The 72,089-nt window shown below is 36.0% G+C and overlaps 1 protein-coding gene across 1 annotated transcript; it reads left to right on the forward strand.

The window, feature by feature from the left end:
* Positions 1 to 14,615: 14,615 nt before the first annotated feature.
* Positions 14,616 to 58,076, forward strand: LOC138329472 (uncharacterized). Its single transcript, XM_069276497.1, has 4 exons — positions 14,616 to 15,350; positions 46,153 to 46,276; positions 49,315 to 49,604; positions 53,369 to 58,076. Exons 1-4 carry the CDS (start codon positions 15,236 to 15,238, stop codon positions 53,434 to 53,436), a joined length of 597 nt encoding a protein of 198 aa, XP_069132598.1. The 5' UTR covers positions 14,616 to 15,235; the 3' UTR covers positions 53,437 to 58,076.
* The last annotated feature ends 14,013 nt before the right edge of the window (positions 58,077 to 72,089 follow it).

Raw genomic sequence — 72,089 nt, forward strand, 5'->3', positions numbered from 1 at the left:
CAAGGATCATAGCAGTTTGATCTCCTTTAGGATCCCTATGACGTTAATCTAGACAAGGATCATAGCAGTTTGATCTCCTTTAGGATCCCTATGACGTTAATCTAGACAAGGATCATAGCAGTTTGATCTCCTTTAGGATCCCTATGACGTTAATCTAGACAAGGATCATAGAAGTTTGATCTAGGATCATAGCAGTTTGATCTCCTTTAGGATCCCTATGACGTTAATCTAGACAAGGATCATAGCAGTTTGATCTCCTTTAGGATCCCTATGACGTTAATCTAGACAAGGATCATAGCAGTTTGATCTCCTTTAGGATCCCTATGACGTTAATCTAGACAAGGATCATAGCAGTTTGATCTCCTTTAGGATCTCTATGACGTTAATCTAGACAAGGATCATAGCAGTTTGATCTCCTTTAGGATCCCTATGACGTTAATCTAGACAAGGATCATAGCAGTTTGATCTCCTTTAGGATCCCTATGACGTTATTCTAGACAAGGATCATAGCAGTTTGATCTCCTTTAGGATCTCTATGACGTTAATCTAGACAAGGATCATAGCAGTTTGATCTCCTTTAGGATCCCTATGACGTTAATCTAGACAAGGATCATAGCAGTTTGATCTCCTTTAGGATCCCTATGACGTTAATCTAGACAAGGATCATAGCAGTTTGATCTCCTTTAGGATCCCTATGACGTTAATCTAGACAAGGATCATAGCAGTTTGTCTCCTTTAGCACGTTTTAGACAAGGATCATCAGTTTCCTTTAGGATCCCTATGACGTTAATCTAGACAAGGATCATAGCAGTTTGATCTCCTTTAGGATCCCTATGACGTTAATCTAGACAAGGATCATAGCAGTTTGATCTCCTTTAGGATCCCTATGACGTTAATCTAGACAAGGATCATAGCAGTTTGATCTCCTTTAGGATCCCTATGACGTTAATCTAGACAAGGATCATAGCAGTTTGATCTCCTTTAGGATCCCTATGACGTTAATCTAGACAAGGATCATAGCAGTTTGATCTCCTTTAGGATCCCTATGACGTTAATCTAGACAAGGATCATAGCAGTTTGATCTCCTTTAGGCTTTGATCTCCTTTAGGATCCCTATGACGTTAATCTAGACAAGGATCATAGCAGTTTGATCTCCTTTAGGATCCCTATGACGTTAATCTAGACAAGGATCATAGCAGTTTGATCTCCTTTAGGATCCCTATGACGTTAATCTAGACAAGGATCATAGCAGTTTGATCTCCTTTAGGATCCCTATGACGTTAATCTAGACAAGGATCATAGCAGTTTGATCTCCTTTAGGATCCCTATGACGTTAATCTAGACAAGGATCATAGCAGTTTGATCTCCTTTAGGATCCCTATGACGTTAATCTAGACAAGGATCATAGAAGTTTGATCTCCTTTAGGATCCCTATGACGTTAATCTAGACAAGGATCATAGCAGTTTGATCTCCTTTAGGATCCCTATGACGTTAATCTAGACAAGGATCATAGCAGTTTGATCTCCTTTAGGATCCCTATGACGTTAATCTAGACAAGGATCATAGCAGTTTGATCTCCTTTAGGATCCCTATGACGTTAATCTAGACAAGGATCATAGCAGTTTGATCTCCTTTAGGATCCCTATGACGTTAATCTAGACAAGGATCATAGCAGTTTGATCTCCTTTAGGATCCCTATGACGTTAATCTAGACAAGGATCATAGCAGTTTGATCTCCTTTAGGATCCCTATGACGTTAATCTAGACAAGGATCATAGCAGTTTGATCTTCTTTCTGTTCTGTATAGTTGATAAATTTCGCGAGGGTAAACTTCGGGATTGACCTATTTTTGAAATTATGCGTTCGTTCTTTTCTTAGTAGCATTTTAAACCATCATCTAGACGACAAGCTATAATATGGGGAAGTTTCTAATATAGAGAACCCCTGAAGTTTAGAAACATAATAGTTAGTGCGCATGTCATAAATATAGGTCGCTACGGGCCATATTAACACGCCGCCATTTTGAATCGCCGCATTTTTTTCAAAAATATTATTTTAGTCAGTTATACATGTAAATAACAATACATTTCCCATTCGCATATCTAGGGCTCTCATTCAATTTCCATATTTGTTATATTTTAGATTAAATTTACCTCACTCTTCTCTCTTACCTAATAACAGATGTATTAAGAATTTGCGCTTGCATACATTTCAATCATTCGTCGCATCCACTCAAAAAATTATATACGATGAAGTTTATAAATATATCAAGGGAGACAACTCTTACATAAAATAGTCAGAAGGGAGACTTTCATTCCGTTTCATTCTAATATTCCGGGGAAAAACCCAACACATTTACTCATAAGGAACACCATATTCACCTAAATTGCACAACACTCTGCATCTTTTATACAGACATATTCAACATTCACACATACTAACAATACTTATTGTTACAATAATACTGCATAGTAATTTGGATTGTTTGTGTAATTAAATAATAATAATGATGATAAATATAGAATGACACATGAAATTATTATTTGAAGGATATTTTATAATAATAATGATAATAAATACAGGAGGACACATAAAACCATTAATCGCCGCTTTTAAGTACCAACGGAGGATCGGGGGTGAAAACCCCGAGAAAAGAAAAGAAAAACAAACTTATTTTACATTTGGAACTCATCTAAACTGTTTGTCACAGTGTGGCTTTTTAAATATCTATAAGCAATACTAGGGTGTTTTAAAGGAATTTGGGCCTCAGTGTCATCTTCGAAAATGATTGCATGGACCATGGGCAGCACATGTGAACACTGAGTCGCTGTCTTTTCCACGTCAAATTTTCACATTTTGAGCAATATTTACCTGCTGAACTGCACGATGATCCTATTTCAATCAACTAGTGATGGATGTTTCCACGTTTTCACTATTCTTGTGTTTACAAATAAAATCAAAGTCTCTGAAATCACTCATTGTGAATGTTCAACGAGTGCTCAGCTAACAACTAAAACGATATCTCGATTTTTTTTCTCGTTCAGTCTACAATGTTTTCCCTATGATTCATAGTTAAAAACCTTGATTAAAACTTCAGTTAACCAAAAAGGGACACGGTAAGCTCAAATTATAACATTTTATTGCATAAAAATTTATCCTATTTTGATCGCTCACGCGGTCTCTATATATACAGGTCGCCGTCAATAAACTCGTGGTATATCGCGGATAAAATGGGGTCCGCTATACTAGATGTGTTCTATATTATGTTAAACCATGATTTTGATAAATTTCGCGAGGCATTAAACTTCGCGAATTTAGATGGACCCACGAATTTAGCGAAAGTAAAGCCCGATGAATGTTCGCAATTATACATTGGACCGATAATTACATGTTTCTTTTAACCACATCACTTTTGAGTAGCTGGTTAATTCACTCTAAGTTGTCTACCTCCTCGAGAAAGTGTCATGCAAAGTACAAAGGTACTGTACTTATGGTCCCGTAAGGATAATGTTTCTTTGATACAAAAAGGACAAAGACACAAATTTTATATTGATAATTACTATGTACTAACCTACATATATATCGAATACAAGCGCGCGTTCGACTGATTTACTGTTCGCTTAGTTACGTTTTTCCAGTTCGCTGTAATTCCGAAATTGTATCATTGGCTCTAGACATTTCATTCACGGCTCTTTCTAATTGCACTTGCTGTCCCTTTTGCATGATCATGAAAGACAACTAAATGTATGATATTTCCTTTTCTATGCTTTCTAACTTACTTTCCTACTCCTAACGTCTCCGTAGATACGGCTTCACATTTTGGCCTTCGGTTGAGCGATCGTCCCTGTGAGGAACGCTCTGGTATCTGTCCCCCTGGCCGAGAAACACCAAAGTCTAGTAGTTTCCGTGATTGGGGCGACTGGTTGTCAGTATACTACGTAGGTGTGCGTGTTTGGTGTCTTTGACAACACCATATGAGAAAATGTTTCCACTATTGCAAAGACGCAAGATGTACATACCACAGCCTTCTAATACATACAGTCATACAGACACATAGCATACACGACTGGCCGTCCTTTACATCATCTGGGCTATGGATATGACGTTAAACCAATGAATTTAATTTTCGAGTGGGTTACCGTTTAGTGAACAACAGTATTGATCTATTGTGCTAGCCGAATGTTCGAACACTAGTGATTAGCGATGAAACATAGATGTAGATCCATATACTAGTATACGATATATCCATATTGTACGAGGCTTTAGATGATGTGCGTGATTATTCTTCCCGTTGGATTAACTATAAATACGGACTAATTCCATGAGCTCAGCAGTTCAGTGGAAAGTATAGTGTGGGCTTAATAGTAAATCTTCTTTAACAACTGACAACCTGGTTGTGTGCATTAATAGTTAATTATATTGCATGTTGAGATTGTAATCTTTCTGAGTTTGGATCATATAGAAAGTATCAGCAAACTCTGCTACGTAAAATGGAGCTAAGGGATGTTGACAGCCTAAACTAAGTCTTTTAGAATTATTACCACTCCCTGACACAAATGAATATTTCTGTGTATATTGCTTTACATTAAACATGTGATTATGATATTATTAATCGTCGGAGAATACAGGAAAAAAAATCATTGCAAAAATATACCACGTGCACATCGATGCATCATTCAATTATAATAAACTCCCGAAAAGAAAGCTGCCATCTCTGTATATAAGGGTAATGTTCATACCGACTTAGTTGTACAGAGCAGGCAATGGCACATGTATATACAATGCATTGGTAACCCATGCATATATTCAACAATCGCATCCTGTTATTGCGTTAGTATAGGACGCACGTGCTATTGGGAGCTTATGTAATAGAGGAAACGTCCAAACTGTGATAGGATATATAACGCTGCTGTGTGACTCTGAAGGAACAGAAACTGTTCACATCACAAATACTTTTTACACTGGCTTGGAATATACAATGGTAGAAATATATGAAGAATACCTTGGGAATTCGTATGTAGGTTTTGAAGCATTGTGGCACCTTTAGCGTACAATTAACCTTTATATGTGTTTTCTTGGTTTTTCTCAAGATATTCGTCGGTTCACATGATAGATTATTGTATATTTTTTTCTAATATTATTAAAAGCTTTTTGGGTGATTTTTAGCACGTAAATCAGTGACGAGGTGCATATCTGTGTTAATCAAATTGTGATAATGATGAGAATTGCTTTAATTACTTGGCACGCGAGGACAGACAGGTGCTTGGGGCAGGGTCCTCATTCACTCCTGTAGATGAAATGAAAAGATGAAATGGACTGCAAACCGCCAACAAAGGTTTAGTGTTTTGAAATAAAAATTAAAAGAGGATGAAGAGGGAAGCTTCCTGAGGCACACATGTTCAGTAAATTGTTTCCTACTTGGAACACGTATGAACCAGTGTTAGCGGAAAATAGCTTGTGATATGGGGAAGGTGCTCGTCCTCGTGGAAGTAATAACAGTTGTCATGGCAATAACTGTGACACCTGGGGCTACAAACCTCCGTCATGCACCTGTGGGCAATAGACTTAACTGGAAGAAATATATCAAGTGTATCAATGCCAGCAGATTGAAAACGCAAAATTTTATCGCCCAAATGGCAGGTAAGCAGTACTGATTCAGTCTTGTCGTTGATTATAAAATCGATGTATTTTAAAACAAAATGTTGAATGTTAAGCACAATTTTCTGTTATTTCTTGGGTATCTTATCTTATCGTTCAAAATGTGGTAATTGTTGCTTTAGAAAACAAGTTTTCAATTGTAATTCATAAATACTTATTACTTTCCTTCCAGAAATGTGTCGATCGATATGATACACAGTTCATGGCTTATCAAATATGTAATAATTCGGTATATGTATACCAAATGAGCGAGTTAAATCTGGGTCGGTTTTGAATCTCCATGGAAAAGTATTGGTGGTTTGTATTATCGCTATTATCGTTTTGCATAATAATGTATTAATGCCAAGTCATACATATATTTCATTGATTTGCAAATAGAACAGACAGCAAGGACGTAACGACAAAGACCAACAGACAATTGATATCCTCATGGGAGGAAACTGTCTGCTGACCGACTCGGTTTAGCTTCCTTACAATATATTAAATTATAGCTAAGGGCCTCTAAAATCAGGCAATGGAGTCCTTACGAATCTAATCTGATGTATATGATTAATGACGTATTTAGCTTTAAATTCATATTTCCATTGTTCGTGATGATCGAATACCGTAAATTTTCTAATTTTGGCAAAACAAGAAGTTTTTTTAACGTAAGATTAATTATAAACATATGAAAAATTGTGAATGTACGAATTAAAACACATACTTGTTAAAGCAATAAACAATTAAGCCAAGCTCATGCCAAAAACTGATTAAATATGATTACAGCTAATTAATGTATATTATAAATATTCCCGATATAGGTTTACGCGACAACACTTAAGACTTTGTGTTCTAAAACCACATTTTCATTACGAAGGACGCACATCCCGCTTAAAAATGTCCAAATGTTCAAATAACAAAATGTTTAAAATGAAAGCTCAAGTATATCAAAATATTTGCAAACAAAGTTTAAATTTGTATAACATATTATACTTGTGTTAAATCATTGGAGTTTTACAGATTTGCAATGACAAAAAAATGTATTTCAGTTTTTATTGTTTTTTTTTTTATTTCGCATTTTATTTTTCATTTCAGCAATAACTGATCAAATGATTAATTTAATATGATGTTCAGGAAAAATATACATCCTATCGTCATAAAAACGTTTGCCATGACATACGATCACAGAAACGCTTAACAGCACAACATGCTGCACCGATAACACATTTGGTACCATATTACGACAGAGTGCAACTTATCAGAACATTAGATCATGCTGGCAGTGACTTTCGTTTTAAATTCTGCAGGTCGCTGATAAATCTGTATCAGTTTGAAAATTTGTTTTAAAACACTTTTCTATAATAACTGCCATGTACTTATAAAAGTTTATGGTTAACGGACCAATTAATGTGATCCCGGGAATATCACAAACATTTATACCACGGTAAGCGGGAATGATAGCAGGTTTGCTCATCTGCCGCATGAATACAGAAACAGCTAAACGGTTATACTATTACAACTCAATTTAGCCTTTAAAAGAAATTAAATATTCTCAGAGTGGGAAATTATCTCTATATCGGTGTATTTTGAGTACTGAGACTCGAACAGGAAATCAACTGCTTGTACATGTCTGATAATTTAGAGCCCCATAAAAATGATTTTAAAAAGTAATATAAAAAAATTACCTGTCACATAGCATCTTATATTTTGGACAGCTTCCCTATATTTGTTACCCATTGCCTCCAACATGCGTTGATATAAAATGGATATAAGACTAAACAGGTATTAGGTTAAAAAACAATATTGTAATAATTACATTATAGTCGAAATTTATCTAAATGAACTATTTGATAAGGAACAAGGTGTTAAGCCCACTTTGGAGGCTTGTTAGATATTTGCGTTTTTTGTAAGGAATAAACAGGATGATATTGATGTATTGACAAAATACGTAACCTCACAACGGTGTATGATAAAGAGGGCACTTCGCAGAAATCTCGCATGTCCGTAATATATATATATATGTCCTGACAATAAGATGATTTGGACCTGAGGAAAAAAAACCCAGCTATATCTTTGTTACATATATATCAGACTAGAGACGTGTGCCAGAATATCCATCGAGAAATTGTGCCAACATCTTGATTTGTATATGAAGTGTACGCGCATTCTGTTGTCCTTAGGTCAGCTCAGAAATCTCTTCGTAGACATGGTGGTGTCATAGTCGACGATTTGTCAAATCCTACCATCACTACTTGTACTTTCAGGCAGGTTTTCTTTATACTATAATCATACACCAGTGCCAAGTGGTCCTGGAAAGTCTGCAAACAGCAATAACAGGTTCAAAGGATCAAAAACGTCAGATAGCCTTCATATGGTGAGATAAAGCAGTCTGGTCATTTATGTAAGACCAAATATATATTACTTCTCGTCAGCACCGGCAATATATTGCCTTTAAGGTTAAAATGGAACTATTGGTGGGTCGTTAAAGATTAAATCGGGTGTTTTCTAGTCCTTTAATGTTAAAATGATACCACCTGGTCATAAATACAAGATACGCGCAGTAATGTCTGGTCCAAGGGGCTGAAAATGGCACTTATGGTTATGGAAAGTCAAAACCAAAAACAAATAATCATAATAAACAAGGAGCCTGATAGTTTCCTATTTGTGCTTGTGAAGTCGCAAATATATAAAGCATAAGAAATATCTTAAATAACAGAAGGTAGTGAAATTCTAGCCCAAAACTAGCTCCGTTAAAATCATGTCAATGAAATATAGTCTACGTTATTCTTTTTATTTTTAGTAATGGGTTATGTGGTGCGGAAATGATTGTAAAGTCCAATGTTAAGTGTGTATAACATGTTACCTAGGAAGTGGCGATATAGCCACCTTCTGGTACAGACAAAAGATGTATAGCATTCTTACCGACCCAGACTTAACCGCATTGTTTACGATGACAGTTCATTGTCTTGTTTTATGTAGAAATTCACGTTTTACAACAATACCTGTCAACTGGGAAAAGCAAGTGGATTTAAAGCGAATAACTCAAACCAGTGTACAAGTTTTGTAGACATTTGTGTTTCTGTACGGTTTGACGTTTTACTCCGTGTAGTCACTTTCGCTTTTAACACGCGGGCGCTGCCTGTCTTAACGATTTGTCCCAATCATTTAATAACTGTGAGGTCAGAAATTTATACTCCATCTTTATCAAGTCAAGTGTAGTATATCATCATTCCGAGCGTTACATTCTTGGTCCCGAAACACCCCGACGTGAGTTGATTACTTCAACAGCATGTTGTGTTACCCCTTAGACAAAAAAAAATTCTCAATGATATTCTGCTTTTCAGCGATTTGTCTCAAACTAATTAGTTATAAACGTGCCAAAATGTCCTCATTACGATAACTATCAACAAAGTGAACCGTATCGGAACGATACAGCAATATCATTAGAGGTAAGTGTATAATGTTGTTTCCTTTATTACATAAGTGTTTCAGAAGTGAAATATGCTTCACAGTGTTATATTTACATTTTCATGCAGCCCCACTATTCTGTATTTGCATAGTACGCGATTATGCCCCACTAAAACTATATATAGAACCATATATGATATCTAGAAGCATTTGGCTTAAAAAGCTGCGTTCTCAACTCATCAACAATTCGCAGTACATCTTCACCATGCTGCCGTACAATCACATCCAAGCCCCGTCACGATTTTTAAAACAAGAAGCCCCGTACACAACGTGATTTTCACTGATTATTCGCAATCTTCATGACTCAAATTTGTCATCGGGGCGTGAGGCTTTCCTATGTTTGATTAGCCATAGAAATGAATCCTTTCAGAAAAAAATAAGGACGTTACATTGACAGTCATTCCCAATAACTATTGACGTGGGTTGACAGATCGCATACGACGCGATAATCTAGTTGAACTGCCATAGTTACGAACTTATTACATTAAAACTGTGAAATATGCAAATCTGTGACAGTCACGCCCGTCGATACACATCCGGTACGGGTACCCAGTGTGAATTGCGCTCACAAAATAAGGACGTTACAACAGATACCTACCCGCAAGGGAGCTAACTTTGTAATATGCAAAGACTGAATGTAACCTTAACAAGCGCAGTTGGCAGTCATATAAACAATGAGCAATGAAGGGCCTCTTATGACGTCATTATCATTATGACGTCACAATTGTCGTGCCAGCGATCACGGAAAACGGCTGGTCGTTCCATCCAAGACGATAACGAATGATTAATTAATTATATATGAATTCCTTTGGGATTTTATCATGAAATTGTAACCAAAGGGAATCCGTTTAAGTTTTATTTTATCAATAAAGAAGTTAGTGGACACCATAACAACTTATGATAAGATTATTCAGATTATTCTGAGTTACTTATTTTTTCAGAAGACATAGTTATGTACTTCGTTTTACTTCAGGTGTTTCGAATAACATGCATCACAAATAGAATTTTATAAACACAGTAAATGATAGACATTTCTGAAATACTTTGAGACAGTCCGTGCCTGGTACAGAGCCGTCAGCTAGTGATCGTAAGATCAAATCTACAACTCATTAGGTATAATTTTGATATGCTGAGAATCTATGTGGTGTGACTTTGCACCCTAATTTACGGAATCTTTGTCAGTGGAGGGTGTATTGCTCGGCGCTGATGACAGCATGCTTCAGTGACATAGCACTATAAAAAGGCAAGGTTCCACTATACACAGACATTCACACACACACACACACACACATACACTCACACACACACACACACACACACACACACACTCACACACACACTCACACACACACACACACACACTCACACACACACACACACACACACACACACACTCACACACACACTCACACACACACACACACACATAGTCCGCTAAACCTGCCTTTATTATTAGGCTTTCTTTTTTGCCTAATATATAAGTCTAATATGAAAAAAAAATCAAAAAATAAAAAGCCTAATAATATAGGCAGGTTTAGCGGACTAACACACACACGCCGCTTTACATAGATGGGGAGGCCGTCCTAAAGTGACTATAGCTGTTATTAGGGCGTTAAGATCATCCAACTAACGGTGATCACTTTAACAAGTTATGTTTGATTCAATGAGAGATCTACAGAGAATCAGTCCAGGAACAATAGAAATAATTGTATGTATGTTAATCAATGAAACGAGTTCAAGACTATGGCAGCACTCACTTAAGATATATTTGTATCACAACATGATCTAATAAATTCATGAAGGAATTTATGGTAATTCATATCTATTTTTTTATTTAAGTTATAATTTCTGGAACATTTCATTTCATTCTCCCCTCCTGTCACATTTGTATTTATTGACCCATTGGCTTTTAGTATTAGTTCAAAGAATCATTGAATAAGTAACGCGGAATTAAGTAGTACCGTACTTGTGTCACTTAACTTTAATAGTTCCTTATGTAAGTGATGATTTAGTTTTATATGGAAATAAAGTGTGTTCATATAACATTAACCTTGTTTAATTATGCAAATATATTCAATTGTGGAATGGTACTATATTGTGTATTTGCCGATATAAATACATTAAATGTCATTAAATCCCTATTTTTTTACCAGTTTTTTTTTACCTTGATAACTTCCCAATACAATATATCCGAAAATATACGTTTCCACGTGTGAAATGATTACTTAATGAAATAATGTTAAGTACCATGTTGTGCCGATTTCTAGAACTCATTTAACATGTGTTAATAAGTAGAGAGAGAGAGAAACCAGAGAAACATTTCTAGTACAATGATCTAATTACATACACCACCAGAGTTATTATTGAGCTTCAATAATTGCGTTCTTCATGTATTTTTTTTATATTAGTTACATCCAATGTAAAGTGGAAGCGTATGGGGAGTAAGCATTAAACCTACCTACATTCTGTGTAGCTGCTGACATGAATCTCAAACTAAAAATAACACAGAGGGTATAGAATTTCGATTTACGTTAAAGTTATTGATGAATGAGATCGTGAGGTTAAAGATGACTCCGTGTGATCCCCTATACATGTTACACATGTAGTATGTGAAACATTTCACTGTATTCTCTCAAGGACTGTCGGACGCACTGATGAACGTGCTTGAGATCTAGTACGTTAAAATTTTATGCACAATCCCCCGACATCGTAGACTAGATACTAAAGTATAGACGTCTGATTTGTAAATACACTGGTCATGCCAAATGATAAAACATGACGCGATTCAATTTACACGTCGTTATAAGTATAGAAATGACGGTCAAGATAGTACGAAGATGTACCCCGCCGAATAGTTAGACGAGGAAGAACAATGCTGAGGATGCACAGCTATGATCTTGTCACCACAACCTCGTGTAGGAGTGTGCCCAGTACTTATCGAGAGGTTTGTGGTTAGCCGAAGGAACGAGCAGTATACATCGTGACACAGGCGAACTGATGACACGCTTTATTTAGATAGGGGGTAATGATTTAATAAAGTGTTTCATATCCGCAGCATCGTGTCATTGTGTTTAATACGGAACGTTTGTTATATCTATTAGAGTGGAGTTTTTATTCCCTGTTGTAACAGACCATAATACCCCAGAGAAATCAATATAAAATGTTTCTCAATAACTACGATGTTATATAACGATCATGTGATGTAATCAATTTTGTCTCAGATCATGTGAGCCAAACATAATTAATTCATCTTTCGAGTAGACACAACTTTCGAATTTTTACCGAGTGTAATGCAATTTCACGCATTGATCAATATAAAATGTGAACTTGTATCCAAACTCAATATGAAGGTGTAGCATTTGTTGGTTCTAATGGGTTTATATGGTACGTATTTCTAAGTGATGTCGCTAGTACGTTGTTAAAAATAAAATATGATTGTGAGAATTATTCGCAGAAAAACTAAAAAAACAAACAACAAGCAAACATATAACGTTCGGTATATGATATAGTAATAATAAAATACGTATTGGGTTTCCAAAAAGTAAGCATGTTTTATCAACGACTCGAGGAGAAGACAAAAAGAATCCAGACTAAACAGCAATCTGAACTGAATAATTTTCATTAACAATAGAAAATATAGGTGTGTTTAAAAATGAAATCCTATCATGTTTGTCATCTATGCTATTATGCTTTTTAATGGAATCAAGTTTCAGTTTTTGATAGGCTGAGATAGGTTTCTGTCTTAAATGATCAGCAAAATCTTTGGTCGCTCAACTTTACCTCATTACAAGTGAAATGGAGGACGAGAAAACGTTAAACAAAACTATGGTGGCATATTCCTGCCACCACTTAACATTTAGCGAGATTATTATCTCGCCAAAAATATCACGATAAGTCGAAATATCATGATAATTAAGTCGGATTATCGTGATAATTATGTCAACTTAGTCATCATATAATATGTATATATCAAGACAAGTCGTCTTGATTATCATGAAAAGTCGACATAATTTTCATAATTAGTCAACTTACTTATCATGATAATTCGACTTATCCTGATAATTTTTGCGAGATAATTATCTCGCTAAATACTAAGTGGCGACAGGAATATGCCACCTTACAAAACACTATACATGTAAATTATAATGAGTTATGTATGATGTGCTAAAAGAGCTAATCGTGCCGTTGAATAATACGAAAAAATGGTGATTGCATTCTGCGGAAATTGACGAAATTTAATAAGAACCAAGATCTCCGAAAGAAGAAGCGTTCTCTACATCTCAACGAATGGCGTTCCCTACTCTATATTTCCAACTATAATGGAACATTTAAGTGAAAATGTTACATTTTTGAAGATTAGCATGATGAGAATTAATTTCATGTCAGTAAGCACCGCTTCTCGGAATTATGTCAAACGTAGACGTAAAAGAAAATCGTGAACAATGAAACAGTCTTCATCCCTTAATTGGAGGAATGTAAAGATCATCAAAGTGCAAATATATTTGTACACTTGATATGGTTTTAACCTATCTATAGCGAATGTACTATCATGTTCTTAACAATTAATTAAGTCCGTTTTCAGTACAAGTCTTTGTATGGAACGCATGTCCACCATAAATAAATTCATTTAAGCAGGCACGATATCGTGTTGGATACGTTTCCCGGATGCAATGTTTACAATTGAAGCTATGAGACGTAAACTCAGTTTTATTGTCAATTAGCTCGCGTAAGACTTGTGTTTAAAGACATTGTGTATCGATTTTATCGTTATTTCGTTGTTTGTTTATATCAGTCTGTTTCTAAACTTACATTTCCACTGGTCAAAATTCTCGGTTCGCCACTTTGTGGCCCAGTAGGGGGTCGATGTTTATCAAACCGCCTTTGGAGCGGTTTTGAATGTACTTCTTTCATTTACTTGGCGACTGATGTGTGCCACATGTTACTGTGGAGATCTGCGAAAAAGAAATTTAAACAGTCTGTGTAAACGCTGAAAGCTAATTTCTGTGAAAAACGGTCAATTTAATTGCTGTGAATAAGATTTTCGTACGAAGAAATCTTCCTTGGTTTTGCATCAGAGTATGTATATATATTGGAGGTTACTTCAGTGACAAGTTGATTTACAGATAATGTCATATCATCAAGTCCGCCAATCAACATCGTCGGTGCATTGTGCACGGTTTTTATTTATTTTCGTTCCTGCCACATTGTCATCTATCTGACGAATATAAGACAGACAGACAGACAGACAGAGAGGCATTCTTCTATTTTAAAACCCACATCATCACGGAAATCAGTCTAGTGTTGTATAGAGGAAATATACGGCTGCATTCCAGTGGGCTTTGTTTGCGTGTGCATTTCGTATCCTTACAAATGATCATGCAAGATACTATTAAAAACCCTGCACCTACATTTTGCGGTCGATCGTGAATGTTTGAAGCGCTATTCAATGTTTTCTCGGTGACAGATATCCGGCTGTCAGCAGAGAGCATGTGTATGGGTAGTCAGGGGAGAGAAATCCAGAGTGTTCCGACGGACGTCCCTGGGAAATATCGGAGTAGTCAGACTTCTATATGTGATAGACACCGATACACATCTGACGTAATTCCCGATAGTGAATATTTTTAATATTCTGTGTCTGACTAGGATTTAAAGAAGTGCTGATGATGCAGAAATTCCCCTGATTTCCAATGACGCTCCAGTGAGCCTATAGTGGCCGTACCACAGACTGTGTTGTATGCTGCCGGAGAAAGCTCTAGACACCGGTTTACTCTCCCTGGCTGAACACGTGGGGAGTCCCGTCACACAGCCACACTGCGGTATCTCTGTAGCATTGCGTCTTAATGTGACTCCGGAGTGTTACTAAATTATATACCTGTGTATGGAAACATGGAACCATAATGTGAAAGTATTATCCACCTGTGTTTCAATGTACTAGTGGGATTGTGTATTTCGAGGCGGCGGGGCTTTTTCCGCGTGAGTCACCTTGTTTGTTTAATTTGTGATAACATTTTAAAAATAGTCGCACACTGTATATGACGTGTTGTGGGACTACCTGGCCGTGGGTTTAGTTATTCCGTATGTCAGAGCTGGGGGACACCCATTTCTGGCTCTGTGTGGATCAGCGGCGATATGAGAGGAGCTAAGGACACTGTGAGACAGCGGTCAGCATCTAGTGTCATCAAGTGGTCAACTGTGGACGTAACATGTACAATTTTCCTGCTAATGATTTCTTTTACCTGTACAGGTAAGTTCTCCGCCCTTCTGATCTGGGTCAGATAGCGACGGCCCACATGCCTTGTATATATATACTATATCTGGCGAGACTAACTTTCACTATGTACTGCCACCCATTGATAACATAGTTCCACAGTACGAAAATGACCTAACCCCAGCAATAGTGTGCTATCGATTTTTGTGTTATTTTATCCCCGGAGACATTGCGCCAGTTTATGTGTATTGTCTCCCTCAGACGGATGATATTGCCACCATGGGGACACATGTCAGTGTATCTGATATATCTACACAGATTATATAGATTTAGATAGTATCATACAGGTTTACTGTCATTATCATATCTAATATGACTTAGCTGGAATGAAGGCTGGAGACGCCGGCATCATTCCCCATCCCAATGCCTTACAAGTATTCAAATGACACTGCACTTTGCTGTTTTATGTTAGTAAGATACGGAGACGTCCGTCATTATCAAAACAGTAGGAGTGTCGATACACCTGTCTTTTGTAGGGTAATTTGTGTGTTTATACACAATGTGTGTATGAATAAACAAAATGACTGATTACTATGACGTAATTTGAAAATGGGACTACTGTGTGTTTTCATAACAGGCTAAGATACATGCATGTTATGCATTTTTAAATAACTGCTGTATTTTGGACTTTTTGATCTTTAAGTTATTCTTTAATTGTTTGGATTCTGTGTTCTAGTTTGGACGGCATTCGTGTTTGGAATATATCTGGAAAACTTAGCCTCCGGGTTCCCATGTGAAAATGTGTATTAAAATGAGTGAAATGAGTGTGTATTGAAAGTGTAATCGATGTGTAGTGATGGATGACAGTGTCGATAGTGGCTGGGAGTTTTATAATTGTTAACATTCTTATCGGCCCAACATTTATGATTCCATTACGTTAGTCATATTAACAAATTAAATATATCAAATCATGTATTAGTCAAATAAAGCGTATGATAGTATCTAGTGAAGGGTTCTCCTAAAATGTGGTTTAGTCATGATCAGTTAAGGACAATGCTGATAGCCAGCTTTCTTTAGCTGTTGGAAACATTTCAGAGCAACCCTTAGTCAACTCTGCAACTGTTTGTGCAAGCCACTCTGTCAAACCTCAGATTATGTTGTGAATTGTTCGTTCCATTTGTCACGACATCAGCTAATGACAAGGGTGACACTCGGTCTATTGAGGCAAGTAGTGTAATAGTTTTGTATTCGATGCATCCAGTTATGTAGCCCTGGTAACGTTTTGCTGCAGTCACTTAGTGATTTATTTTATAGTCAAATGTCGGTTTATTTCATGAAAAATTTATTTTCATATTTAGCACAAAATCAGATTAATATAGGAGTGGACACTTGGCTTGCATTCCTGACTGGAAAATGTCTGAGGCAGTCACGTAACCTTTTGTGGTAGTTGGCCCAAAATTATTGATCGAACATTAGTTCGGCGGCAAAGGGTATTAAGTGAAAATTTCCGTGTTATTTTTAGCAGTCTGTAATCATACGATAAGAAATTCCAATGGTAGTGGTTAAGGGTATTGCTATGGTATTATGCAATAATTGTTAGATATCATATTAATACACATTCATCTATTTCTTCTTCGATAAACTACTGTTTCCTCGCCCGTTATAAACATAACAATACAGGAACCTACAATACACTTGACACGTCTATCATGTTTACTCATCAAGTCTTGGTCAAACCTATTGATTAAGTATTGGCATTGCATCATGGTAGAAAGTGGAACTTTTTGTGATATTTTTAGCACCCAGTCAACCTAGGATAGGGAAGTCCATTGGTCAAGGATATTTAAAGACTCATACAACAATTGTTTATTGATCTAATTAGAAATTCGATTTTCATTGGTGATACGGGTGACAAATTCCTTAACCCTTTTACACACGAATGCAATCACCAATCTACATTTCATATAGCATAAACATGAAAGACATGTCAACCATATTTTACTGAACGTAATTATCGCATATTGTATTAAATGGTAAATCGATTTGATTTCATATATGCATTTTGTTAGTAATTAGAGAGTGCGAGATATATAAGTAATGAACGTGTGAAATACATATTAATATTAAGTATTTTGATAAAAATTTGAGTTTTATTTGGTGAAATTTATATATAAAAAATATTGTGGTGAAAAATCAAACTATGCTTTAGTTTGCCCGTTGATGTATGTTCAAGAACACAATTCATGAAAGTGTATCTGTAACTTTGTAATTTTCTCACGCTGGTTAGTCGCTACCAAGGGTATGGTCGAGAGTAATGCAAAGTGTTTAACATGACAAAAATCTGAACCATTAAAACTTACTCTTTATACTGTCGTCAAACCCATTTTACATAAAAATGATCAACACCAATAAAGCACAACATTAATTGTCGTGCACAATCACGAATTTAACCATGAAAGATAAACATATGATTAAAAAACTGCCTCGTCATAACTTAGTGAAGAACGAGATCTAAACATTCGGTATGACCCCCGACACATGCTTTGTTGACTCCTATAATTATACCTTGCCTATTTCCGAGTCGTATAGCTATATTAAGAAAGCGTCCCAAAGTAATACAATACATTTCGTGCAACGTAGTATAACATATCTCTGAATTAAATCGGTAATAAAGCCAAGTATATACCATACTACACCTGTATATAACGGAAATACACACCTGTATTAAAGGTAATACACACTTGTATTAACGGTAGTACAAACCTGTATATAATGGTGGTACACCCCATTAAATAACGGTGGTACACACCAGTAAATAACGGTGATACATACCTGTATATAACGGTAATACACACCTGTATTAACGGTAGTACACGCCTGTAGATAGCGGTGGTACATACCTGTATATAATGGTGGTACACACCTGTATATAATGGTGGTACACACCTGTATATAACGGTGGTACATACCTGTATATAACGGTGGTACATACCTGTATATAACGGTAATTCACACGTGTATATAACGGTGGTACACACACACCTGTATATAACGGTAATACACACCTGTATTAACGGTAGTACACGCCTGTAGATAGCGGTGGTACATACCTGTATATAATGATGGCACACACCTGTATATAATGGTGGTACACACCTGTATATAACGGTGGTACATACCTGTATATAACGGCGGAACATACCTGTATATAACGGTGGTAAACACCTGTATATAACGGTAATACACACCTGTATTAACGGTAGTACACGCCTGTAGATAGCGGTGGTACATACCTGTATATAATGATGGCACACACCTGTATATAATGATGGCACACACCTGTATATAATGATGGCACACACCTGTATATAACGGCGGAACATACCTGTATATAACGGTAATTCACACGTGTACATAACGGTAGTACACACCTGAATATAATGGTGGTACACACTTGTATTAACGGTACTACATACCTGTATATAATGGTTGTACATACCTATATATAACGGTGGTACACACCAGTTTTAACGGTGGTACACACTTGTATATTACGGTGGTACACACTTGTATTAACGGTAGTCCACATCTGTATATAACGGTGGTACACACCAGTTTTAACGGTGGTACACACTTGTATATAACGGTGGTACACACTTGTATTAACGGTAGTACACACATGTATATAATGGTGGTACACACCTGTATGTAACGGTGGTAAATACCTGTGTATAACGATGGTACACACCAGTATTAATGGTGGTACACACCTGTATATAACGGCGGTACATACCTGTATATAACGGTGGTACACACCTGTATATAACGGTAGTACATACCTGTATATAACGGTGGTACACACCTGTATATTACGGTGGTACACACCTGTTTATAACGGTGGTGCACACCTGTATATAACGGTAGAACATAGTTTTATATAATGGTGATACACACCTGTATACAACGGTGGTTCACACCTGCATATAACGGTGGTACACTCCTGTACATAACGGTAGTACACACCTGTATATAATGGTGTACACACGTGTATATAACGGTGGTACACACCTGTATATAACGGTGGTACACACCTGTATATAACGGTGGTACACACCTGTACATAACGGTAGTACAAACCTGTAAATAATGGTGTATATAACGGTGGTACACACGTGTATATAACGGTGGTACACACGTGTATATAACGGTGGTACACACCTGTCTACAACGGTGGTACACACCTGTTTATAACGGTGGTGCACACCTGTATATAACGGTAGAACATAGTTGTATATAATGGTGATACACACCTGTATACAACGGTGGTACACACCTGTACATAACGGTAGTACACACGTGTATATAACGGTGGTACACACGTGTATATAACGGTGGTACACACCTGTACATAACGGCAGTACACTCCTGTATATAACGGTGGTACACACCAGTATATAATGGTGGTACATACCTGTATATAACGGTGGTACACACCTATATTTAACGGTGGTACACACGTGTATATAACGGTGGTACACACCTGTATATAACGGTGGTACACACCTGTATATGACGGTGGTACACACCTGTATATAACGGTGGTACACACGTGTATATAACGGTGGTACACACCTGTATACAACGGTGGTACACACCTGTATATAACGGTGGTACATACCTGTATATAACGGTGGTACACACGTGTATATAACGGTGGTACACACCTGTATATAACGGTGGTACACACCTGTATATAACGGTGGTACATACCTATATATAACGGTGGTACACACGTGTATATAACGGTGGTACACACGTGTATATAACGGTGGTACACACCTGTATATAACGGTGGTACACACCTGTATATAACGGTGGTACACACCTGTATATAACGGTGGTACAACCTATATATAACGGTGGTACACACACCTGTATATAACGGTGGTACACACCTGTATATAACGGTAGTACATACCTGTATATAACGGTGGTACACACCTGTATATTACGGTGGTACACACCTGTTTATAACGGTGGTCACACCTGTATATAACGGTAGAACATAGTTTTATATAATGGTGATACACACCTGTATAAACGGTGGTACACCTGATATAACGGTGGTACACCCTGTATATTAACGGTAGTACACACCTGTATATAACGGTGGTACACACCTGTATATAACGGTGGTACACACCTGTATATAACGGTGGTACACACCTGTATATAACGGTGGTACACACCTGTATATAACGGTAGTACACACCTGTATATAACGGTGGTACACACCTGTATATAACGGTGTACACACCTGTATATAACGGTGGTACACACCTGTATATAACGGTGGTACACACCTGTATATAACGGTGGTACACACCTGTATATAACGGTGGTACACACCTGTATATAACGGTGGTACACACCTGTATATAACGGTGGTACACACCTGTATATAACGGTGGTACACACCTGTATATAACGGTGGTACACACCTGTATATAACGGTGGTACACACCTGTATATAACGGTGGTACACACCTGTATATAACGGTGGTACACACCTGTATATAACGGTGGTACACACCTGTATATAACGGTGGTACACACCTGTATATAACGGTGGTACACACCTGTATATAACGGTGGTACACACGTGTATATAACGGTGGTACACACGTGTATATAACGGTGGTACACACCTGTATATAACGGTGGTACACACCTGTATATAACGGTGGTACACACCTGTATATAACGGTGGTACACACCTGTATATAACGGTGGTACACACCTGTATATAACGGTGGTACACACCTGTATATAACGGTGGTACACACCTGTATATAACGGTGGTACACACCTGTATATAACGGTGGTACACACCTGTATATAACGGTGGTACACACCTGTATATAACGGTGGTACACACCTGTATATAACGGTGGTACACACCTGTATATAACGGTGGTACACACCTGTATATAACGGTGGTACACACCTGTATATAACGGTGGTACACACCTGTATATAACGGTGGTACACACCTGTATATAACGGTGGTACACACCTGTATATAACGGTGGTACACACCTGTATATAACGGTGGTACATACCTGTATATAACGGTGGTACACACCTGTATATAACGGTGGTACACACCTGTATATAACGGTGGTACACACCTGTATATAACGGTGGTACACACCTGTATATAACGGTGGTACACACCTGTATATAACGGTGGTACACACCTGTATATAACGGTGGTACACACCTGTATATAACGGTGGTACACACCTGTATATAACGGTGGTACACACCTGTATATAACGGTGGTACATACCTGTATATAACGGTGGTACACACCTGTATATAACGGTGGTACACACCTGTATATAACGGTGGTACACACCTGTATATAACGGTGGTACACACCTGTATATAACGGTGGTACACACCTGTATATAACGGTGGTACACACCTGTATATAACGGTGGTACACACCTGTATATAACGGTGGTACACACCTGTATATAACGGTGGTACACACCTGTATATAACGGTGGTACACACCTGTATATAACGGTGGTACACACCTGTATATAACGGTGGTACACACCTGTATATAACGGTGGTACACACCTGTATATAACGGTGGTACACACCTGTATATAACGGTGGTACACACCTGTATATAACGGTGGTACACACCTGTATATAACGGTGGTACACACCTGTATATAACGGTGGTACACACCTGTATATAACGGTGGTACACACCTGTATACGGTGTATATAACGGTGGTACACACCTGTATATAACGGTGGTACACACCTGTATATAACGGTGGTACACACCTGTATATAACGGTGGTACACACCTGTATATATAACGGTGGTACACACCTGTATATAACGGTGGTACACACCTGTATATAACGGTGGTACACACGTGTATATAACGGTGGTACACACCTGTATATAACGGTGGTACACACCTGTATATAACGGTGGTACACACCTGTATATAACGGTGGTACACACCTGTATATAACGGTGGTAAATGTACAACTTATAACGGTGTACACACGTTATATAACGGTGGTACACACCTGTATATAACGGTGGTACACACCTGTATATAACGGTGGTACACACCTGTATATAACGGTGGTACACACTGTATATAACGGTGGTACACACCTGTATATAACGGTGGTACACACCTGTATATAACGGTGGTACACACCTGTAATAACGGTGTACACACTGTATATAACGGTGGTACACACCTGTATATAAGGTGGTACAACTGTATATAACGGTGGTACACACCTGTACATAACGGTGGTACACACTGTATATAACGGTGGTACACACCTGTATATAACGGTGGTACACACCTGTATATAACGGTGGTACACACCTGTATATAACGGTGGTACACACCTGTATATAACGGTGGTACACACCTGTATATAACGGTGGTACACACCTGTATATAACGGTGGTACACACCTGTATATAACGGTGGTACACACCTGTATATAACGGTGGTACACACCTGTATATAACGGTGGTACACACCTGTATATAACGGTGGTACTGTATACGGTGGTACAACCTGTATATAACGGTGGTACACACCTGTATATAACGGTGGTACACACCTGTATATAACGGTGGTACACACGTGTATATAACGGTGGTACACACCTGTATATAACGGTGGTACACACCTGTATATAACGGTGGTACACACCTGTATATATAACGGTGGTACATACCTATATATAACGGTGGTACACACTGTATATAACGGTGGTACACACTATATATAACGGTGGTACACACCTGTATATAACGGTGGTACACACCTGTATATAACGGTGGTACACACCTGTATATAACGGTGGTACACACCTGTATATAACGGTGGTACACACCTGTATATAACGGTGGTACACACCTGTATATAACGGTGGTACACACCTGTATATAACGGTGGTACACACCTGTATATAACGGTGGTACACACCTGTATATATAACGGTGGTACACACCTGTATATAACGGTGGTACACACCTGTATATAACGGTGGTACACACCTGTATATAACGGTGGTACACACCTGTATATAACGGTGGTACACACCTGTATATAACGGTGGTACACACCTGTATATAACGGTGGTACACACCTGTATATAACGGTGGTACACACCTGTATATAACGGTGGTACACACCTGTATATAACGGTGGTACATACCTGTATATAACGGTGGTACACACCTGTATATAACGGTGGTACACACCTGTATATAACGGTGGTACACACCTGTATATAACGGTGGTACACACTGTATATAACGGTGGTACACACCTGTATATAACGGTGGTACAACCTGTATATAACGGTGGTACATAGTTTTATATAACGGTGGTACACACCTGTATACACACCTGTATATAACGGTTCACACCTGTATATAACGGTGGTACACACCTGTACATAACGGTAGTACACACCTGTATATAATGGTGGTACACACCTGTATATAACGGTGGTACACACCTGTATATAACGGTGGTACACACCTGTATATAACGGTGGTACACACCTGTATATAACGGTAGTACAACCTGTAATAATGTGTATATAACGGTGGTACACACGTGTATATAACGGTGGTACACACTGTATATAACGGTGGTACACACCTGTTAAACGGTGGTACACACTGTATATAACGGTGACACCTGTATATAACGGTGGTAACACACCTGTTAACGGTGGTACACACCTGTATATAACGGTGGTACACACCTGTATATAACGGTGAACATGTATATAATGGTGATACACACCTGTATACAACGGTGGTACACACCTGTAATAACGGTGTACACACTGTATAATAACGGTGGTACACACGTGTATATAACGGTGGTACACACCTGTATATAACGGTGGTACACACCTGTATATAACGGTGGTACACACCTGTATATAACGGTGGTACACACCTGTATATAATGGTGGTACACACCTGTATTAACGGTGGTACACACCTGTATATAACGGTGGTACACACCTGTATATAACGGTGGTACACACCTGTATATAACGGTGGTACACACCTGTATATAACGGTGGTACACACCTGTATATAACGGTGGTACACACCTGTATATATAACGGTGGTACACACACCTGTATATAACGGTGGTACACACCTGTATATAACGGTGGTACACACCTGTATATAACGGTGGTACATACCTGTATATAACGGTGGTACACACCTGTATATAACGGTGGTACACACCTGTATATAACGGTGGTACACACCTGTATATAACGGTGGTACACACCTGTATATAACGGTGGTACACACCTGTATATAACGGTGGTACACACCTGTATATAACGGTGGTACAACCTTATATAACGGTGTACACATGTATATAAGGTGGTACACACGTGTATATAATGGTGGTAACGGTAACGGTGGTACATACCTATATATAACGGTGGTACACACCTGTATATAACGGTGGTACACACCTGTATATAACGGTGGTACATACCTATATATAACGGTGGTACACACGTGTATATAACGGTGGCACACACGTGTATATAACGGTGGTACATACCTATATATAACGGTGGTACACACCTGTATATAACGGTGGTACACACCTGTATATAACGGTGGTACACACCTGTATATAACGGTGGTACACACCTGTATATAACCGTGGTACATACCTATATATAACGCTGGTACACACGTGTATATAACGGTGGTACACACGTGTATATAACGGTGGTACACACCAGTATATAATGGTGTACACACCTGTACATAACGGCAGTACACTCCTGTATATAACGGTGGTACACACCAGTATATAATGGTGGTACATACCTGTATATAACGGTGGTACACACCTATATTTAACGGTGGTACACACGTGTATATAACGGTGGTACACACCTGTATATAACGGTGGTACACATCTGTATATAACGGTGGTACACACCTGTATATAACGGTGGTACACACTTGTATTAACGGTGGTACACACCTGTATATAACGGTGGTACACACCTGCATATAACGGTGGTACACTCCTGTACATAACGGTAGTACACACCTGTATATAATGGTGTACACACGTGTATATAACGGTGGTACACACCTGTATATAACGGTGGTACACACCTGTACATAACGGTAGTACACACCTGTAAATAATGGTGTACACACGTGTATATAACGGTGGTACACACCTGTATATAACGGTGGTACACACCTGTATATAACGGTGGTACACACCTGTATATAACGGTAGTACACACCTGTATATAACGGTGGTACACACCTGTATATAACGGTGGTACACACCTGTATATAACGGTAGCACACATATAAATGTACAATGATAAACCATTAAAGCTTTTGTTATACAATGGTATCCGAGTTAACAGTTTGCCCCAGGTGAACCCTATACCGGTTTACAGGTGGTGGTTGTCTTACATCTATCTACCCTTTCAGGTGATGGTATGCTTTAGAAATTAACAAGTTATAGAGTGTTTGAAATTTCGGGTACACAGTTCCGAGTTTCCCGTCAGGTGTTCTGTTTGATGTTCCTAATTCCCTTCTTGGTATCTACTGTTCAAGTGCCCTTTGATATAAGTGTACTGTAAACGAACGTCTATTTTAGCTCTAGAAATAAGGTTAATAAAAACGAAAGCTAAGATCATTCTCTAAAATTGTATTCAATCCTCAGTCTCTTCCCGTCATTGTATGATGGCAACTGATCTTGTATAAATGTGAACCTTAAGGAAAAAACATGTTAAGAAATATGCCCTATTTATTGATAAGTGATTTTCTTTATTTTCTGTTAATGTCTCCCCTTTGCGTACTACATTTGATATAAAGCCGGGAATGTTTTGTTTTGCATGGCATTATTACGGTTTATGTATATTTCATATAACATCGCTGAAGTTATTGTGTTAAAAATAGAATAGTATATGTAACATGCCCTTTCAGCTGAAAGCTGACATTGCAATATTACGAACCAACGGTGTTTTTCAATGCACTGGTAATAAGAATTGATTTTTATCTGACATGAGCTTGTTAACGTACGTATCGTTAACGTAATACGGATATGTCTTTCCATGATGCGGTCTATAGTATGACCTTAACACACTGGAACATTGCCCGCGACGATGCCACATAAACATAAAATGTAATGATTTGCTGATATGTTTCAGAGACACTGAAAACATACTTCCATCTGTTGGTGTGATAATAAATTACAAAACTTATATGTCTGCAGATAGGTAGAAACATGCCAGCTGTCTATACCATGTCCTTTCTGCAAAGGAAAAATGTCTCATTTCCTAATACCACAATGGTTGGTTGGTTGGTTAAGTTTAGTTACGTCCTATTAACAGTCATTTAACGACGGCCTCCTCTGTATGTGATGTGTTTGTATGAGGATATTTCGGGAGACTGCGGTATGTTTGTCTTTGCAATCAGACAATGAGGCAGCAGGTTGTTGTTTGGTTTGGTTTATAACATTAACAACAGCCAGGGTCATTTCTAACGCGAGTGGCTTTGTATTGTAGTTTACTGTATTGGTAGTTGAACGATTGGTTCGGCGATAAAATCTGGCGGAATATTGTCCATTTTATTTCTCCAATATAAGTGTCAGTGTTGTACCCAGGAGACCTGAGTTCGCACTAACAGAAGACAAACCACAAACACTTAAAATGACATATGCACTTATCGCATGTGAACCTGTTCCAAACATTAAAGCATTAAAACTCGAGTAAGTGGGTAAATACTAGATCGGAACACACAACAGGATATCTCTCCCACCCCCTAATGCAAATCAAGGCAGTAAAATGGAATTTAAATGCACCGCTGTGATCATGCTAAAAACCTTGGATCTATCTGCAGTGTAATAAACTTTAAAATAACTAAAGGTTGATCGTATCAAGTACTTAACGTGTAAATGTACTCTTCCCTCGGGAAAATGTGGTGCGAATTACTATACCTGTAGTCGTGTTACATCATTTTAGACGTATTTTAAAAGACCGTCTCGTAAAAGATCTTCATACCTGCTTTTGTGTTTAATGTTATCGTGATTAACAACACAGGGTATGAGGCCTAGAAGGACAAATCTGTCCGTATTAAAACTATATGTCAAAGCAATATATAAATCATCAAACCAGGACTTTGAAGGTTCTAGCCAAACAGGGTATACCATAATGTCTATTGGTTAAAACGAACAAATGTCATGTACATCTTAAATTATGAAATATTAAATGAACACAAACATCGTGGCTTTATTTTAGATCGAAATATGACCGTACCTGCATTATACACATTATTAGTTAGATATCGGAATATTATATTATAAAACCATGCCTATGACACCATGTATTGATACAACTGTTACAACTTAAAGACAGGCTTCTCCTATGGGGAAGTAAGCGTCCAATAACAATACAAATGGCCAACTATTTTGCGATCTGTAGGGATGTGGCTTGGTTCGTATTACTTCACTTCTCTGTTTATAACAAAGTTGCTTTAAGGTTCGTCCATGTATTCGTTGTGTTGTGTATTTTGACTGTGTATTGTTTTGGGAGCCAGCAGTATATTTTTATCTCCTTATATTAGTGTAGGTTTTATCTTTTATAGCATTGTCACTGAACCAGAATGCAAAAGACACAAAGGACACTGAAGCAGCATATCTCACCATTTACATTAAATACAACCAGTCGTCTAACAGGCACGGCACTAGCATTGTATCTGCTGCCCCTTCGCACGCATAAAAGGCGACTAAATTTAGACTCGTACATTTTCCTTTCTTTCTAAATGACGATTTTTGTTAATAAAGACTCCTTTGAGCTCGCTCCTGCGATAAATATTTTGGGTTTTGTCCCATGACTGAGACATATGATACTCTTTATATAAGTGTGGTAGGTTCTGCTCATGTTTGATTTAGGACCTTATGTTTTCTTTCTTTCTAACTTACTTTCTTCCTAACGTCTCCCTTGACACCACTTCACATTTGGCCTTCGGTTGAGAGCTCGCCCATGTAAGGTAGGCTCTGGGTTCTGTCCCCTGGTAGAGTCACACTTAAGTCTTTAGTTTCTGCTCATATTTAGCGCTCAGCATAACGGGAGTGGGACGACAGATTCGCCCGTTGCCAGTTGCCAGTAAAATTTGACCAGGTGGGGTGTGTTCAAACAAACCTGCTCATACTGAGCTCTTAGCATCAGGCCAGTTAGGAAGAACCGAAAATATAAGGTCCCAAATTTAGTCGCCTTTTACGATTATGCAATTCGGCAGCAAGTAAAGTTATAACAGGCAGATGTCTGGTACATAGACCATTAGACACCAAAATATGTTGACATTTATTTATAGTGCGTTGTTCGGTTTTTCCATATCATACAGCATGCTGTATCATTGTTAGACAGCGGAGTTATACATACGTCTAAATATCGTGATGTTTATAATCCTAGATAATAGTATTGACAACATGATCACTTACTATAAACTAAAGTATTTACTTTCATTTTGATACTTTTTCCACAACAAACATTCCACTTGTTTATCCTTAGGTGTCTCCCATCTTGGCAAACCCCGCCTGGCCAACAGTTCTGTTTATCGGTAACCTCTCGTTTATACAACTGGTATATCGTAAATTCCGAATGATATATCCAATTAGACCAAGAGTGGAATATTCTGTACGTGCTTTTGTCTGCATTGCAGTAATTACATTATACCACGTGTAGTAGTAGATTCACTCTCTATTAAAACATATTTATATTTATAAACACACGAATCCTTAAGTTCTTCTTAATGAAAGACATTTTAAAACTATGAGACAGAGTATGGGGTCACTAGATGAAATTTGTGAATGAATTATTTGACCTATTGACCACAACGTCGCAGTTTTTCTTCAGACGCTTTTACGTTGAACAGGAGAATTGGTAAAGCAAACAAAAACAAAGTTTAGCAATCGCAAACAAAATTCGTTGCATGGTCTTATTCGATCATCATAGCAAGAACAGGAAATTATTTCAAATTAACTAGTTACGATCTAGGGTCTTTGCGTGGTCACAACGAGAGTTATATCTTCTGTAGAATAATCAAGGTCTTGCTGAGCGGAAATAATGATGTTTTTGTTGAGTGAATCAGGGTAGGTTTTAAGATTACTTTGTCCTAAGATGACCTGCAATAATCTCTTTATATTCCTGTCTAGGGGATAATATAATCCTATCTTTTCATAGTCGGAGGGAAATTCATTTCTTCATGGGCATCACCCCGAACACGTTGAATTCTACACTATAATTATATGATATAAAGCTTACACCCGAAAGGCCAACATTCATCAATGTAAACGCTATAGGTAATTCATAATTTGTGAATTTGTAGTAAACCCGAGTCTTTTCTACCAGCTTAAATAGCAAACATATATTTGCTGACTGGATTTGCTTGACTGCACAGGAAAGTTTGATAAATATAGTCCCATATCGTGATTTTGCTAAAAGTATCGTGAAAGTTCTCCATCCCCGTATCATAGCTCCATAATGGGTAAATACAGGGTGACTAAGAGTTAAGTACCCGTCTTTGTGTCGAATTAGTGCTTTCTGAGGTGAGACTACGTCATGCCTCATTGGCCACTGAACGTTGATCAGTTTGTTTCATATTTGACTGTTATCCTTTGACCTCGTGTGAAAACTCTACCCAGTAATAAATAGTTACTTCTGCATTTCTCTATCATACTACAGCAGTGACGTCCACATAACATGCCATCGACATGGTCGACTAAACCATCTAAAATTATGTCTCGAATCAGTAATTATTGTAACAACCGTGAACATTGATACACCATTAGTCGGCGAGAGTGTAGCGTTGTACCATCAGATTCATCAGCACGCATTCGTGAACAGACAAATTGTTTAGGCTAGGCTTCTAAATTGGATATGACAGATAATTTACCTTGTTTAACGTCAATGTTAGGTTGGGGATAAAGGTGTGTCAATGCTGACATTTCAATCAGTTTTTACCAGATCCTCATTTACAATTTCGTCATCCTTCATGTTTAACATACAATTGCGTAGCAATCGGTTATCGATGAAGCCAAAAACACTAGGTACCTCTTCACTTCCGAATGATTCTATTTTTGTCTACCTATTATAACGTCCCCTGCAGCTTTTGATATGAACATCTAAATCATGCACCATCAGTAGCAGCTGTCCCTCGTGGATCTAGCATTCGTGAGTGGGAGTATTTGGTATTGGTTTATGCTGCTTGACCGTATGAGATATGTGACGTAAAACACTACATCTATTTAACCATATAATGCTATCTTACTGCCACCGACGCCGAGCATCACCACCATTAGTACTGGTAACAGGGACACTCTACTTAAGTAATAAATGATTACAAAAGTAAAGATACATTCCCGATTTAGGTCGCCGTTGGCAATAATAGAACGGGTCAATTACCACGTCCTTCCTGCAGGGTTGTGGAACACTAGGATCAAAATTTTCATTTATTCTAAACAATTCATTTGGTTTGGTTTTAACTCTGAACAAGTCGTCAACGCAGCGTTATTGAGATATTTCTACAAGTTTCGCCAACACGATTGAACATATAACGGTCTATTGAACAGGTTGTGTTCGAACATTACTAAATACAACATCCTAATATTTAATGTTGTCAGTGAATTACGTGTTCAGGGAAAGCTATATAAGATCAACAGCTGTTAGACATTGACTTCAGCTAAATACTCCCATCGATCTGTGTATTCTGCTATCAAATCGCTGGGATGTCTAACCTTCCGCTCCAGATGTTGCGCTAATACGGTGGTCAGTCGGATTGGCTTCAAGGCCAATGTTTGTATATACAATCGAGTCCACTAATTAATGATGTATTCAATGCCCCGTTAAATAGTTCTAATCAGATGAATAAGATTATGTCAAATCATTGTTAGTGATGTGGTCGCTTTATATATTTGAATATGGACAGGGAATACTACGGTACATGGCATTCCACCATCATCAATATCTAATATTGGAGTTACATGTATTGCATGGTTTTAATAACGCTTACGTTTACTTTGAACTCGTTTGCCCCATTTTGTTAAGCTTGTGCTTTTGTGACATACCTAAGATGGTAACAAATAATAGGAACTCGTTTCGACATTTTATTTAAATTAGTTTACCATTGAATACAGGAAGTATTTCCCACGTATTTTCGTAACAAAAGAACGGGATACTTTAAAACAAAACTATATATATGTATATGAATTATATGTTTTATTCTATATTGTTTTATTTTATTAGATTAAGGTTTGGGTCAAAATAATAAAATTTGAAATTCGTCCCTGAGATTCTGCTTTAATTTTTCCTTCTCCCAAAATCTGTCATACGTAGATGAGCAGTAATTGGCATGATTTTGTCTTTAGACAATCCACCTGTTTACAGCTCTGAGTGAGGTATTTACTCTCCCTATTTTGAAAGATAAACATAAACGCCGAGCCCCAGATTATCATTTTCACTTTCTTTATTTACGCTTCCTTGTCCAGTACCAAATTTGCAACACCAGAAGTACTGTACAGAGGAACGTCAAATTCTATAAACATTTGTCGTGATCCCCTTGTACCGAAATAGTGTTTTATTACTCCGAGGAAACATATTGTGGTCACAGTGTTATAAATTAACGCTTGTCTATCACAACAGCGTCAAGTCAAGATTTATATTTGCTTTCCCCGCTGATTTATTGTTGAGAAGAATTGGAAATGTACACAGAATATTTACAGTGTAAATACTGCGACAGCCTCATGTTTAAATAACGGTCAAATCAGGCATCGACAGGAAACTCGGATGTTTGCTCCAATTGTATATTGTTTTAAGGTCGTGAAATAGTAATGGACATCAATATTGTGAGCTGCTCTGCCATTTAGTATTCTGTAGTTTGGAAATAACAATTCTTGTCTTAACACATTATAAAAGACACAACATGCATTTGATATACAAACGATACTTATTAATGTAAACCATTGAGCTCAAACGTGAATTCAAATTTACACGTAAAAGCGTATTTAAAATCAAATAATGTAAATAATTGTAGTCGCGAATATGTATGAATTGAGGAAGACGTGAAATATAGAGAAAACGTGGTCAGTGTTTTAAAACATAACCTGTATTGTGATGAGGGTTAATAAAGACAAAAGTGACAAGCCTCCGACGATCCGCTTTTTATTTCTGACCCGAGCCAAACATACAGCTTATATTTAGGATACTGGCCATGTTGTTCTGCAACATATATTCAAAACATATACACTTAAGCTAAAAGAAATTGTTACAAATATATCCATCTTTCTATCAATGTTTCAACAATGAAGTAGGTCGTCGAATAGGCACACGTGCTGAAATTCTAAAATAAGGCTGTTTTCCGTCAGTACACCGAATAAAACAAAAATATATGTGGTAGGTGTATTCCGACAACACCAATGCTGGTTAAAGGATAAATAATGTATAACCGAAGATAAGTTAGTTTCAAGTAACAAAACCTCTCATGTACGATGTCTCTGGACTTTAAATCGAATCTGAGCATAGTGGTGTAGATAGTCGGCATTATGTAAAATTCAGCAATACGATGTTTTTCCCTTTACGAAAGCAATATTATTGATAATAATCTTAATCTTCCACATTTTTAGTTCCTGAATGAATCCCTTGTTGATATTAGGCACCACCAATGGCGTAATGTTTGAAAGTATCAAAGAGTGTAATGATACGCAATTACAAACTCGAAGAAATCTAATCGCTACATTTAAACATTGACTAGACGAATTAATCTCTATAGCCGGTACAAATTGCGGACTCTGCGGAATGCTTAAGAGAAATGCTCCAGTTCAAGGAAGACCTGCGAGGTCGACTTCCAGATGTTTATCTTAGGAATCATTGAGCTCTTGAATGTCTCAAGTGCTAAACATAATACTATTTTAAAGTGCTTAAAGTCGAATGCAATAGCTATCTGTAATCTCTCTTGGTCAGAACATTTGTAACGTAAATATTTCAACGAGATCACCCTTGGTGTTAATTTGTCGGCACCGATATTATTATTTGCTCCTGTTTTAGTCTCTGTTTTCGAAATTACACACATCCAAGTTTCGTCTTTATTCGACGAATCTTGTTATTACTTGGCATTGATTTATTGATAGATACCAATCTTCACTGCAAAAAGACAGAAAGCTTGATTTGTAAGCAAATTGTGCATCCACCGCTCGTTGATTGATCTCGTCTCAATTGTAATGCATGTACGGCTTATTTCCAGCATAAACTATAATCGAGATTTGGACAGATAAACATATACAACGAAACCAATTATTTCAAAGGTATTCCATGGATCCAAAGATGGTGAATGCTGTTGTATAGTACCAAATAAAGTCGTTCTCAATATAAAGACTAGCATTAAAAGCATACCGTATGGGGTTGGTCACGATGGAATGTTTGAGGATACCTTATGTGTGTGGTATCATGAGGTCGATACGGGCTTATAAGAGAAAGGTCTGACCATGTTAGCTTACTGGTATTGCCTCGAGGCACTGCGATCTTTAAACTATTAATTTCCTTAATATGTGTGTATAACACGAGGTTTGACTAGGATCAATATTAACGACGGAGCGTCACGATGAAAGCGTTGGCTTGAAGCAGCAGAACGTTCCTATCATCTGTTGCTATGTCACTACGCGATATAAGCAACCTTAAAAACTTTCTGACAAAATATGGAAACACAGGAGTGGCAAAAATCAATTAATTAATTAAGTTTATCCAACGTGATGTCATAGTATGGATTTTATTGTTATTTTAAGACTGCCCAAAAGAAATAATAATAATAATAATAACATTGAACACTGCTATCAATAATTCAAATTAATAATATCTGTTTTGAATGGCATGGTTTATAGATTCAGTTTTTGAGATAACAATTACTTTCTGTTGACAGCTTATATCTGAAATACAAGTTGAGTCATCTACAAATACAAACCAGCAAGGAATAATGACACATGGATTTTGTGAAACGTTGTAACATCCAAGATTTTACTGTATAATTAATAGATTTTTGAGCATAAATGCAATTTTGAAAGGTGGATTTTACTGTCATGCAAATGCTATTTAGCAGCCTAAAAGTATTCTAGATGTGTCTAATTCTTTTCAAAAAGATCTTATATTGTGGCAATGATTTAAACACTAAATTGCGACCAAAAGCGCTGAATCAAGCACTGAAGTGACTGATTAATGCATTTTCTTTCAAAATACCAAAAGCTATCTAAAAGTAGCATACTACATTTTTCTTTCGTGACATATTCCTCTGTTAATCAATAGAGTATGTATAGTTAAGACAGACCGTAGATGTACGGGAACACCCCATGACGTGCACCTTGTACTGGTATACAGACGTCCATGTTGGCAGTATCTTATATTTTCGCTGGGAGGATATTTTCACGATTTCGCGGAATATTGATACGATCGAAAAAACCGGCATCGACATTTCAAGATATTTCGAATCTTTTATAAGCTTAAAGCCATATCGCGAAAATTTAAAACAGATAAAAATTTAAATCTTTTTTATACTTTAATTTTTTAATCTAATCGGAGAGATTTTGACCACCACAAATAGCCTAAAATAAACGGTTATGCGTTATTTTGCAATAAATAGTGTCAGCAATTGATAATTTTGTTGGAGGGATGGACTGATGATGATGATTAAGATGATGTCCTTTATACATACCATAATCATTACATTAAATAAACTATATGGCGTATCATTTGTTTGTGTTCATCTTGCGTTTGGTTATGTAAGGACGGAGGAGTCTATTGGTGTTGTGAGCAAGAATGTTATCTGGGGGACTGTGCCATATTTGTGTTGTCTCATTGTGATAGAGCGACTCGTGACTTCTTTATGACCACTTCCTAAATTATATCGCCAAAGACGCAGAGCATCAACCCGGTCACATTACATGTATTTGTAATTGTAAACCTTTATGATTTAGAAAAGAACATCTCATTAGCTGTATTATCATCACATGATCAGATTATAACGGCGCTGATATACCGAAACTAGTATTAGTTAAGCTAAAACTAGATACATTTGAATTTTGATTATTGAATGATGATGATGAGGAGGAGGGTGATGAAGATGATAATGAAGGGGAGGTTGTAATAAAAATACCATATGTACTCGAAATTACCTTAGATGATATTTAATTGCAAATGGCATTGACATTCTGTAAAATATTACAACGTACATTTATGCTACAGTTTTAATTTTTTATTATACCCTTTATGTATCTACTCTTAACTCGGTAAACATTTTGTCATATTGCAATAATCTAAGTAGAGTATGCAGTTTCAGTATGATAATATGGACCTCTCCTTGGTAGTGTTGGAGGAAGTCTATAAATACGACATATTTATGGAGTTTTCATGATAACGAACACATCTGTTACACAAGTACAAATATATGTACGATTTAGGCCTTTTTCGTCCTTTCTGCTCAACTTAAATCCAGAAGAAAACCCCATTTTTCGCACCCATGAGTTGATATGTTAATAGGAGGGCTTGACAGATATTGGCTTCTCTCTTGATATTCAGCTATATGATATCCGTATATAAACCTCTCGGTATGAGGTCGCACAATTATTGTAACGGATGGCCTCAAGAAAATAGCATTACTTTAGTAGATATTTTCTATAAGTAACCCCATCCTTCAAGCAAAGTTAATCATTGTATGATGTATCGCCTGAGCTCAATCACTATACACATTTGAGAAATACACGCCGAATTATAAGTTTGGTACTGAGTTATTTTTGAATATCATAATCCCCCTCCCTGTGTGCAGGATCAGTTCCAATACCAGCATTCTAGCGCAATAAAGTGGTTGTCATTATCGCCCTCCAATCGCCTTAGCACCACCACTCGTTGTCAGAGATATCGCTCTTTATACTTCCTCATTCCGTACACGTGCATTCCAAGGAGTTTACCTCATAATGCATCTACTCATAACGGCAGACTATGTCCTGACAAACTCATTCATCAGCGACCTGCACACACCTAAAGCACTCACAAGGTGTAAATGATAATGCTGCAAGGCTAGGCACGTAACACGTCATATGCACTGCCGCTGATCCAACTATTTTATAACTAATAAATACATGTAATGTCAGTGTAATTATGGCAAAGGGCTAATTGCTATGCTGGCTGACATATAGTGAAATTAACTATAAATCTATGTGTTACTATTTAATCTATACAAGTCAATGACAATGGGCCATTAAAACCACTAAAATTTCTTCTACCAACATGTTATAAATCCTTTCATAATATTTCAAATCAGTATGGCATGGTTCGGAAGTTCCGCTTCACTCAATAAGATTATATGAAGAAAAAAATATTTAAAATTTACTCGATGTTATGTTTTTGATATTGTTTCAGATTTTGTCGGCGGCTGTAATCATCATATCTCTAACCTTTTACATTGCGTTCAACAACTATTGAATAGTCCCAATAATATTAATCGGGATGAAATGGAAGTCTTTGCCAGAAAGAAATTTATCCAAGGTTATAAAAGCTACACTACAGCTCAAAGACACTGACCGAGATACCTAACTCACTCGATGTTTAAAAGAAGGAATCGTGCAAGTAATGAATTTCGCAATACCATCATTTCAAGGGTTACAGAAAATGAAGCTTCATAGCAATAATATGTATCATGTAGGTATCACCTGAATATCACACTTCATACGAGTTCCTTGACTGCTTTATGATAGAAAATCCGACTCAAGATCTATTTGTATTTAACATCTGAGATAGCTGTAACGACATTGATATACAGCTTCACTACATTACACAAAAAAAGTTTATCAGTTTTAAGAGGCTCTGACATTGTGGGGTCCACAAAAATGTTCAAATAATGTTGGGATATATTTATATATATGTTGTGTAAGTTAATTACATTTAAACAAGATAGAGTGGTATTAGATTAATATCTTTATTGAGATATCTCGAGTCAGTTTTCAATTTAATAAACACTGCATTTACATTTAGTTACTTTAAATCATCTTTCTTTTGCGGCTATTGAATTCCGCTATTTCCATTTCAAAACAAATTCGCCAAAATTAAAATTTGTGAATCTAAAAATTGAATGGTATTTTCTATCAATATAAAACATGTACCTGTAAATCCGCGGGGATAATCTGTCGCGAATTGACTTAGACCGCGAAAGTTGTAAAAGTAAAGTAAATCGCATGCGAAAGCATAGACTGGCTACCAGTCTCTAGAATATTAAACAAATCACTAAAAATTGGCTTGATTATTTTTGTCTCTACTACATGCCCGATTCTAAGTTTTAAACTAGGGGGAGATAATCTAGTAAAGAACTCTGCTGAGAAAGTCTTATCAGCAACTTAGGGTCTGGTGGCCAGTCTAGCGAAAGCATATTGCTTTACCGTATGCTACCGATATCTTCCTTAAATGTGCGATGTTTTATATGAATTATATTAATCGAGCTATGAGGAGATGATGTGGTTGTAATTTGCTCATCTTGGAACATCAAATGAAATTATTGTTTTTCCTTCAGAATTCCTTACATTATTTTACGGAATGATTTTTATCTTATGTTTTTTACTGGTGTGTAATCTGCATTGTTGTACAGATAAAGGCAATGCTTTATATGTTCTTATAAAACAAAACCTTTTTAACGTTATGCGATTAATATAACAGCTGGTTAAATGATGTAATACCGGAACAGCTGGCCTTAATATGACGGAAATTTTGTCGAATTCAGAGAGTAAACACAATATAGTTCAACAATAAAAAATAAAATTAAAATGAATTTATGGATTATTTAGTGGAAGTCAGTGTTCCGGTGTGTGTAATCTTGCGCGGCAACCTTTGCGTTTACACAAGTTTAAACGATTTCTCCCGGCTGGTAAGGTTATATAGCGAAAAGATCGGAAATTTAAATATTTGAGCGTCACAATTTCTTGACAATAGAAAAATGCAATCAAACAAGAAACACAGCCAAAAAATTGCCATAAATAAAAAGTAATACATACAAGGTAATTCAAGTCTCTGAACCTCTTGAAAGGGTACAAGCAGATTAAAACCAGGCTATTGACAAAGGTTTTGATTCCTCGATGATACCCCTATGCAAAAGAAGGTAACATCGACACGCATGAGGCAAATATAGGTCACTGTTATAGCCACCAAAATGAAAACGATCACAACGAAACCCATAATACAGCAATACCAACAATACAAATAAGGGCACAACGACAATAAAATGGAGTTCATGGCCAAATCAACTATACAAAACAAGGTCACAACGACAAACCAAATATAGGTCACGGCCAAATCAACCATAAAAAACTATGTCACAGTTACAATACAAATATAGGTCACGGCCGAATCAACCATACAAAACAAAGTCACAACGACAAACCAAATATAGGTCACGGCCAAATCAACCATACAAAACAAGGTCACAATTACAATACAAATATAGGTCACGGCCGAATCAACCATACAAAACAAGGTCACATCGACAAAACAAATGAAGGTCACGGCCAAATCAACCATACAAAACAAGGTCACATCGACAAAACAAATGAAGGTCACGGCCAAATCAACCATACAAAACAAGGTCACATCGACAAAACAAATGAAGGTCACGGCAAAATCAACCATACAAAACAAGGTCACATCGACAAAACAAATGAAGGTCACGGCAAAATCAACCATACAAAACAAGGTCACATCAACACCAATAATACAAATGTAAGTCATAGTGACACGCGCTGTGCAAATGGAGGTAAAATTCGGTCATTCACAATTAAAGACGAGAAGCGATAGGTGATAAAAGCTATTAGGAATATTGGTACCATTGATAGCATTGAAGGCACCAAAGTGGTGATGTTACATATACGTATCACTAAACTAGTCAGACCTTTATATCGATAGACTGAGACTGATGTTCTTTCGATACCAAGGTATCGATCTAAATTATCCAAAATGTCTCGCGACCTGCATTTTACGTAGAACCACCCATATAACATTAATGTTGTTGTTGAATTAGATGTGGCAAATTGAAATTGAGGCATCCATCTGTTTAACTGTATTTGTGTAATTATTTAATTTCAAAGATAGTATATATAGTGTTATTCATGGGAGGGTGTGAATGGATAGCCGCTAGAAACACCGTAGGGATATCCCAGAAACTTTATTTATCTATATATTACTGAATAGGATATACTTGATCAAATATGACATTTGAAGTCTCAGTTTTTAATGAACAAGACTGAGCTATCTGTAAGTTAATACAAGCCACTGATTTGGATGCTGTATCCTGTTATCTGCACAACAGCAGTTATTTGTGTTGCAGGTAGGGCGTGAGAATGTACTTGCTGATTTCAAAAGACGACTAAATATAGAATCTTATATTTTCTCTTCTTCCTAACTTCCTTTATACTTCCTATCGACACCCTTGGCACTACCCACCCTGGCCTTCGGTTGAGCGGGAGACATACTAAGACACACCATTGTCTATAAAAGTGATAGTTTTTACTCCTACACAGCACTCAGCATAAAGGGAGTAAAGGGTCTGTTTTTTCGTTGTCAGGTAGGGTGTGTTTGGTGACATGCTTCATTAGGATAGCACTATAAACAGGGCATGGGTTTCTCTAATACAAGAAGACACAACGCGAGTATACTGCAGGCTCCGAAAACAAACACCACGCACTTCACAGTCGCAACACGGCACATTCATAGGAGGTCGTCCTTAAATATCGTTTAATGTTAATAGAACGTTAGTTCAATGAAACAATTAAATCTCTATAAATGAGTTCAATTGGCAAATTAAGGCATCGATATGTTTAACTGTCTTGCTGTAAACATTAAACTCCAAAGATATTATAGATTGCATTATGCATTCTTGAAATGGGAAGATGTAAATGAATAACTTCTTGAAGCGTAGTAGGAAAACCCTAGAGACAGTATTTATCTTATAAAAACTTCATTGTATACATTTGATCCAACATGACATTTGAAGTCTCAGATTTGAATGAACAAGTCTTTCCCATCTGGAAGTTAATATAACAACTGATCAGAATGTTGAATGATATAATCTGCGCATCAGCAGTTATGTGTACGCATGTGCTCTTCTGTATTGTAATCAATATAGACTACAATGGTCTTCATGGCACCCTATCTTCATCAGATGGTCTTTGTCATACAAAGTATTTGGCAGAATAATTTGAATATCAACGAAAACAGAATATTGTTCTTATGACTTTCATTCGTGTTCTATGCAGTCTAGTTTCATAATACCTGTATTTCTTGTGCTTTAAAACGCACATATAGATGGTGCGTAGACGAATGTAATTACACCTTAACAACTCGGCCACTACGGCCATACTAAAGGCGTACAGTTATTATCATTATGATCTTTATACACTGGTATCACGTCTGATGCCAGTAATACACTTACTTGTCATGATTAAGACTTGGTTTAGATCTAATTAGCTTGTCCACAAGTCACTCAGCATTAGAGAGGAAGACTTAATTAGACTTGGCGTTATGGTATGGTGATTACAGTGTGTGGAAGATTTGGTCCCTGGTGTGGACGTCCATTGTCTGGTCAATCTGCCATATTGCGGCTGACCGCTAGCTATGATTACTGACCATTGTGTCTGTATGCTTGTCCATAGCGCCAGGAAGGTCACTAATAGTGCACCGTCTCTCCGAGGGGGATTCCGCTACTGTTGGCGCCGATTAAGTCAGTGTGAACTGGTCCACTTTTGCGGCAAATACAGCCACACTTTGGCGACTTAATGATAAATAGATGGTAGTTAATGAAGTGGCCATTTCTTAATAATCTTTTAATGAGTTTTGTGGGAAACATCAAAAGATTGAACATCCTACTAATGCGCAAAGAACGCATCATGAATCATTCACGCCTCGTTCTGCACACAGATAGTGTAGAAATAATACTCACATTAGAGATCGTTCATTTTGCAATAATACACATATATACCTAGTGGTACATACAAAAGGATACGCTGCATATATCGTATACTAGACAGTAATTTATCTTCTATACCTTTAATGTACTGTGGACAAAACAAACGCCATGCGACATTTACTTTACACAATACATGTATGTCAAATGTATTCTCCGTTTAAATTTTGAAGTATCACGGTAATCCTGTTTCCTGGTCTGCTTACTATCAGTGTCCATTCTTCATTTCTAGCATTGATTACTTGACAGTACATAACACATTTCAGTAACTTATTCAGTTTTATCGTTATATTTGCATTCCAAATCTTCAAGTTTCAAAAAATATACATTAATTCCAATATTTCTTGTTTTTTCACGTAGCATTTTAGCCCTAAAAATAATCGAATTTGCAGTATTTCAAAATGTTTTGGAACATTCAATGTCAGTCTTTTCGGTATCTAGCGCATTATCGGTGTCCGAATGAAAAGAAAACATTATATATATCTATACACGTTGAAGTAGCAAACTTAATATGTAGATCATTAAACAATGTATGCCAAATGTATTCTCCGTTTAAGTGTTGGTGTATCACTGTTATCCTGTTTCCTGGTCTGCTTACTATCAGTGTCCATTCTTCATTTCTAGTATTGATTACTTGACGGTACACAACACATTTCAGTAACTTGATTCTGAGTTTCTTTAAAACAGTTAAAAATGAAGAATATATCTTGTAGTAGTTATTTTTGCATTCAAAATTTTCAAGTTTCAAAAAATATGCATTAATTCCAATTTTTCTTGGGTTTTTTTCACGTAACATTTTAGCCCTAAAAATAATCGGTTTGTAAGTAGCAAACTTAATATGTAGATCATTAAACAATATTATAGCATGACTGCAATTATGCTGATTGCATATGATGAGCGCTATTAATTTCTACATACTCATTTATGTTAGAATTGTACCGTTGGGACCTTATTGTTCCCTTTCTTTTCTTCCTGAATGACTTTTGTCTTTCTTGACATATCCTCACCTCTGGCCTTTGAGCTGAGCGTTTACTCCTCTGGAGAAGGTGTTTTGTTTTGTCTTGTGACCGAAACACACCATAGTCTATTGAAGTGGTAGATTCTGATCTGCTTGACGCTCAGAATAAATGATGTGGGGCGACAAGTTTGCGCATGGAGACACAACAAAAATATACCACAGACACCCGAAACCTACAGATATCTACACATTGGAAACAAGGGGGCCTTCTTATATGGATTTAGCTCTTTTGATACAAAAATATGTAACTACATTTAACATGATATTCTGCCAGTGCTTCTCGTTTATACTACTGACATATTGGTAAAATTAAGGAGTTTTTGCTGATCACCACGTTTAAACGTGTGCATATGTACCAAACGCTGAAGGTCTCTGTGATTCACAATCTGATTAAAACACAGATCCTTATAACCACTCCGTTCAATATAGGATCTGACAATATCCCATAAGGGGTCACGTCCACATGACCTACATACCACGTGTACTTCAGAGCAAATGCAGTTTCTACACCTTACAACATCAATTGAAAACGTCTTTTCGCCCCAGTATACATATACAATTAGCTTTGTTGTGCACTTCGGGCGATATGACTGCATACACGAAAATAATTAAGACAGCTTTTTCAAACTATTTCGTCCCCAGTCAAGATTCTGGCAGTGCCAATTTGATTGGCCATTTCAAAAGGTCATCTTGACGTGACCCCTAATGGGATGTTCTCAGATCCTCTTATCCAACGTAGTGATAATAAGGATCTGTATTTTAATCAGATTGTGTGATTCAAAGACGTCTTGATTTTATGCTGAATATTTATTTATGTTGGCATGTCTTCTTTGTAAAAATTCTACGTAGTGTGTGGCCATTCTCCAAATGATACATTTTATGACCAATTACCGTGATAGTTCTACAAGACTTTGTGTAAATATACATGTTAGAGTTACCATCCATGTGCGTCTGTGTAAACGTTAGACGTGCTATGCTGTGAATGTCAGCGAGGAATAGTTCAGGATGGGTTCAGCATGCTGGGATCAGCGGGTGATGTGTGATACTATTTTTCATCAAAGGATAATCTCGTTTATATTTAAGCTTATGTGCATTAGTGAGTATCTCCGATTGTTATCGAAAATCTAGACATTGAGAGATTAGATGCTAACAGTTTTGTGGGAAATCAAATTGCTGGATCGACACATCTTAACAAGTTAATATGTCTATGTACCTTTATTCGTTATATTGGTATGTAATTCGCTGATCTTATCAACAGAAAGTGAACATCACTTAATAAATTAGGAAGAGGGAGAGTTGCTATGTTTAGATCTTCCTATGAGTCCGTCCTATTTTATACGATAGCAGATATTTATCTTGTTTTGGGTAATACTTTGTGATATATATCAGCTTCCAACTCCCAACCCGTCATTTAATTTCAAATCAATTGTATATCTGCCAAATATCCGACCCCGTTCTGTCTATCTTCTAAATTGACAGCTAAACACGTTCTACTCAGCTCTGAATATAAATCAATAATGCTTAATTGTGTTTTATTTTCGAATTATTTGTTTTACTGAAATGACATTATAAGTAGCTACCACTATCATAACATGATTTAGATATTTATCACTGCAAATAGCATTATTTAAGTAGCTATTACTGTCACCTTAATTCAATAGCCATCACTGCCGTTCATACTGTCACCCTAAATATGGACACGTGTCACAATCCTCCTGAAATCAAGTGAATTCGATCATGTAATATATTTACATATGTCACTTGTGTTACATAACCTGGCGCTTTTCATGGTCTCGAGCAGATAAATCCATTCTGACGTCAGGGCTCTAGGACGTCATGTCAAAACGGCTGTCTCCGCTGGAGTTTTACAACACGTTTTGAGGTTCATGTCAAAATGGCAGTCTCCGCAGGAGTTTTACTACACGTTTTGAGGTTGAGATTCTTCGAAGTGTAGGTTTTGTAGTAAAAAAAGTTGAATTCAAAAAATGTAATGGACACTCATTTAAGATCCGATATTAAATATATATCAGCAATCTGGTCATTTCTATAATGTTTGAATAACATGGTAAATATTTGTTTCAATATATGAATAAAAATGGAATATAAATGTACATGATGGAGTTTCGCTGTAGCTGTTGTCTATTGTTGTCTGTGTTTAATTCCCAAGAGATACGATAAAGGTTTTTTCCATACTAAGCAGGCAGTCGCTCCAAGAGTGTTAAAACCGACATAAATTCAATTATTTCCTGTACATGATGTGTAATAGGGAAGTGCTGAAACCTATTAAACTTTGATAGAAGCATTATTACGCTACCGAACTCCCTGGTCACCACTCCCGACTCAATCGATAGATACACATTGTTTTATCAGCACCACTATAACAGTGCACAGTGGCACGCCTCCGCCCCATCAAACCCTACTCATTAATGTTTCATTATATCGTAACTGAACGATAAGTCCATGCATACCAGATATACGTTACATAACCCTACGTATCTGTACATTTTCTACACATGAATGTTTACTATAAGATGATACCTTTTGAAGGCATATCAAATAAACAGTTTTGACTACAGCCTGTATCTGTATATTGAAGGGTCCGATATCTATACTAAGCCTCTCCCCGGATTACTTAAATAACTCGTAACTGGATAAATGAACCTTTTTACAGACGGGATATCTCCAATTTAGTGCAAAAAAGGACCGCATTATGACGTGACAACGCGTATACACAGATACTGTATACCTGTGTGTTTGTTGCGTGGGTCCTTTATCATAATAACGAGCGATGTGTAGGGCGTTACTCTATTCCACTCGAGTTTTACCACCTGTCTTCACGAAACGACAATTAGCTAACAGTGTACATATCTCCAATTGTGACATAACGTTTTACAGATGCCTGCATAATGACAGGTACATTCATACTTCCGCCCACGATGTTCTAGCCATATGTATTTCTATATAAACATCTTATTTATAAGAAATTATTGGCATATTTGAATTTGAATTTTATGCATAGCTCTTTTATAGAACATCAAATATCGTGCACCTGCAATTTACAACAGGTGTACTGTTAATTGTCAACATGCATTGTGGTCCTGTTTGAAATAAATGTTTGTGGCGTTGTGTTGTCACCGGGTTAATCGTGTGATATGATACAGACCTTACATTTGGTGTGCTTACAACAAATTGTAACGTGAGATCACATGTCGGATGCACAATAATAAATACAAAATGACAATGGCTTTCTTAAATGCAGTTGTTACTGGAATGTGTTCCTATTGTCATTTGCAATTAGTAGCTAAGTCACAAATCGTATTAATATGTCTTAAATACAAATGTTAGAATGCTTTCTCCAATCTAATTAAAATATTTAAATTCCCTCTATATTTATACTCTTCAAAAATTTACATTTAGATATGTGTTTAACCTGAAACACATAGTACAATGTATTACAAACATTTCGTATCATCTTATCGTCCATCTTATTCAGTCTCATTTTTAATTTACGTTAAACTTAAGTTGATAATGTATATATACTAACTATCTTCATTATCTTTCAAATCATCCATAATATTATTTAAAATATGTCCTTGATGATGGTTAAGTATAAACATGACTAAGGCTTGGATATTCTTAGTTAAGCTCCTTAGTATTTCCAGAGATTGACATGGTTCTCTTTCTATTTTACAGAAACAGCAGACTGCAGGACGTGTGTTTCCGACAACATTAGACAGGTACAGAAAGGATGCACTGACGTCATCGTAAAGTTTGAGGAGGCAATAAGCGCAGACGACAATGTAACGGCGATCTGCAAGTAAGTAGAAAGAAATGAATAGGGGATGCTAAACTACTAGAGGGTCCATTGTTTGTTTTTATGAATGGTGCAAAAGGAGATTCGATATAAAACCTAGTTTAGCAATAATAGTTCAGGTTTGTTCTTTAATGTCTCATTAGAGAGAATGAAATAAAATAATAATTATCAAATTCAACTTTAGTTAGTAGTTTATTCTCTTTTGTTTACCTCTCAACTGCACGTGGTATTTTAAAAATAAAACCTGAAGCGATGATGATTGGCTGCCGTTTGCACAACTAAATGTGTAGACGGCGGCCATTACAAATGTGTGAATAAGAAGGGACTTGGAAGTATTTCATTATGCAAAGTTGTTTAATTTCATAAATGGGATGTAACATGGGGGCAGTGAAATACATACGATCCCAATGAATAGGTATGCGTACGTTTTCCCGGCATTGAATGGACGATATATTAGAAAAATGCCGCTGAAGTAGCGTAGGCCAAATCTGTCCTACGATTTCATATTCTTAAAAGGTGTCGCGAGCTGACTATATATTAGGATATAAAAATATAACAAAAAGCCTTATAATATAGGCAGGTTAAGCGGACTAGGGATCTACGTAAGGGTCACACAATATATTATGTACATGTATATGGGTCTGAGAACCAAAAGATAACTCGGCAAACTAAAGTATATAAATTTGTAAATACATTACAGCGGAAAGTTGTACAATATTATTTCATAGAAGTAGTCGTAAAATATGTTAAACAAGTGAGAAAACACGCAGGACGACACCTCGCCCAAAATAAAATCCACTAAGTCGACCCAGATGTTCTGACTTCCGTGATGTGGCTACCAAAGGGCAGCACAGAACCTTTCCCTTTCTCAGTCCAAGTGGGACAGTGATCAATGGCGATCACTTGCATGTTCCTCCAACTATGAGTCGGCAAATTCAAAAGTCTAGCCACGGGGTAGTCTAGTTTGTTTTTGGTGATAGAAAAGCTGTGGCCGCATTGATTCTGATGTTGAGCGAAGTGCTGGTTTCTCCGAAATCTTGCATATTGCATTTTTTTGCACGATAGGAGGTAAACAGCATTGTTTGTATTATCAATTGATAGTTATACATATGATAAATATGACCGCAAATCTCCTATTCAAATACACCAGTAACATAAATCATGCACAGCATTGGCGCCTTCAGCGAACTTTTAACTTATGTATTGCATTGGGAAAACTTGACACGTGAAACTTCGGTAATACATAAACACGCTTTGCTAACAAAGATATACTGTTAACCCAGCTTGAGGTCATATGGTTTACACAACCATGGACAGTACAAAGGTAGATCCTCTATTATAGTGTCTGTACCATTTTCCCGCTATAACTGTATTCTTTTAGTGTGAAAAGTGTTTACGTGATTGATTCGTTGATCTTGGTTACAAAAGCAATATGAAAAAATATATTTATTTATAATAGTTTCACGATATGCAGAATCAGTATCAAACTCGCAAAGACGGAGATTGTATGTTATACTGAAAAAGATTATTTCTGATATATGTTTAAAATAAAACAAAAATATTAAAAACTAGAAATTTGTCACCGCGACAATTTGACGGGCTTTTCACCTGAAAGGTATTTTGGTCAAGGTCATTCATATTAACAAACTTGGTAGCGCTTTGTCTTACATTCTACACGTCAAATTTCAGCTCTTTGCCATTTCAGAACATCAAAAGAAGTAATTTGAAGATTTTAAGACTGTTAGCCACAGTGACCTTAAATGAAGGTCAAGGTCTTTCATATTTACGAACTTGGTAGCCATTTATTTAGCATCATGCATGTCTATATTAGGTATCTAGGCCTTACAGAACAGCAGACGTGATTTTATGTTGTTTTGAAGATTTTAGGTTTTTTGGCCCCTGTGACCTTGACTATCGATGAAGGTCATTCATATTAACAAACTTGGTAGGCATTTATGTCAGCATGCAACATGCTAAATATTAGGTATGTAGGGCTTTTAGAAGATTTATTAATGATTTTATCAAAAAATTGCACTTTTGAACTTTGACGCTTATTAGCAACCGAAATTTCACGTTTTACGGCGAATTTGCATTATGAGTCGATGATATACCCGAAGTTGACATTTTAGAGAAAAATGTACAATAACAAAGTTTCTCTGTATGCTATTCTATATAACATACAGAAAAATGAAAGAAATTGGCTCAGTAGTTAACGAGATATGGCTGTCTAGGTTAGACAGAAAGTGACGTCATTGCGGCCATATTTGTATTCTAATCGACACCATATTAACAGGAATTGGCCATGGTGATAAGTGGATAAGTTTGGGCTCGATCGGACCAGTGGAGTCAGAGGAGATGTTTCAGATATTATTGTCGTTGCGAAAATTTCTTTGTTAAATATTAATTACGTCATTAAAATAATTAGTGGACCATTTTTTTAATTTGAAGAGATACTGAAATAATTTTTAACATATATCTTACCGTTTGACTGATAGAGCGTTCACAAAATTAGGAAGAAGAAGAATAAGAATAAGAAACGAAACAAAAACAATAGGTCTTTTCACCATTGGGTGAAAAGCCCTAAAAACGAAAATAAATGTTGGTGAATAGGATCTACCTGTAGACTGCCAATGTTTTATGATTTTTCTCTGATGGTGATAATAAGATCTACCTGTAGACTGCCATGTTTTATGATTTTACTCTGATGGTGATAATAAGATCTACCTGTAGACTGCCATGTTTTATGATTTTACTCTGATGGTGATAATAAGATCTACCTGTAGACTGCCATGTTTTATGATTTTACTCTGATGGTGAGAATAAGATCTACCTGTAGACTGCCATGTTTTATGATTTTACTCTGATGGTGATAATAAGATCTACCTGTAGACTGCCATGTTTTATGATTTTACTCTGATGGTGATAATAAGATCTACCTATAGACTGCCATGTTTTATGATTTTACTCTGAAGGTGATAAAATAGGATCATAAGATGACAATGTTTTAAGAAGTTAGATATTCAATATTGTCTGTTTTACAGTTCGTTGATACAGATGTACTACTGTGTTGGGCAACTGGTACCTCAATGTATCCTCAACTTCACCACGTCCTACAAGGCGTTTCATCAGTCGCCCCACGACTGCCACATATCGTCGGAGGCTATGACAAAACTACAAAACTACAGACTCAACGCCAACTGTAACACATCTAGTGAGTTATCACCCCTTTCGGCAAAAACTACCGCCGCAATGACTTCTCCGACTGTAGAAGTGTCGACGGCGTCTACGTCCAGTAGACGGGATACTAACTCGGCATCACGAACAAACTCAGGTATTTAAATAAATCTAGATATGTCAAATTTTATATTGAAATTTCTCTTTATATCGGCTTGTTTCTTTATCTCAGTCAAATTGAAGTAAAACCAAACATAGTTTGTTAGGTAGATTTCTTTGTTAGATTACTTTATTTTTCTTTAAGTTGTATGCTAGAAATAATCTTGATTTCTTAAAAATCGATTTAAAGTAATATAAATATTTATGCAAAGTGATTTAAAGGCGTTTTTTTCATATTGATAAGAGAAACTACTTCAATTACAAATAGATATACGTGATAAAATTACTGCATTAAATCTGTATATAAAAACATTCCAATGAACAAAGCAAAGTGGTCTATATAGACAAGTGGTCTTTATAAACAAGTCAAATTGTGTTATAAATGACTGTTTAGGACCCTAGTAAAATGGTCTTGATATATATGTAGTAAGCAGGTGGTCTCTACACAGAAGACAGTATTCACTGTATCAAACTTAAACAATTAAACTTATGATTTAAAAGCTAACGTGATTTTTAGCCCACCATCATCAGATGGTGGGCTATTCAAATCGCCTTTCGTCCGTGGTCCGTCGTCCGTCCGTCCGTCCTTCCGTCCGTCCGTCCTTCCGTCCGTCCGTCCGTCCGTTAACAATTCTTGTTACCGCTATTTCTCAGAAAGTACTAAAGGGATCTTTTTCAAATTTCATATGTAGGTTCCCCTATGGCCCTAGTTGTGCATATTGCATTTTGGGACCGATCGGTCAACAAGATGGCCGACAGGCGGCCATCTTGGATTTTGATAGTTAAAGTTTGTTACCTCTATTTCTCAGAAAGTACTGAAGGGATCTTTCTCAAATTTCATATGTAGGTTCCCCTAGGACCCTAGTTGTGCATATTGCATTTTGGGACCGATCGGCGAACAAGATGGTCGACAGGCGGCCATCTTGGATTTTGATAGTTAAAGTTTGTTACCGCTATTTCTCAAAAAGTACTGAAGGGATCTTTCTTAAATTTCATATGCAGGTTCTCCTAGGACCCTAGTTGTGCATATTGCATTTTGGGACCGATCGGTCATCAAGATGGCCGACAGGCGGCCATCTTGGATTTTGATAGTTAAAGTTTGTTACCGCTATTTCTCAGAAAGTACTGAAGGGATCTTTCTCAAATTTCATATGTAGGTTCCCCTAGGACCCTAGTTGTGCATATTGCAATTTGGGACCGATCGGTTAACAAGATGGCCGACAGGCGGCCATCTTGGATTTTGATAGTTAAAGTTTGTTACCGCTATTTCTCAGAAAGTACTAAAGGGATCTTTCTCAAATTTCATATGCAGGTTCCCCTAGGACCCTAGTTGTGCATATTGCATTTTGGGACCGATCGGTCAACAAGATGGCGGACACGCGGCCATCTTGGATTTTGATAATTAAAGTTTGTTACCGCTATTTCTCAGAAAGTACTGAAGGGATCTTTCTCAAATTTCATATGTAGGTTCCCCTAGGGCCCTAGTTGTGCATATTGCATTTTGGGACCGATCGGTCAACAAGATGGCTGCCAGGCGACCATCTTGGATTTTGATAGTTAAAGTTTGTTACCGCTATTTCTCAGAAAGTACTGAAGGGATCTTTCTCAAATTTCATATGTAGGTTCCCCTAGGACCCTAGTTGTGCATATTGCAATTTGGGACCGATCGGTTAACAAGATGGCCGACAGGCGGCCATCTTGGATTTTGATAGTTAAAGTTTGTTACCGCTATTTCTCAGAAAGTACTAAAGGGATCTTTTTCAAATTTCATATGCAGGTTCCCCTAGGACCCTAGTTGTGCATATTGCATTTTGGGACCGATCGGTCAACAAGATGGCGGACACGCGGCCATCTTGGATTTTGATAATTAAAGTTTGGTACCGCTATTTCTCAGAAAGTACTGAAGGGATCTTTCTCAAATTTCATATGTAGGTTCCCCTAGGGCCCTAGTTGTGCATATTGCATTTTGGGACCGATCGGCGAACAAGATGGTCGACAGGCGGCCATCTTGGATTTTGATAGTTAAAGTTTGTTACCGCTATTTCTCAAAAAGTACTGAAGGGATCTTTCTTAAATTTCATATGCAGGTTCTCCTAGGACCCTAGTTGTGCATATTGCATTTTGGGACCGATCGGTCATCAAGATGGCCGACAGGCGGCCATCTTGGATTTTGATAGTTAAAGTTTGTTACCGCTATTTCTCAGAAAGTACTGAAGGGATCTTTCTCAAATTTCATATGTAGGTTCCCCTAGGACCCTAGTTGTGCATATTGCAATTTGGGACCGATCGGTTAACAAGATGGCCGACAGGCGGCCATCTTGGATTTTGATAGTTAAAGTTTGTTACCGCTATTTCTCAGAAAGTACTAAAGGGATCTTTCTCAAATTTCATATGCAGGTTCCCCTAGGACCCTAGTTGTGCATATTGCATTTTGGGACCGATCGGTCAACAAGATGGCGGACACGCGGCCATCTTGGATTTTGATAATTAAAGTTTGTTACCGCTATTTCTCAGAAAGTACTGAAGGGATCTTTCTCAAATTTCATATGTAGGTTCCCCTAGGGCCCTAGTTGTGCATATTGCATTTTGGGACCGATCGGTCAACAAGATGGCTGCCAGGCGACCATCTTGGATTTTGATAGTTAAAGTTTGTTACCGCTATTTCTCAGAAAGTACTGAAGGGATCTTTCTCAAATTTCATATGTAGGTTCCCCTAGGACCCTAGTTGTGCATATTGCAATTTGGGACCGATCGGTTAACAAGATGGCCGACAGGCGGCCATCTTGGATTTTGATAGTTAAAGTTTGTTACCGCTATTTCTCAGAAAGTACTAAAGGGATCTTTTTCAAATTTCATATGCAGGTTCCCCTAGGACCCTAGTTGTGCATATTGCATTTTGGGACCGATCGGTCAACAAGATGGCGGACACGCGGCCATCTTGGATTTTGATAATTAAAGTTTGTTACCGCTATTTCTCAGAAAGTACTGAAGGGATCTTTCTCAAATTTCATATGTAGGTTCCCCTAGGGCCCTAGTTGTGCATATTGCATTTTGGGACCGATCGGTCAACAAGATGGCTGCCAGGCGACCATCTTGGATTTTGATAGTTAAAGTTTGTTACCACAATTTCTGAGAAAGTACAAAAGGGATCTTTCTCAAATTTCATATGTAGGTTCCCCTAGGGACCTAGTTGTGCATATTGTGTTTTGATACTGAATTGTCAACAAGACAGACGGCCATCTTGAATTTTGGTAGTGGAAGTTTGTTACGGCTATTTCTCAGAAAGCATTGAAGGGAATTCAAGCAAATTCCATACATAGGTTCCCCTAGGGCCCTAGTTATGCATATTGCGTTTTGGGACCAATCAGTCAACAAGATGGCCGTCTGGCAGCCATCTTGGATTTTGATAGTTAAAGTTTGTTATTGCTATTTTTAAAAAAAGTACTGAAAGGATGTCTCTCAAATTTTATATGTAGGTTCCCTTAGGGCCTTAGTTGTGCATATTGCATTTTGTAACTGATAGGTCAACAAGATGGCTACACGGCCGCCATCTTGGATTTCATTGTTGAAGTTTGTTGCCACTATTTCTTAGAAAGTGCTGCAGCGATCTGTCTCAAATTTTATGTGTAGTCGTGTTTGAAAAAGTTTGAAAAGCAGGGAAAAGATCCCTCTTTCCATTGTCAGACATAGATCATTCATTGGTGGGCGCCAAGATCCCTCTGGGATCTCTTGTTCATTGATGATGACCGTGTTGTGTTCCAGATGTGCTGTTATGTGTAGTATCAGTGGGTTTATTGATGACAGTATGGACATCGTTAGTCTCTACATGATACCTAGTGGATCACAGATTTCCAACCTTACTTTTAAACGGAAGTGTCGCTCAGTGCCAAACGTGTAAATGAATGTGATCACCTGGAATTGTCTTGTTACTACAAATTAATATTTACATCTGAAACAAGCGTACCTGTGACGGCTTATTTGGCAACGGTTGTGAGACATTGTCGCCTGGCAGTAACTACGAGTGACATGGTTTACTTTGATAAATGTATGTGTATTTCTATGATACATTTACGCGTGCTGAGCTTATAAATAGGTATAATATGACCATTTATGTTCATAAATATATTATGTCGGAAGTGATTTACGATTTGACGATTTCCACATAAAATTAGCACGTATATTTGTGTAACGCTTTTAAGTGTATTATAAAGACAATATAATTTATAATTTGATAAGACTAGCTTATCATATCAATTGACCAATCAAAACCGTCGATGTTTCGTATTTTTGTAAGGTGTGAAAGGTTAACTTAAGGGCTAAGCTAGAGATAAAGGGCTTTATTGAATGAATTTGTTATAGGGAACAGACAACAGAAACAATGGACCAAAATCATCTTATTCTAGATTCACGATGAAAAGCAGTTTCATCGCAATCAGTTTATTTTCAGAAAATGAAGACTAGTTTTCGTTAGTACGGGTGATTATTTTAATTAGGCTAAGATTTGTTGAAATCTTGTGGTTTATCCTTCTTCTTTTGTCCGAAATAGTGTTTTAAAAACATATTTATTTGCAATGAAAGAAATATGTTTATACCTTCAAAATATATTTACAAAATCTCCAGAAATAACAACTGTTTTATTTTAATACTTTAATCTTCTATTTGTACTCTCTATACATGTATATACATGTATTTATCATACCTGCCACTCAAGTTTTCATTGTTCATGAAGTAACAAATTACTGGTAGAACTAGGATTAACTCACAACCTATTGTCATGTGTTTCAAGAAAGATCATATAGGAATAACATATTGAATTTTTAGTATGTGTCTTTGATTAATTTTAATATTTTTATCGCAAGGTATTGTTATTATTTAACCAAGGAAATGATATTGCAAAGATGCATTGTGTTATTGAATGAAGATAATGACATATACTTTGTTTTGCATAATTCTGAATTTAACAGTTATTTGTTTCTTATTTTATTTAATATCGATAGTTCAACATACGTTAATTGGTTCGTAAAATTTCATTTTTGTTAAACCATTGCATATTCTCAATTCAGTTCATTAGTGTTGAATTAATTGATAGCACCCTATTTAGTCTTGAGATAGCAATGATAAAAGAAATCCATAAAAAAGTCCTTTTTTATTCCCGATCATTATCATAAATCTACAGAATATTATAGTATCACTTGAATTAAAATTTGCAGATATCTTCATTAATTACGAAGGAAAGTTTTTATTCTAAACTTTGCTTAAGTATTTGTTTTTTGTTTTCATACTAAACCTGACCGATTATTTTCCATAGATTTATTAATCAAAATTCCTAAAATTGCGCAAAAATCACGACGTAGTCGTGACGTCACAATAGAGATATTGACGTTACGTATTATATTGTTAAATGATCCTTTGATTACGCAACGGATTGTGTATTAAAACGTATTTCACGTCAAATGGTCTAAAAACTAATTATAGGAATTGATGTCAACACACTATTACTATTTGATTTCATCGGTTATAAAAAAACAAGAGTGTAGATCTCCAGATACCAAAGTTTTTAATTTCATACGAATGGTGAAACTTTGAGATGATTTTGTTCTTCATAAAGTATATAATGTTATATAATTTACTAATAAGTAGATGTTGAAATATATTATATGCTGATAAAGGTTGATTTAAAACATAAGAGAAAATTGCTCTGATGAAAATAATGATTTAAAACTGGTTGGCTATATTTTGTTAAAAATGACGATTTCTTTGAGATATTGGAAAAATTCTATTATGTCTCAAGACAATGAACAACGTGTTCATGTCGGAGACATCATAATACTTATGTTTGAAAACTTTTTTGATGAAAAAATATGCTGATATAAATACTGGTTAGTCAGTTGAGGATTTGAACAGTGGGTTACATTGTGTTCTATGAAACACCTGTAAACTATGTATGAACGTCATATGAAGCAAACTATCTTTATAACAATATTTATCATGGTAAATGTGCTTTAGAATCTGCTGATATGAGGATTGTATGTTAATGCTGTTATTGTCTTTGTATGTTTGTTATATGTTATGACATTCCATCACTTAAAATATTCCTATAAGTTGTACTTAATGACCTCGTATACCGTGTATGTCAACACGTTTTAATCATATCAATATTATTTTGTCCATAATGTCATCACGTCAGTCACAATGCTTTTTATAAATAATCTAATTTTAACATCTCATTTGTGGTTCATACTGTCAGTTCATATTTATTGTCATGGTATGTAAAGAGACACCGGAGCTTTGGAAAGTATATTCATACACACACGAAATACTTATAAATACTACAATTGCAAAAATCTAAAGCTGTGGAGTGCACCACCATTAACCAACGGAAAATGGATGGGAATTATTTGTACAAAAGATCTTGGCAAATTTATTTATATAATTGTGAAGATAGCATGGAAATATTGGCAAAGGCACTCTTGTCAAGTCGAAATGGTAATTTTCACTCCTAACTTTCCTTCAACACCCAAACACGACATTTCCATCTCCATAGAATGGATAATCCCGTAAATATTTTAATGAAGTGTAAACATGATTGGGATGATAATTTATGTCAGTTTCTGATTTGTTTTAAAGCCTAAACGATAAATAAGATACTCCCGGCGAATGCGGGGTGATAACCTCTCTAAGTACTTCATCATGAGGGATATTAATAATACTGTAACCATAAAACTGAAGTATCATAATAACACCTCATCCCACCGTCAAACCATAATTAACAAAACATTTAACACATATGCTGGGTTTATGTAGAGCTTTATGATGAGGGTAAACGATTCCATTTGTTAAATAAGACCTATATGTCGGTCTGCAGGACTTGGCCCCGATAGTATATAAAGAATGAAGTGGGGAACATGCCGGGTGATAACGCCCATTACGTATATCTAACACCTATAAACATCAAAGAAAGGCGATAAACATCTGGTTCCAAATATTATGCCATAACGCCAATATATACTTCTTTCAAAATCACTCGAGTTGAGAAAGATGGGATGAACATTTTGGAATGTTGTACTCTAAGTTTGGTTTCACGCTAGGTTTTATAAAATATTTCGAGCGTAATGAGATATTTTCAGTATTAGTAGCAGACCCGTCATATTTAACCGATTGATTATTATTGGACTAGTTATTTTCTGGGCTTAGCTCGGTTTTTCCTACAAGGAGGGGATACGTAACTACTAAGGTCAGGGGCGATCCAATGCTTCAGATTCCGTTGCAAGTGTGATACGGTGTGCCCTCAATGGCAATGAAATTCGAGATACAAATATTAGAGGCATTTTATTTTCGATTTCCGTTTTTGTTTTCATATCATTTTGTATACTAACAAACATTTTTGATAATGATTGATAAATATTTCTCTCGTTTCATTGATATCTAACATTCCATTCGCACGTGTTGTGCTCCTCTTCTATGTCGTCATGTTGAGAAACAATTACGTATCAGTCTTTCATGTATCCGCTAACTATTGCCATGTTTTTTTATGATTATATTACGAATGTCAAATATATCGATATTGTTCAGGCTATATAAACACTCAAAGGATGAAAATACAGCATATGTTAATTCTTAAAAAAATGAAAAACCTTCATTACGGCAATCATACTTAATTTTGATCTTTATTGAGGGAAGTCGGTTATTTGTTCGAGGAAATTCTCTTCAGCTAAGCATAATACGCCCTTAAATGACTCTGTTTGTTAATAGGTCGTAAAACAAAATAGATTAACATTTAATCATGATAATATAACAAAATACACCCGAAATCGATAAAATCTCACTTTACTCGCATCGCTGGATTGTGTATTGTTTTCTATTTCCACGTCTAATTACAAATATACTCCACTAAGTCCCTATTTTGTTCCTTGTTTTAACCTTAATAAACCATTAGCAGAGTCTTCTGTAAACTAGTATGTCTTAAGGTTCGTGAAATACACGTATTCAATCAGTATATACGATGTGGTATAACAATGCCGCATCAGATGCACAACTTCATACACCTTCTTAATATATCGTAAATGAATCCTCTATTTGATTGAAATCCTTGACATTTTGCTCTCATTTTAATCTTAATAGAACTGACCTTGTTTGTTTATTTTTCTGTAATACCAACTCCACAGTCATGTTATATTTGTACGTGATGAATTCTTATATCAATATGAAATTATTTCTCGATCAAATATCTTTTTGTGCTGATTTATCTTGTTTTGTAAGATTTATATTATTTGTATCCAATTTCTAATATGTTCTCGTGACAACCGCCATTGTTATAACCCGGATGTCACGTTCATATGTACGTGAATTAAATATTGAATGGTGTGATTGGTTAGTGCTTTGCTCTGGGTATAGTGCTAAGTGTGTTTGATTTGCGAATACGAGATTGCACTGTGATGAGATCTATGAAAATTAAAATATTTTATATATATCTCCAGCCTGTTTTGTTATTTCTAACTAGTGGGGTTACACCTGAAGGATACCATAGATGGGTGCAATGTAATACGCTACAGCTCTACCCATTAGACACGAGAAATGGCATTCACTGAAATAACACAGAACATTTCCTCACAAATAAAGCAGATTTGACTCATGAGCTTTGTTGATTGACCAGAAATAATTACACTCACCCTCGCAGACGTGAGGAGAATACATCATACCTCAAAGAGAACAGTTTGGTGTTGCGAATGACAAGTACATTACAATGAAAGAATGAATAAGATTTGAAAATGGAAACCATTAAGACCTTGGATATTCTTAAAGGTGTTACACTGCTGAAAATGTTATCAATATAAAACAAGAGCAGATATAATACTACAATGATATATACAGCTACAAAATTTATTTTTTCTTCACTGATGAAAATTACAAATTTTTTAAAGTTGAAAATATAAAGCTATCTCGCAGAAATTACTGGCAATTTGTCCCATATGAAATGAAGTACACCTGCTCCAAAAACAAAACATATCAATTCAGGTATATGTACCCAGGTAATATGTTCTCGCTTGAAGAAATATTGCATGTGTATAGTCGTTAAGTCAATATACATGTACACAATACAAATCACTGTCCTAATGATTGTATTAATTAGCCGCTGTTAGTGGTGTATCATGTCAAACATATAGATACATTTATATAAGAATCGTCAAGAAAATATGCTTTATGCAAACTTCAAGCAAAAATCAATCTATTTTTGATTCACGGAATAGCTATGTTTTTGTATTTTTCCAAACTTTAAACGATCTAAAGGCGGGCATGGCTGTGTGGCACTTGTACATCCTCTGATTTGATCATTACCCACTGCAAAACATCGGGAAACACAAACTAACGGACGTATGGATGAGAATGATCGTTTTAGCGGAGGCAACCTCTACTTGTTCATGACATATATATATATTGCCAATTATCATTCAGTGTGCTCATCATTTAGACATTTGGATGCGATGATGCCAAGGCCTTCGTGCATCTAAAAGACACATTAAGACTGCACCTGTTGTGTAATATTTATCATTTCCAAACACCCTTTTCTTCAAGATACCGTGCTAACCAATTATTTCGACAGTTTTTTCTATAAATATCTAAATAACCCTTTTTCAAACTTAAAACAATAATTAGAAATTATTCAAGCCCAACCCTAGGATCATGAAACAGTTTTAAACTTCAGTTTTTGCTTAGCCAATTATGAATGATGTAACGTTTTGTAACATTATCTAAACTTAAGACTGTTTCATGCTATTGGGGCTTGGTTACTTTGCAGCATCTCAATCACTATTATTGTATTAAATGTGAACCCTGTGTGCAATCGCGGTAAAGTTTAAAGCGCCATAATTGATTGTCTCAGTGTCAATGTGGGTAGTGAGGCTTGTGGAATGGATGTTAATGGACGTTTTTCTGTCTTTTAACAGAACACCAAAACAAAAACAGCAGATCACTTAGCAGAGCTTTTCTCAGTTGCCCCTAAGATAGAGCACAATGGTGTCCAGTAAAAACGGCAAAAAAAATGATTCATCATTACGCTTACAAGAAAAGCACACATAATGATGTTTACTTCATTTTAAATAGATCAGACACTGGATATCTTATCCGTAAACAGTAACCTTCTAATGACATCGTTAGCTTCCATGGATTATTGTGAAAGCAAATAGTATTGAATTTATCTTCATTTCGCATAACGTATCATAAAAAGCTAAAATTAAAATCAGGTTTAAAGATTCAACATATTCAAGTTAACGTCATGTTACTTTGCAATTGAAAAATGAACCGATGAAAGATTGGCAAATGAACCGATGAAAGATTGGCTAAGGTGTCATTCCTCCACTGGAACTTTGCCAAGAAATATCGTTTTTTAATCCAATTGGGCAAATTGGTCAATATTATCGACTTGCAGGGCATGTCAAATACAATAGCTTAATTGATTGATGGTTAATACCAATCATTATGAACTGATTTGTCATTCTTTGTATTTCTACATTGATTTTGCTCGATCTATTTGTGATTCCAATGATGGATGACACTTCCTGCCGGATTTATCATATTAAACCTATATTCCCTAACCTGCTGGTATAGATATTGAGTGACCCCGTGTGGAATCCTTATTTATACAACGACCGATACTTCATTATCGCCATCTGTTAAAGATTGTTATTTATTGTTATAACTAAAAATATATGCTCAATATCTATTGGTGTTGTGGTATTCATTTTTAGTTATCGATTGTTAGTAAAGTAATATAAATCATACAAAAAACTTTCTGCTTAGAAATCGAACCCCGATCTGATATATGATTAGCTACATGTAATAACTAAACCATCATGTCACTCTATATCTTATATTGCTCAAATGTAAATATTTAAGGTTTACCTCTTCTTAATGTACCAAACTAAAATACAAATATTGTCAAAACTACTTACGAATTATAACTAATAATTCATGTACGAGAATTTATTTTCTTTATTTCTGTTTCCGAACCCATTCTATTGATTTGGAGTTTTCCATTCCCCTTCCAGATAATCTTGCGAGGTGGGAATCAGTGGTTGGCATCACTAGTCTACACCCTGGAATCATCTGTGATTTTGTACTTAGATATGCCCGATTAAGAACCATACCCCTTATTAGCGACTAATCACCTTTATAATTACCATTAGTCATTTTGTTGGCATAATAAGTTTCCTATTGCCTTCAGGTTTGAATTCCAGCTTTGATATAGTGGTTACTTCTGCGATAGAAATAGTGCCAGAAAATATCTGATGAATTGCTTACGCCTATGCTGGCATACTTTCTTTCTTTTAATGTTGTGTCCGCTAGAAATTGCGGTTAAACTTGTGCATAATTTTGTACCAAGCTTCAAATCTCATACTGCTAAATACACAGCTATGTTTAAGTTAATGTATAGCTGAAAATAACGTTCTGGAAAACTCTTCGAACCATGAACATGTAAACAATAAAGCCTGTTTAAATAACGTCTTTTTATCCCTGTTCTTTAGACAAGAAGAAACAAATTGAACGTTCACCATTATTTTATGTTAATGAAGGTATCAAAAATGTCATTAATCTCCACAGTATTCCTTAATGTGACTTGTTTAACATCACATTAACGCCCAAAATGCTCAACATCAATTATGATTCAATTAATCTACAAATAGTTTTGTGTCAATTCTGGACAGACACAATGGAATAGTAACACAAATAAGGATACAATAATGCCCGAAGAGAAAACCCGTTATGTTCAGAAATGTTAAATAGTCACTTGCTGCTGTCCGATTCAAATTGACTTTGCTGTTACTAAATCATGATGAGTGTATGATATTTATCAATCATGGACCTTTTCTGAGTTCCATATGGTGATATACCTTCCTGGTAGAATTAAATAATTACCAAGAGCGTCGTCCGCAGTTATTAGTTGATATTCCAACAGGGTAGTATAACACCATATGGACCGAATAAAATAACATTTGGCGTTTAAAACACGTTTTTAACCTCATTTCATAAAATCAACTATTTTTTAAGATCTTATATAAGACGGGCTCAAAAAATAGGCTGGTACTGAAAAGAAGCCTGGAATTTCCTAAAAAAAAAAGAAAAAAAAAAGAATATAAGCCGTGGCTTATGAACGAGATTTTCTGGTATATGTGCAGTTCAAAATCTGCCTATTGTAGAATTGTTCAGCTTTCCACAGCTGTGATTATAGGATTTCGTTTTGCTGGTTTCCATCACGTTTATCTAGACAGATTTAATTATTAATTTGTCTTTTGCTTTACAATATATTTATTATTACACTGATGGATCACATTGCTAAAAACGTCATATAGAATTATGTTATCAACTTCACATCTTTCTTCCTGTACTAAATCAAACTGGGGAGTACGTGGAGCAGCTGTGAGCAATACCTACCAATAACAGAACTGATATCGGCCATGTAGCCGTTATCAACCTTCGGGTTAACCCACGCAATGATGAGTGAGTAACGGTGCTACTTCCTGGTACAACGACCCAAATGTTAAATTAATTGAAAAGCAAAAAAAGTTTAAACAACATTTATAACGATTTTAATTTGTCTTTTCGATTCATTATAAAAATTAGTACAGCTCTTTATTATAAACACTATTTTAAATTAATTGAAAAGCAAAAAAAGTTTAAACAACATTTATAACGATTTTAATTTGTCTTTTCGATTCATTATAAAAATTAGTACAGCTCTTTATTATAAACACTATTTTAAATTATTGAAAGTAACCACATATTCAATGCAACCGACGGTTGTTAACGATTAGCCTTATCTTTTGGTAAATTTGACGTTATCAAATATAACATCCCGATCTTCTGTAGGTACAACTATTTCGAAACACCTGGTATTGGGAGGCAGGTTTTTTAAAAGTGATCTGTTGGCATATTGAAAATTCAAACTTTAAATATTGATATACAGTGGAACTCGGTTAATGTGTACTCGAAGTGACCTTGATAAGTAGCAAAACGTAGTGTCCACGTCATTATTAGAGTTGTAATCAAATCACATGACAAATTATGGCGGCAGATCTGACTGCGTTTTGTCATGATTAATCCGTGTAATATTGGCACTAGGAAGCTTGGCGCTACAGAATGTAGTAGTGAGCGCCTGTCAAGGAGTTCGGGGAGTTCTCGATCGATATAAGAACGCTCCATCAGGATGGTTAGGTTTGCATAACAAACTCTCCTCTTTAATTACAAATATTTAGTTTTCAGAAAACACGCTGTATAGCGGAATCAATGCTCTTATAACACTTGCATATCGTAAACGATAATAACATGCTCATCAGATATCTCATTATTGGGACAGATAATTTTGTTAGAGTGACTAAGCCTCACTAAGATAGTTCAGTAAATTGTGTTCTTAGAATACAAATGACACTCGGTGACTAGAGACCGCGATGTGTCGTATGTTTGACAGCCCCCATTCCAGTGGACAATAATGGACATTATGTTAAGTATATTTAATAGGTGCATTTGACTTCTGTGTAATATTGTTCACTTCAAGTTGTAATAGCTATCCGCGCAACCTGTCACTATTCAAGTGTGTAACCGTCGTGTCTTAAGTCCATATCATTGTCCGGATTGCAGGAACAAAATAATGAAGCTATATATACATGTATATATAGTAAAATATAACCGATGCGAGTCTATACTTTCAATACCTTGGGAAGCCGGTATACCAATTTTAATAATTTTAATATTTATTTTACAAATTACATATTGTTGTTTGGTTCATGAATCATTTTGCAGAAAAGAATGAATGCAACTACATTTTAAATGTTGTCTTTACAAAATGATAGACATTTCCCCCACAAACTATGCTGTTATTAACAAACGATTTATGTCATCGAAATGGAAGACTTATAGAGAAGAGTCGTTCGAGTTCATACATATAGCATTGGTGCTACTTTTCAAATTAGGTCACACTACAATACGATCATTGTCGATTATGGCTTTGGTATTTATAGACAAGGGGTGAGAGAGTGCTATGTAACATATAGAACCAATAGACAGGTAAGATACTGCTGCATGTATCACCCTTCGCAGTTCAAACGTATCCAAACAAGACTACATGACGTGAACGTAAGGCAATGCAAAGACAAAAAGACAGGTGCATGGCCGGCGGCAGTCCTAACCGTCAACCTCCGTGGCCTTATGAGAATGGGCCAAACGGATATGTTTTCCTCTATGTAGAAAACCTCATCTGGCAGCCTTTCAAACAAACGAGATTTTATGTCTTCAGTGTGATTATGGTATTGGAAGTAGGGTGTTCTTAATAACGATAATCTAGAAACACATTTGACATCCAGGAATGGAATTCGCGATCAATAGATTCTCATCAAACATGCCACTATGAAACATCTGCTACTCTTCTGGTCCAGTATTATTTTTATTTTTACGTTAACATTTGAAATTCTCATAAGTATGTACGGCTGTTATATAACCACCTCTGTACATTTATGTAATTATTAACCAATTGTTTTTACACACTCAATTCGAGATTTATTACACGTGCAATTGTAGGCATTAAGACAGAAATAATTGGACCATAACCAGAAAGTAGTGTTCTAATTTTTAGATACAAATGTTTTACGGTGTCCCTTCCATTACCACACAGAATGGGAGAACAGTCATTATTTGTATGAAATAGGCGTTGATGACATTATGTATATTGCATCAGTGTTAGATGTACGTTGTAAAACAATGTTTGATTTGTACTATAGTTGGTTTCAATGCTGTTTAGTTATTTTACGACAATTATTCTAACATCGAAGCTATTTGTTGAGTGATTATTTCTTTGGTTGGAGAAAACGAAGACAACTTTATAAGCTTGGGAAAGAAATGAATGTTATCATTCAGGACAGGAGAATTTGATGTTTTACTACAATTCGTTAGTTGTTCTCTAATAAAATTTTATTTCAACGAAGTCGAAGTGCACAAAAAAGCCATTTACATTCTACACACAACTTAGCTGTGATATGTTTTTACCAAAACCAAACAGAATATGGGGTGAGAGTGTGTGACTATCGACATCGACTGATTTAAAAGAACCTCAGATCAAGGTCGAAGTATAGAATCTACCTATTCTAATGTCAAATCGTCAACTGATGCCGTCAGTAATATTATCACAACATTTACCACACCGGTTTAGTGTCTGTTCATCCGGCTAAAATGTCAAATAAATAATACGTTATGCAAGTATATGAGTAATGTCTCCTGAATTTGGATTTGGAGGTTTTGTTTTTTTAGAATTGTCATAACGAAAAAAAAAACCGTATCTATTCTGGACACCGCTGAAGGCGTGTTCAAATAGAAATAGAAATTACTCGTCGATTAAAAAGTAATGTCGTCAGTGATTTTGGTTTTATATATCAAAAGGAATTTAAAGTTTTGCTTTCTTGCTATACATATATGAATGGCAGTATGTTTGATTTATAAGTACTACAGGTTGTTAATTGAATGAACTTGAGGACTGGTGATTCAGCTACGATCAAAATGATCTCCTCTGATAAACTGCCGATATTCACTAAATAAATGCAAATTTCGTTCTTAGGTGGTTGCCAAATATTCTCTAGAATATTATTTGTAGGTTAATGTAATTTGTTTTGTAGAAAATCAATACCAGTAACACTGCCAAGTAGTTGTCAATTTCCCTTCTTTGTAAAACTAGTGGATATTCCGGTACTCATCAATGTGAATCAGCTATAATAGAATACATTCGACCTCAATACGGGGATGTGTTATACCTAAGACGAGGACTTTGGCACGTACGAACATCCTGATGATGTTGAACCTCACAGATTTGTAAGCATTTGGGAGTTACGTTCACTGTTACAGACCAGATACTGACAATTATGTTAGTAGTATTTCAGTATCAATGGTCAGAGTAGGTAATATTCAGATTGTCTCGGATCACTGTGAAAATACTGTAAAGATATGTTTTCACGTTTGGTGTAAACTTCCCACATGCTGATTTCCCGTGATTAATATATTTTCGATTTTAATAATCAAGCAATGGCTAAAATGAAGGAGCAAAATGAAGGAGCAAAATTATTATCTTTTCTGCAATTTTTTTTCGTACGTAATTCAAACAAACAAATAAATCATATAATGAATGGAAATAAAAGATAATTTTAAACAAGCATGAGCACGTTCATAGAAATGTATATGTCAATTATTCGTAATCACATGATGGTAACTTACGTCTAATTTGAAAATATTATAATGTCTATTATATGAAGTCCGGTTCTGTCTGGGATGTTTTCGCTTTTATGCCGAGGAAAAAATCACTGTCTTTCTTATCTTATCCCGTGAATTGACGCATGCTGTCAAAGCCATCAAACGGCGTAACTATCGTGTGTCTTAGTCAGGAGATGCAACACAAAGATACAGAGTCAAACAAAAGCGTTAGATTTTAATAGAAAGTTATATGGTGTCACAGGAGAAGTTATATTAGGGCTTAGAGATGTTGATACAGGCGTCATTACTGTTACGTAGGTAGTGTTGTAAAATTGAACATACTGTCCCTTTACATCGTCTTAAAAAGTGACTAACCTTTTAGGTCTTCATTTCTAGCGTCTCCTTTAACATATTTGGCTATTTGGGAAGCCTGAATTCTATCCTCTGACTAAGACACACTACTCCGTCAGAATACTTTGACCGGATTGGTTGTGCTGTTCGGTATTAGAGTTAAGTATAGAGAAAAAGCAAACCGAATACCATACATATTTATCGTCGTACAAAACATCTTTTCTGTTAACATAACGATAATAATGAATTATTTATCAATATTCAACCAAACCATGACATCCAAGAGGCATCTTCACAAGCCAAGACAGGCTTCCTTTTGATGCAGTTTTCAGCCAAAGTTCAGCCAAAACCAGTGTAATAGTGTATTAGTTTTTTCTGCATTTCGTTACCTATTGGTAAATTGTGTCTGTCTACGGGTCGCGGGAGACAACTCTTATAGAATAAGTAATGTGTATTAAAATGTAATTGTCGAGTGGAAATCAATCCAAATGAGATAAAGAATTAATGAAAGCACAAATGATACATTTACCAGTATATAAGTTTGTCATCAACCATGTGATTCAACAGCTAAAGAAAAAAATACAGATAGATTGTTTAATAAAAAAAAATTTAAAAAGGATGTAAACATCGATGCCTTTCAGAGGATAGTGTACATCGAAGTCTTATATAATGTTTAGCGTTGTTTTGTACCTCGATTTGTCATTTTGTAAACCATTCGTTGATATTAAGTAAGTTTGTGCGTTTCAAATATAATTTTATTTAATATTTTATTGTTGCTGCTTTCTCTTGCTTCCTTGGCTTCTTATATATATATAAATTATACAAATACGAAAATTGTCAATTTTGTTATATCACTTCGAATCACTCTTTGATTGACTTAATATTTCTCATTAAGACTTATGTTTTCAATGCTCTTTTGCTTTTGGTAGAAAAACCATGCATGCCAATTAAATTTTATAACAATTTAGCGATATAACAAATTTGCCATGTATGTATTAATGTTTTCTTTTCTAAACTCAAATTTTCTTGAATATGCGACACAAAGGTTTCTCAAAGTATTCAAGACATGCTATTTACAAACAGACAGAAGGTGAAGTGGCCTTATAGTTTATATTTTTCAATATACTGTAATTTATTGTTCTAATAGAATCTTAAGAAAGATAGCCCTTATTGATAAGGCTTATTAGCCACTAACGGAGGTGTAAAACAAACTATCAAAATGCTGATTCCATGACAAATATTTACTTATTCATTAAAATTAATATCAGAATTAACAGCGCGTTATTATACGTTGATATTTTCATTGTAAAATCTAATTAAAATACAGAAACATATGTCCATTCCGTTATCCATTGGACATGAGAACACAGGACGTTGTTATATTAAAACATTATGAAGTGATATTGAGATGTACATTATGAAACAATAGCTGTGAAAAGAACGTCAAGCCCAATCAACAACCCCCCCCAACATATGAACCATGTTAATTGCAAAAGAGGTCCAGTTGTTACTCTAGACAGGGCTTCTTTGTATGGTCTTTGAACCGTCGCAAGCAGCACACCAATTTCAGAAGACGAACAAATTAGCTTCCAAACAAACACGTCATCCTGCTCCACATCATGTGTGGAAAATGTATCCTCATGTGATTGAATCCATGTCTCTTACTCAGTAAAGTGACGCATATTGAATAAAGTAAATATTTTAATTAAAGTGTCAACGATTTTTTTACATTGCCGAGAACAATATATATGTCATTATGTCATATAAAGCTGTGAGTTTTGTACTGTAAACGGACTGATTTCCGCCGCGATATAATTTCGATTTTTTTATGTCGAACAACATTTACCTGTCGATATAATTTCGTTTTTTATGTCGAACAATATTTACCTGTTGATACAATTTCGTTTTTTTATGTCGAACAATATTTACCTGTCGATATAATTTCATTTTTTATGTCGAACAACATTTATCTGTCGATTATTTCGTTTTTTATGTCGAACACATTTACCTGTCGATACAATTTTTTTTATGTCGAACAACATTTACTTGTCGATATAATTTCGTTTTTTATGTCGAACAACATTTACCTGTCGATATAATTTCGTTTTTTTTTGTCGAACAACATTTACCTGTCGATATATTTCGTTTTTTTTTTTTTTTTGATGTCGAACAACATTACCTGTCGATATGATCCGTATTTAGACTTCTGAGGCTTTACTTTGTCATGTTTCATGCATTTTCGCAGCGATTAATTTTCGAGATATATGATCGTCTACGAACTTTAATCGAACTAAATTCCACTCACTCGTGGTTATATCTTTGTGTCAAAATTCTTAGAAGAATGGCATTTAGATACAGAGATTGACGAAAAATATGAAAAAAAATTAGAATCAAAATCATAATCTTATCAACAAATGTTTTTTCCCATTGTTATCGACAAATTATCATACAATGATATTGTAACTTGACCCAGATTTGACTTAGTTCCGTATTTACTTTAATAACTTACTATCAGAGTAGCAAGGTTTTGATTTCAGGCGATGTTAACCCACAATAATGTCAAAACTGTGTCAATTGAACAGAATATCACATTATGAATAAATCTAACATCATGGTTACTGTGCCGAAATATGCATGAGAGTGGGAAAAATACTTTTTAAGAGAAACATATGGTATGCTTAGATTTTAAACGTACATGGTTTACCTCCCTTTACATAAGCATAGAGATATACATATTTGTATACATCGTAATTAAAAATGAAATGTACAAATGGACATGTAAAAGTGTCATTTATCCTGCAAATGTCCCACATACAGACGGATAACTTTTGCCGGATAAACTTGTACTTTAAAAATACGAAATTTTTTATCCTTCAATACGATCACGCGAATTTGTTCCACATCTGACAAAACTTATTTAACTTGAACCTGTACACGGAACGAAAAATTATATTGTGATATGTTATTATCTTTGATCTTCTGACAAGAATGTTGAAAACCGCATCAAAATCGGCCGCTTCAGTACCAAGATACCGCCCTCCAAAATACTCGATTTTTACCTGTATATCGACTGCTAATCATGGCCGATCACGCTGATTTGGGGAATAACCGGATGTGACGTCATGAGGACAACGGCAGTGAGGTGTTAGTAGTGGGGTTATAGCACAAAGGTGGACATACATATATGTATTTCTGAAATGGGGTTACGAGAACTTTACAAATATATATACAGTACACAGTTATGATGACGATTTAATTATATATTAGGAAATATTGCAACTAAAATCAGGCTAAATCCACATATGCATAAGCAGAGACATCTATTAGGTATATATGTTTCCGGAAGGCGTCATCTTGTGTACCTTGTGTAAAAACTTTTAACCAGTGATCTTATCTTTGTTTTGACAGCTTACTAAATAATTAAACCTCGGGAATATTCAATTTTCATTATGTGATCTAAAGGAACGAATTAGGAAAATGATGGTCATGTAATTATCAATTTGAAAATATTTCTGTGTAAATAAAAATTCACTAACCCTATGGATTTCAAGAACCAGCATAACGAAAAGGATTTGTGTTAAATGTATTTTATAGCTCAATGCACGTAGATATCATAGACATAAATTGGGAGAGGGGTTAAAAAATAAAAACTTGAGAGTTGATTTCATGGTATATAATTCATTTACAGATGTACTGAGTTTCTCTTCCTTTTAATGCTACATGTACATGTATGTCGACATGTGTTCTTAAACAATCATCAACAGTACATTTATTGGTCATATAGAATATCATTATTGGTACTACATATCGATCGATATTGACCAAAATTCACAGTGAATTGGATATCCGAAATCTAGCAACCATCAGAAATATCAAAACTCTGACATTGTGCATTATATTTGCAGTGTTCTTTCTCTATATGCCATTTGAAAATTATTTTGTAGTTTTTTTTTATACATGTACATTTACATGTAACCAGAAACATATGTACAAATATATACATGAGTGTTTCTGAAGTATATGTTTATTTATTACATAATTTTTTTACACCAATCTATATATGAAGAAATATAATATTTTCAACTATTACACCGACCGATCAATAAAACCTTGTTATATTGCACGGTTCGAAGTTATATTGCACGCTTCCATGGAAACGTTATATTGCACGGTTCGAGATGTTATATTGCACGGCTTTAGGAACACCTCGCTGTTGTTGTCTAGTTTTGTAGAAAACTTCCAAGGAATTGCGAGTAACAGTGAATTACGTTATTATGACGTCACAAAGGTTCACGCATAATTTCGCGCTGGATTTATAGAAATCGAATCAAGCACGTCATGTAGACGTTTACTGTACCGAGTAAAGAACGGACAGGATGAATGTATTAGATCAAAAGGCTGTAAGCAGGTCTAATAATGTGAAAACAGACAATAAGACATCCAAACCGGAGTTACAACGTGACGCACGTGGGCTATACGTCAATCTTCAATAGGATATTAAGTTTTTTTCCGGTACGGTGTTGATAATTTTGTCAAGTGATTGCCGTATTCGTTTAATAAAAAAATACTCAACTGAAAAACTGGTGATTATGTAATAAAACAAATATTCCATGGTTACTGTGCTCTAGTTCATAATATTTACCCCTCGGTGATGGTAATCAACAAATGTTATATTGCACTCGGCCTTTGGCCTCGTGCAATATAACATTTGTTGATTACCATCACCTCGGGTTAAATATTATGAACTAGAGCACAGTAACCCATGAAATATTTGTTATAACATGTAATGCTTGATACACTTGTTATATGTTATGTTCGAACGGTATATTTTACTGTAAACTAAGAATTGAAAAGTGAAAACAAATATCACCACATTATACAACAATTACATGATAACTTACCTGTGAACTGATATGTTATAAAGGGGTCACAGGAGGGTAATACCTCATTAACTATATGTAGCTGGAATGTCCGGCGCAATTTAAGACTTAAGCTGGAAAATACAGACTTTTGTAGGGTATTTAACAAAACAGATATTGTGTTTTTGTCAGAATGTTGGTTAGATAATGACTCCAACCTTGTAATAGATGGTTTTTAATTTTGTAAGCGATCAAAGTGTAAAGATGGAGATATATCGTTTGCTTATTCAAAGCATGGCTTCGTCCGTTGGGGTCAGTAGTGATGATAGAATTAGATAGTATCATGTGATGATAAGAAAGATGTTTATGTGGCTTTTACCTATATTCCACCAGAGAGATCTATTTTTTATGGTTCCTATGATGAAGATATATTCCAGGTGTTAGAGAATGGGGTTGGTCATTATAGTTATAGCTATGAAACTCGTACTTTCTCCATTCTAAATTTTATCTAATGACGCATTTATCAAGCCTTATATACCAAACCATTCCGTGTACACTTTAACCTTCCGGTGAATGAAACGTCATTCATTCCCGCTTAAAAGTGACGGTCATTTTATGATATAGAAAGTCTAGTATGACAGCGTCGTCTCTCTCTTGGCACATGGCAAATGTATGCAATGCAAATGTAAAATGTATTTTGTGAGCGCAATTCACGTCGTGTTCTCCAAAAAGTATGGCGTTCCGCTCGCAAAGACATGACGTAACAATCAATACCTACCCGCAAGGGTAATAAGCAAATACAGAATTACACACTGAATAGAATTACCGGTACTGTTTTTCCAATGCGCCTATATATTTCCTACGGTAGTACAAAGGAGCACACTTTCATTCGGTTTATTGAATGAATCTCTTCCTCCGCATAAAAAAACCCGTCTTGCTTCGGAGCGAAATCAAGTAAATAACTGGCAACTTTCTTTCGTTTTGAATGTCATATAGGATTTGATGTATTTTTTCTAATTTTCATAGCGGCTATGAATAGCAGAAGCTAT

This window comes from Argopecten irradians, chromosome 8 (assembly GCF_041381155.1).
Source record: "Argopecten irradians isolate NY chromosome 8, Ai_NY, whole genome shotgun sequence".
In the NCBI taxonomy this organism is placed as follows: domain Eukaryota; kingdom Metazoa; phylum Mollusca; class Bivalvia; order Pectinida; family Pectinidae; genus Argopecten; species Argopecten irradians.

Coding starts and splice junctions, on each gene's coding strand:
- LOC138329472 (XM_069276497.1), top strand. CDS start 15,236: ATGAGAGGAGCTAAGGACACTGTGAGACAGCGGTCAGCATCTAGTGTC. Junction 15,351..46,152: donor GATTTCTTTTACCTGTACAG/GTAAGTTCTCCG, acceptor TCTATTTTACAG/AAACAGCAGACTGCAGGACG. Junction 46,277..49,314: donor AATGTAACGGCGATCTGCAA/GTAAGTAGAAAG, acceptor TCTGTTTTACAG/TTCGTTGATACAGATGTACT.